The sequence below is a fragment of the Xyrauchen texanus genome, chromosome 11, assembly GCF_025860055.1.
Source record: "Xyrauchen texanus isolate HMW12.3.18 chromosome 11, RBS_HiC_50CHRs, whole genome shotgun sequence".
Taxonomy (NCBI): Eukaryota; Metazoa; Chordata; class Actinopteri; order Cypriniformes; family Catostomidae; genus Xyrauchen; species Xyrauchen texanus.
The window spans coordinates 3,905,424-3,977,512 of NC_068286.1; the positions used below are offsets into that span (position 1 = coordinate 3,905,424).

General features: G+C 42.7%; 1 protein-coding gene and 1 pseudogene across 1 annotated transcript; one reads left to right on the forward strand and one right to left on the reverse strand.

The window, feature by feature from the left end:
- Window positions 1–27,672: 27,672 nt before the first annotated feature.
- On the forward strand, window positions 27,673–40,423 carry LOC127652034 (GTPase IMAP family member 9-like). The gene is made up of 2 exons (XM_052138094.1): window positions 27,673–27,697; window positions 39,618–40,423. The coding sequence occupies exons 1-2, from the start codon at window positions 27,673–27,675 to the stop codon at window positions 40,421–40,423; spliced, it is 831 nt and encodes a 276-aa protein (XP_051994054.1).
- Window positions 40,424–67,998: 27,575 nt separating this feature from the next.
- LOC127652035 (GTPase IMAP family member 8-like) overlaps window positions 67,999–72,089 on the reverse strand; it is a 14,362-nt pseudogene continuing 10,271 nt past the window's right edge.

The following is a 72,089-nucleotide window of genomic DNA, read 5'->3' on the forward strand; positions in this document are numbered from 1 at the left end:
ATCCACACACAAATTACCACACGCCCCACCGAGAGCGAACCACATTATGGCGACCATGAGGAGGTTACCCCATGTGACCCTACCTTCCCTAGTAACTGGGCGAATTTGGTTACTTAGGAGACCTGACTGGAGTCACTCAGCACACCCTGATTCAAACTCGCAAACTCCAGTGGTGTTAGTCAGCGTTGTTACTCGCTCAGCTACCCAGGCCCCCAATTTTTGCATTTTTAAAGAAAAAGAGGGATGAACTCATGTCTTGAACTTGGAATATTCCTTTAAGTGTTTTAGATGATTTCCAAAGTAATCCTAAGTGGTTGAAGAAAAAGATAAAAGAGCCCATCCCGAAGTTTCTATGACACTGGTAGTTGCTAGAGATTTGTTATGTGGTTGAAGAAGAGGGAAGAAGAAGAATAGGACTAATAGTAATGATTGCCTTAACCCATAACTGCATAATGTCTTACAGACCCCAAACAGAACATGAGAGTGATCAAGGACAAATATTGCTCTGTTTTATTCAGTCTATTACGATGGACTTCAGAGGATGAACTGATGCAAACTCCAATCATAAGACATGCGATACTTCTATGCCATTGTCTGAACCTTGGACTTATGATAGACCTCCACAAAAGGACCGGCCATGTTGAACCACGATGCACCTGAATGCGGGCAACGTGGTTGGATATAAAAACGGAGGGGAGTGAATAAAGTGACACCCAGTACAGAGAGGTGAGGCTGTGGGTAGGCCCAACCCTGCCTATAATGTCAGCATCTCCCATGGCAACCGTAATCAAGACTTCATCCTCCATGGGCAGAGCATTGTTTCCATGCACCTGTACCAATGCAATGTTTGTAAAAGGCATGTTTACAATAATCTAGTTCTCATAAAGTTCCCCTGGCCTAACAATGGGGTGAAACAAAAAGTGATTTATTGCCATTATCATCCATGGAACCTCCCCATTGCACAAAAGCGTCTTTGTTTTGGAAAAAGGTTATTTAGACTATAAAAATGGTACTTTAAAGAACCAGTCACTGAAAGGTTCTTTGTGGAACCACAAAAGGTTCTTCTATAGCATTGGTGTGAATCTCCCTTATTGGTTTGTCTCGACACTTTATTTTTAAGACTGTAGGTTTTAAATTGAATATATGGAATATTTGTAATGATGCTTTTATGGATCAATGCTGAGTAACTTGACATTCATAAAGACCTACTTATTAAATTACAATATCTCACAAAAGTGTTTTATAAAGTGCTTTTATATTATATTATATATATTATAGGCAGGTACATCATGTGTAATGTTAATAAAAGTGTTCCTGTCATAAAGGGGATGTTTCCTACCGTCCTTTAGAGGGCGCTAGATTTTTAATTGTGCTATTTATTTTGAAGTCCTGCTCTTGTTTCCTGTTTCATTACTGATATTAATGTTCATTTTGAAGGAACTGAAGAAACAGATACAGATAGTTTGTATTTCACATATTCGATTCGACAACGGGAACTGTTTCTGCTTGGTCGCTCATCTGAGAAGCATGTGTTTGTACTCATGTTGTTTCTTTGCAGTTTCTACAAGTAAGCTAATAAAATGAATTCAACTCAAGTCAATATTTCATGTTCATGCATTTATGTATTTGTCATTTTATAATGTCAGTCGATCATTATCACAATATAAATACTGACAGGTTGATCTCAGTGTTTCGAGAGACTTTGCGGTCTCTTTCTTCTCTCATAATAATAGTTTTTGCTCAAATGATTAGTTTATATTCATTTATTTTCTTAAGAAGTCCTGGCTTTGCTCCATGTCTGGGTTCTGATCACACTGTCCCAATTTATTTGTCCATAACGACCGACTGACTGAACATATACAATGTATTTATTACTCATTTAATCTGAATAGGTTGTTTATAATGTGAAAAGAAGACATCCGTAACCATAGTTACAATATCATATTTAAACATTTCAAGCATGCGTATTTAATGTTTTATACAGTACAACATGCTAAGATGAAAATGTAAATGAATTTAATGAGAAATTTACACATCACAACAGATTATTGTGTAGGCCTGTAAATTATGTTCTGTATATTACAATCATTCAATCAATAAAAATGAGGTTATAATGAAGGTGTATGGAGTAAACTGTAAATCTTATGTCATCTTATTGTATCTTATATATATATATATATATATATATATATATATATATATATATCTCAATCTATATTCCTTTGGAAACGATATGCATGTATCTTAACTCTATATTGCCCATCTCTAGTTTGCATCCAAGCCAAATATAATGAATGTCAAAATTACTGTAATTATTTAAATTATGTCAACAATGCTTTTCTTGTGCAATTATCGCTTTCTCGTTTGGCAGATGCTGTGATGACCAACTTTCCAGCAACAACTGAATTTGAAATAAGAAATGCAATTTCTGGGCATTTTAAACAAGCACCAGGGGTGGTTATGGGAATAAAGTTAACAATTAATTGTTGTTATATAACCGGTTATTTTATTTTACTTTTAATTTGGTAATTCTTTATATTTTTATTATCTTAAGTTGTTTTCCATATTTTTGTATCATCTTTATATTATATTTTTAATATTTTATTTGCTAATTTTTATGTTTCGATCTTTTTGTAAATTGTTTAAGTTGTTAATGCTATTTTTATAAATAAAACATTTTATATTTAATTTGTTTGTATGGATTGTCATTTATGAGAATGTTATAATTGAGTGAAAAGAATCCTTTAGCCTCATTTTGTTGTCTATTACATTTGGTTCTTCAATAGCTGTGTAATTGGTGATTAGTCTATTCTTGGGCTCTGGTTAGACGTCTATTAGATTTTCACTGACAGCCCAGTTTCAGCCTTGTTTTAGCCTAGACCCATATTCACTGTCTATTAGACGTATATATGTAGTCGTTCAATAGCTGTCTAATTGATGACTATGGTTAGACGTCTATTCTTGGGCTATGGTTAGACGTCTATTAGATTTTCACTGACAGCCCAGTTTCAGCCTTGTTTTAGCCTAGACCCATATTCACTGTCTATTAGACGTATATATGTAGTCGTTCAATAGCTGTCTAATTGATGACTATGGTTAGACGTCTATTCTTGGGCTATGGTTAGACGTCTATTAGATTTTCACTGACAGCCCAAAATTAGCCTTGTTTTAGCCTAGACGTCTGGGCTGTGTTTTGACGGCTATTAGACGTCTATTAGACGCTTAATTGCTTGCTGGGCTGTATCATCTCCTTCCATGTTTCTGTGTAAGACCAAATTTTTCTCTCCCTCTCTCTGAATGAGTGAGACTGCGTTCTCAGAAATGCTGCGATCGTGTGACTCAATGTAAGAGATTGTATGACAACAATGCAGTCTGTAGTCATCTGACCAGCACAACATCTGTTTTAGGAGATCATTATTCTATGTTTTATGGGTATTTATTGTTTTATTATCCTTTTTTAATTAGTTGTGTTCTTTAGTCATGTAATAATCTGTCAGTCTACAGATAAGGCTGTGCATACAAGAACACCGATTCTTATTTTAATGCATTCAAATCCATTTTAAACAAATGTTGTCAAACTGGTTTTCGGTTATTGACTCAATCACAGTCACATCTGAGTCACATGATGGTACAGTGTGTGTTCAGGACAAATGACGGGAGATCTTCATCAGTTCAAATCTAAAAGCGAGTCCAGATAAAACGATTGTCAGGGTGGGTAAAATGAACTGAACTGCTGAACGCAGTACAGTAAAACATTTAATGAACTGGCGAAACTGAACAAAACAAAATCTATTTAGTATTGTGTTGTTTTATATTATTTTCCATCACTTACAGTTTTTATGCCTTTCCTGTGGTCACCCTTACATGAAAGACATGCTCAATGTGAGTTGTGGCTCAAGAAATGAGAAAAGCACATAAAAAATTATCATAAAATAATCCATGCTATTTGTGGCTTGTATCCAGACCTTCTGACACCATGTGATGACTTTTTGTGAGGAACCGATCCAAATTGAAGCCTATGCATCATTTAGTGTGCACAGATTTCCGAAACATGGGAGGTAGGGGAAAAATTATTTATATTCATGAATACAGCAATACCTGATTGGACGATTTAGCAATATTACTCAGGAAAATGCTACCTGATTAATCTGAGAAACTATAACCCAATCCAAACTCTTATTCTAAACAATCAGCGGGCTTTACATAAATGCCAATTACTGCCACCCTATGTTTCGTAATCTGTGACGCCCGCTCATGCCAACCCCACCCCCACGCACCCCAATCAAAATTGCTACATAAAGTGTAAGTTGTAAATGTGGCTGTGTCTACAATATGTATATTACTTTATAATGTAAATGTGCATTCATTTCCTCAAAACTATTAAAAAAGAACATGCAATAAAAATGTTGTCCTCTGTTGGTCTTCTCATGTAATGTCAAGATATTTCAGATTTTTGTTCTTCATGAAAAACATAACAAAACAAATATTACATTTCACATTGACTGTTCATACAGTACTGTATATGATCTCTCCAATCAACTCTAAAATGTGGCATTATCTCAAACAACACTAATCAGATATCCCCATCAAATCTGCATGGGTTTATCAGAAGTCAGGATTATCAGAAGTATTTTTTATTTTTTTTTGTCTGGCATTTGTTAAGATATGCACAAAGAACTGTGCCCTATAGAGTGAAAATTGTGTTTGAAAACATCCTCCTCTTATATATCGCTTTTACTGCTTCTGATGCTGTTATCACCCTTGCTTTCTCTATTGCTGCTGCTACTGTTCCTACTGCTGGTGCTGTTGTCCCTCCACCAGGGCTGGACTGGTAATCTGGCATACCAAGCATTTTCCCAGTGGGCCGACACACTTTGGGGCAGATCAAGTGTGGAATGACCATCTTGATAACAGAGCAGGCCGGTGGGTCGTCCTTGCTGTATGGGCCATGATAAGCTAAAAATGAGCCATCGTGTTATGAAGAAAATGGTCCACAAAACGCCACCGCGATAGCAGAAAAGGTCAGTGAACATCCGCACTCCACCACCCCGCTCAACAACTTTTGTCTCTGAGACAAGATCTGAGACTGATTCTGATTGTTTTTGTTCTCATTTCTAATTAAGTGATACCTACCACCACAGCTGTCAATTAGTACCTGAAGATCTGGATTGTCTTTGATACTGTGTATTCAGATTTACCCTTCAGCAGCATGAGTGACCAGAATGATGGTGTAGCGTAAAGCATCTTCTCCAAAGTTCTTCTGGATCCATTTCACATCATTCTTCTCTTCATCTGTGAATTTAGTATCCCGTCTGATCACCAGCATGTGAGGACCAGGTGAAGACATCTACAAACATTTTTCAATTTCAGTCTTCAGTTCTTCATTACAGATAGATGTATCAAACAGTCCAGGTCTGTCAATCACTGAGATGTGTCTACCCTCCACTGTTGTCTCTCGTCTTTCACAAGTTATTTGTGTTCAGGATGGTGTTTCCTGTTGGACTCTTTCCTGCTCCAGTTTTACCCAGCAGAACAATCCTCAGATCAACTAGTGAGAGGGAAATATGTTGTAGTTGTTGTTTATACTTTTAAAATGCAATAATTTTACATTATAGACTTTGTCATTCAATTATTTTATAATCATTAAGAATCAAGCCACAGATGGCTCAAAATGTACCTTCTGTTAGAAGACTTCCTTGTTCTACGTTTCTTTCACACTTTTTCTGACATTCCCAGGATCTTCCTGGACAGAGTCCTCATTCTCCATCAGATGTTTGTTGTTTTATGTATCCGGCTGGTTCAAGTCCTCCACTCTCCTGATCCCCATGATTACTGAGATGTTTCTGTCTTCTACTCGTCCTCTCTGTAGTTCACTCACTAGTGAGCTGCTCTCATCAAAGGCCTTTCTGCCCAGTATTGTATTTCCTGTTGCACTCTTGCCAACACCAGAGACTCCTAGCAGCACAATCCTCAACTCCTGTACACCAGGAGGTCCATCAGACTCTGTGGAATACAACACATTTCAGAACAATTTGACATTATTAATTTATTACTGATTCTACAGTACAATTTTAAGTAACCTTACTTTTTTACCCAAGTGTACGATTTGTATACAGTAAGTGTTATTTTAAAAATTATTCCTGGCTAACTTGATAGGTCCATTTGCCCACAGCTTGTGAGAAACATTTACCCTTACCTACTTTAATCTGACCACATAGACCACTGTCTGTACCACAAAGAACATGCTGTGATTTGTAAACTCTACCTACTGTATGCAATTAACTGGTCAGAATTCAGATTCAGTTCCAGACCTGGTTGATAATTGGTCAATACAGATTCAAAACACAAAAGATTAAAACAATAATTCAAAACACAATTTAAACATTGTGTTCCAAAAATGTGTTGGTTCTCGATTGATCACAAGATATGTGATCAACAAGGTCCAATGGTGTTTGAGGTCATTGCTTTATTAAGGCACCAGAATTGAATATTTGCGATTGAGATTTCAGAACTTTGATAAATCACGGCTAAATCTCACACAAAGCTTACACTTCAGAATACTCTGAATAAAATGTGACACCCATTACCTGTAACACAAACTAGGTCACAGCCCTGTTAGAGTGTTCAATTTAAAACACTTGAATTGAATAGTACCATTTATTATAATGTTTTTTTTATTATTACTTACAGTTATTAAAGCCAAAGTATGTGGTGGTGGTGTAGTGGGCTAAAGCACATAACTGGTTATCAGAAGGTTGCTGGTTCGATCCCCACAGCCACCACAATTGTGTCCTTTAGTAAGGCACTTAACTCCAGGTTGCTCCGGGGGGATTGTCCCTGTAATAAGTGCACTTTAAGTCACTTTGGATAAAAGTGTCTGCCAAATGCATAAATGTAAATGTAAATGTAATGTTTACACCATTAGCACCACCGAATGGAATTGCAGAAATAAACAACGTTTTCTAAACTGCTTGTAATGTGAGTAATGTTGTTGGGGCTGGTCTAAGCAGGTCGCACTAACAGGAATTTGCATAGTACCACAGAAACACAGTGTTTACAGCTTCACTATAACCTTCATTATAACCTCAAAATAACCTCTGAATAACTTACTTATAGTTGTCTCTGCATTTTGAGCTGGGATATATGAAAGTATTTTTAAAATTGGAAAAGTTACATACATCATCATTAGAGAGGTAAACAGCCAACTCGTTCATCCCTATAAACACCTCATTCATCAATATCAGTGCATAATTGATGAACTTTTGATAATAGTGAAGTAGACAGGATATTAAAATATTATTTAATTGGTGTCATGATCAGCGCAAGTGTCCCTTGCCTTTCACATTAGTTGACATAATAAAACATGAGGTGAGAATCGGAAACATTTTGAGAAGTGACAGCACTGAGAATCACATCACACACAGTTTCACCTTTGTATTAGGATGATTGTTCAAGCTGGACATGGATCACAGACCCTAATCATTAGATTTACATTGTCATAGTGTATATTCTGGATTTAGAACAGATTTAATCAGATCTAATCATCAGTATTGTAATAAACTCTGTTGTAGTTATGGTGTATTTTCTAAAAATAATTGATCAATATTGTGTGTAAACAAATGAATGTAACTAATATGATGTTATTATACTGTAAGAGAAGACATACAGTATATGTATCCGAGTCACCATTAACACTTTGTGAAGAAAGGGCACCATTAAGGCTACGTGTCCCTTGCATGAAGCAGCATCATCTATGGAAATTAGTCAACTGTATATGCAAAGAAGGAAAGACATCCTTTTGAAAGTAGTCAACTGTATATGCAAAGAAGGAAAGACATCCTTTTGAAAGTAGTCAACTGTATATGCAAAGAAGGAAAGACATCCTTTTGAAAGAAGTCAACGGTATATGCAAAGGAAGAAATATATCCTTTTTTTTTTTAATAGTCAGGCGAGGGACTTTCCACCAATAGTTAAAAAGTAGAAGGCCTGAAAGATAATGGTGGCAAGTAGAAGGACACTGACTGTTGGCCCATTGGTCAGAGATAGTGGACATGAGAGATTAATGGGTCCAAAAGTGATAACTAAAAGGTATATAATTAAGAAATTGGAATTGTGTATTCAGAACGGACAGCTGACCTTCTCAAGTTTGTTAGTGATTCAGTAAACTTCAACTTTGGCATCTGGAACCCTGGACTCCAGAGAGTGTGAATTGACTAATTGACTAATTGACTAAAAGCAGAATTGTGTTCCAGATTCCAAGAACAGGGGGATTGATTATTTAAAGGAAAGTGAAAATTCCTAGGTGGCTTATTGAAGCGGTGAGCGCGTGAAAATTCCTGTATAGGTGCGCTGAAAGGAGGAGGTTAAGTTTAAGAGAAAATTCCTACATAGGTGATAAAGGATGATAATGAATACATTCCTATACAGGGGACGAAATTCCTGTCTTAATGTGGCCGGAATGTGGCAAGAGAAAATTCCTTGAACAGGTGGCCCGCAGGGGGCGGAAAATCGAGCAAAATCCTACATAGCTGGTTGATGAGATATTTAAAAAGTTGAAGTATTTAAAAAGCCCGGGCGGAATAAGAAATGGGGAATTGTTAAAATGTGTGCATGCATATAACTAACTACGTAATTTGTGTATATGTGCTAATGGTACTAACCATGGTGTTTTGTGCTTGCTTGGTTGCAAGGGGCAAATCAGTGGTTGAGGCTCAGTGTTTCTGACCAGAAGGTTGGGGTTCAAGCCCCAGCACCACCAAGATGCCACTGTTGGGTCCTTAACTCTACCTGCTCCAGGGGCACCATATCATGGCTGACCCTGCACTCTGACCCCAGCTTAGTTGGGATATGTGAAAACTAATACATTTCACTGTATATATGCAAAAACCTGTGTGTATTCTCTATTCTCTACTTGGGTTGCATTGTGTGGCAAGTATAATGTAGATCAGAGAAGGAGGTGCAAAAGATAGAAAATTGACAAGTGAAAAAATAAATAAAAAGAAGGTGGTTTGTCCCAAAGGTAAAAGTGTACTAAGATATTGACAATTGACTGTTTGGGTATTTGCTAAATTACAATGTGATCTAGTCAGAAAAACACAAGCATTAGGCAAAAGATAAAGCACCTGTTTCTCTCTCTCTCTCTCTCTCACTGGCAGGCTGACTAGTGGGGGCGGGAAGGAGGGGGATTCAGAGATAGGAAAAAAGGCAACAGCCTGAGGGAACAAAATTATTTTTTTTGTTTTCCCTTACCCTTACAGTGATCAAGGCTAGAGAAAATGCAGAAGCAAACCAGTTTTGAAAAACAGGAAGTTCATCTCAGACCTGAAGAGTGGAAAGAAGAATTAGAAAGAGTGTTGATAGAAACAAAGGGAATCAGTGATAATTTTTTGAAAGAGTCAGAGTACATGGATTATACAGGGCAGATGAGAGAGCTAACTGTAAACAAGAAAAAAGAATTGCTTAGAAACTTGACTAGAATAGTCAACTTAAAGGAAATTGAATGTGATTGACCTTGGGTCAGCTGCACAAAAATTGTACCACATAATATTTGGCTTAGACCATTTGCAGAAAACATATATAAACTTTGCAAGACAATCTATGGAGACCAGTTAGACACGTTTAGGGGAAAATTGAGGGTGTCAACCAAACCAGTGCAGATCCCCCTTAGGGTTGAAATAGCACACTATAAGGAAACTCAAGAAGAACCAGCTGGGGAGGGAATAACAATTTTGAAGAATGTCTCCACTCTCTGGTCTCAATGATGGCACACCTCACCAATGAGTGCGCCCAGTCAGTGCTCAGGTGCCTCGCTCTCTTCGAGCCCGGCACAGCAGTTCCTCTCAAACAATTCCAGAGGCTCCTGGGTCATATGGCATCCTCAGCCACTCGGGTTGATGCATATGAAACCACTTCAGCACTGGCTACAGACTCGAGTCCCAAGATGGGCATGGCGCCACAGCATATACCATGTGTTACTCACCTCTCCTGCTGCCAGACTCTCAACCCTTGGACAAACCTCTGCTTTCTGTGGACTGGAGTCCCCCTGCAGCAGGTGTCCAGACATGTTGTGGTCACCACAGACGCCTCTCAACAGGGTTGGGGGCGCCATGTGCAATGGGCATGCTGCCGCTTGCTCCTGGACAGGACCCCGGCGGCATTGGCACATGTATTTCTCGCCCTGTGGTTCGCTTCCATTGAGAGGGTTGGGGACCTGCAAGTGTTCTCTGTCAGCGACACCTGCCTGAAGTTCGTGGCCATGCCCCCCCAAGTCCCATTCTTCCCATGCACAATGAGCAGACGCGATCGTGGAGGGCACCTTTTACTGCCCGGACATGGTCCTTCAGCTCGTACGCCCTCACTACCCTAGATGGGGGGACAGCCGAGGGTTATGCCACGATACCCCAGGTGGACAAAGCAATCGCCACACATCTGTGCCCGCTAAGCGCTACCACCTGGCAGAGTGAGTGACAGAAGGGGAATGTCTCAGTTACTGTTGTAACCTCCGTTCCCTGATGGAAGGAACGAGACGTTGTGTCCCTCTTGCCACAGGCTGAACTGCACCCTTGTAATGACCGGGACCTTGTCTCGGCTCCTCAGTGCAAAACCTGAATGAATCTGCATTGCGATCTCCCTTTTATACCCGTATGTCAGGGGAAGTGGCATGCAAATTCAACTTGCCAGTTTCTCATTGGCCTTTTCTCAAAGATCTAAAGGTGGATCGGCCTCCCAAGAGCGACCCCTAGTGTCACTACATCGACACAACGTAACCGAGACGTTATCTTTTTCAGAAGTGAGTTTAGTTTAAAATAAAAAAATATTCTGGAAAAAAAATACAATATAAGATTATTACTTTTCAAAGATGCAAAGCTAAATGTGTATGTTTTTTTTGTTTTATCAGTTGTCACTGTGCACTTAGTCACAGTAGTGTCCTGAGTAGATGGCCTTATGCTTTCATTATACAACTATAGTAAAATTAACTACAACCCTTCAATTCTATTTCATTTTTTTTTTCATCAATATGGGACTTTTGTCTTTTTTTTTTACAAATGGGACTAATTTAGCTAACTGAATATTTTTTAACTCCTAGTGTCCTGCAAAAAAAACTGTTCCAAGAAAAGTTATGGATTACTCCATGCAATCTAATACCAGTAAATTTGCATTTTCCAAAACTTCCCCTAGAAGCATTTGTTTAAATAGCAGTGCGTAAATTCCAGCTGCAGATGCACTCTACACTCCTGAGAGCACCTTTCACCTGTGAACAGGTAAGACTTTCATCATTACATCTTTTCTATGCAAAGACCAATTGATTCATTTATCAAGAAAAGGTTATATTTTGACTCAAAAAGGGTTCTATCACTTGCTTCATATCTGAAACTCTTAAAATGTCCTATATAGAAGCTGTTATGAGTTCCAAACATGGAATTTGTTTTTCATAGTTTTTGTTTTATTGACAGAATATGAAATAGATAGGTGAATTAAAAAGTTATATAAATACTATATCACTAGATGAAAGTGAAATAATCATTCAAAACACATCTAACTATAAATTAATAATGTACAAGCACAAACACAAGCAATAAACAGCAAAATATTTCTAAGAATTTATAAATCCCCTGGTTTGTAATAATAAGCTAAAAGCCTAATTAATTAGGCAATAGCCTATTCTGATTCTGATCTTCTTAGTGTAAGTGTTTGAGTATCTAACATAATTGTCCCTTTTCAGACTCTTGTATATCAAAAGTTTCTTTCTCAGTAGAGCTCAGTTATTACAACAGCGTTTTCTCAAAAAAAAAATATGTTAAAAAAATATATCAGATTTCATGTATCTGTGTTTGTTCGCCAAACGTCAAATAGTCTCATACCTCCCTCCTCCGGGGCTCACTTGCACAACGCAGAGAGGGAGGCGGAGCTTATTGAACCTTTTCAACCAATAAAAAAATGTCTATCTGCGATCACACTCTAGTTGCTGGGCAGATTTCCTGGTATCAGGTTTAACAGACTAAAGTGATTGGATAACCCAAATCAGAATCGGCTTGATTGCCAATTAACATACAAGAATTTGTCTTGGTGACAGAAGCTTCCAAAGCACAATGATACAAAAACAGCAACAAGACATAGATCATTATAATAATAAAAAAAATGTGAAAAAAATTTGAAAAAAAAAAAAAATTAAAATAATAATAATAATTAAAAAAATACAAATTGAATACAAAATAAATAGAAAATAAACTATATACACACACAAATACATACACATATACACACATACACATACACACACACACACACACACAAACACACACACACACACACACACACACACACATATCATCTAGGTTATGTATGTAACCTCTGTTCCCTGATGGAGGGAACGAGACGTTGTGTTGAAGAAGTGACACTAGGGGTCTCTCTTGAGCGCCGAATGTGCCTCTTATCTATGAAAAAAGGCCAATGAGAAGTTGCAGACAGTATTTTCATACCCTGCCCCCGGACATAGGGGTATAAAGGAGGGGAAATACGTTGTATTCATTCAGGATTTTTCTGAGGAGCCGGAAATGTTCCGGCCACAACAATGGCTCGGCTCAGCGAGGTGGCCTAGAGGACACAACGTCTCGTTCCCTCATTAGGGAATGGAGGTTACATAAATAACCTAGACGTTCCCCGTCTGTCGCTCACTTCGATGTTGTGTCGAAGAAGCGACACTAGGGTTCCTCTGACACATTAGCGGGCAGGTATTTAATGTTCACAGCCGACCAGCTGTGTCAGACTGCACGTACCCTTCCCCAAATCCCCAAAAAAGTCGTTGGAATCCTTCTTGTTACCCTAGATAGGGGAACAAGGTGACGCGTGCCAACCTGGGAACGGGCTGAGCCTGGCTGGGTCTCTTTTCTCTCTATGTTTCTCCGCATAGTGCAAGAAACGGCCGGGGCCCTTACACGCATCGAGGGAAGGGGGTCTTACCCAGTTTCCTATTCTTTCAGGGGGAAAAGACCCTGCGGAGACCACACCTGCCCGGAAGGGGGAGGTAAGAGTGGCAAATACATCACATGGGTTTTTAGGTGACATGTGTATGTGGCGCACTAGGTTGCTACAACATGGCGACCAGAGGGCAGCTGGGACTACCTAAGGGAGATGCAGGTCCACTTTTGTAAGGGGACCGTACCGCAGATAATACACACAGGGGGAGTCCGCGTAGGAGTCCTTGAGCTGTGGAGCACCTATTCCAGTGCAGGGTAGATTAAGTACCTGCAGGACTGGGTCAGTGAGTTCCTCCAGTGAACTGTGGAGCCAAAGGGCTAGGGAGGAATCATCCAGGGATTCGAATGTGTGGGATCTCCTGGGAGAGAAAGCACACAATTTTACCTCGGCTGAGGGAAAGGGCGCTAGGAGCAAGCGATCCACCTGGTCAGTCCGTCAGCGTGTCACCGAGTTCTACCGGCTCGGACCTGAGAAAACATGGAACGATACTGACTCAAACCGTGAGGTCTGAGAACCAGGCGCGGGTGGGCCAATAGGGAGCCACTAGGGTGACTTGTTCCTCGAAAAAAAATCCTGAGCCTGAACTTTCTGTGGCTCAAACAGGACTTTTACCAAGCCCGTTTTTCCTATTAACCAATTCTATGAGCAACAGCACAGTCATATTTTCAACGCATTAACAACTATTGTGCCAAAATAATTGAAACTTTTGCAGTACTAGGCTTACTGTGTCAAGAAAATAACATAACATGAATGTTTATTGAATTGCTAGCTTTGAAACATGTTAATGACATAAAGTGCATTCTCCATTCAAAATCTGACCAACACATTTAATATTCGGTCTACATTGTTGTTTGTCGACTCATCAATGTTCAGAGAAAACATAGTTTTTTTGAGTTTGTCCGAAAGATCTTTTTTGAAATGTAAAGCGAGGCCGTGTGTATTTAAATAGCTTACTTGCTGTTCGACAGTGACAGTTTAGACAAAGCAGTTTTGTCCTCGGCCAACTTTTTACATAGATCCACAAGCGGTTGTGAAATTGTGAACGATAAGTCGTGTTGAGATATAAATGCACACAGTCTTAACTTTTGCTGACAAACACGGTCAGTGAAAGAGGTCAGAGGAGTTGCCGTAGTTTCTGCTCCAGGTAACGTGGTCGTATGCTGTAGACGATAGCTCTGTGCGTCTTATCTCCATCATGACGGACAAGTGTTTTTTTACCGCTAGTGGCACAGTGAAGCTTTTTGTGGCAAACTATGCAAAAACAAGCTCCAGGCTCCGGAAGTTTACTGCACCAAGTGCCTAAAGCCTTCCCGTTTTGTCCTCTTTCTTCAAGCCATGCCCAGCACCACTTGTTTTTTTACTTTCTTCTCCAAAGCAGATGTATTTTCTCCTGGTTTGATAAACTCCATTCTCCATAGCGTGTGTACAAGCTAACTGCGAACTGGTTCACTTCCTGCACAAGACCCGCCCTCCTCTCTAGCAATTGGCTAAGAAAACCTAATATCATGCTCCCATTGGCTGTGACAGCTGTGCGCGCTGACTCTGGAATCAAGGTGGTAGGTTGAAGGGGACCGGTGTTTTATTCAATTCAGATTAGGGCCTGTTCACATATCGCGTCTTTTGCGCGCTCAAGTTCATTATTTCAAATGAAGCCGCGCGGTATGCGTGCTCATAATGGTTTTTTCCAAGCGCGTCCGTGCAGAAAGTGCCTCCGACTGTAATTTGCAGCCTGATAAATAAATTTTGCCTGTGCCGGAGGCCGGACCTGCCCTCAAGCCGGAAATCCGGCCCCCAGCCAGAATACTTTAAGCTCTGCGCCTTGGCGATTTATGTATGCTACCACGGTGGTGCTGTCTGACCTGACTAGGATTATGTTTGTCTCGAACTAACGGGAGAAACGTCCGCAGGGCAAAGAAAACAGTCAGCAACTCTAGGCAATTGATGTGTCCAACGGCTCGCGGCTATGTGCCCATTGCACACGGCACCCCAACCCAATCTGGAGGCGTCGGTCGTGACCAAGATGCGTCGGGACACCTGCTGCCCGCAGAAAGCAGAAGTCTGTCCAGGGTTTGAATGTTTGGCAGCAGGCGGGGGTGATCATCACACGATGCGTGCCGCGGCACCATGCTCGTCTCGGGACTTGAGTCTGAAGCCAGTGCTGAAGCGGTCTCATATGCATCAACCCCAGTGGCGAGACCGCTGCGGAGAATGCCATATGCCCCAGGAGCTTTTGTAAAAGTTTTAAGGGCACCGTTGTGCCTGGCCTGAAAGTGGTGAGGCATTTCAGCACTGACTGCGCATGCTCGTTGGTGAGACGTGCTGACATTGAGACAGTTTCCCAGTTGACCTGAAGCCCCAGATGGCTGATGTGCCTGAACACCTGGTCTCTGTGAGTGCATAGTAACTCTCGGGAGTGGGCCAATCATCGAGGTAATTGAGTACGCGAATGCTGGCTTCTCGGAGTGGGGCATGGGCTGCCTCTGCGACTTTCGTGAAGACGCGAGGGGACAGAGACATGCCAAAGGGAAGGACTTTGTACTGATATGCCTGGCCATCAAACGCGAACCGTAGAAAGGGTCAGTGTCAAGGCAGAATTGAGACGTGTAAATACGCGTCCTTCAGGTCTACCGCTGCACACCAATCTAGATGCCGGATGTAAGTCAAGATGTGTTTTTGGCATGAGCATTTTGAACAGGAGTTTGAAAAGAGCCCGGTTGAAAACTCGCAAGTCCAATATTGGTCATAAGCTGCAATGGGGGGGGGGCAGCAAATGAAATAAATTCAACAAAAGATTCTCCTCCCAGCGCTCCACTGTGCCTGGGAGCCTTCCAGATCCTCGAGGGGGTCAGTGAGACAGTTGGCGTCTGCTTCCTGCGGGGTGCTCGACGTGGGGGCTGAGAGCTGGGCCCGGGTTGAGGCGGAGCAGGGTGTATGTTGGCCTCGGCGAGCAGACGGGGCATGGCCCGTGGCGGCAGGCTTGGGGCATGGGCAAGATGTGTGAGATGGCCTCTGTCTGCTTCTTCACCTCGGAGAACTGCTGGGCTAAGTCCTCGATGGTGTCACCAAAGAGGCTGCACTGGGAGACAAGGCCGTTGAGAAAGTGAGCCTTGGTGGTTTCACACATCTCGACCAAGTTCAGCCACAGATGACGTTCCTGGACCAGGAGCATGGCCATCGCCTTCCCGAGTGACTGCGCTGTGACCTTCGTGGCTCTGAGGGCGAGGTCGGTCGCTGAGTGCAGTTCCTGCAGCATGTCGGGATCAGGGCTACCCACGTGCAGATCTTTAAGTGCCTTGGCCTGGTAGACTTGCAGGAGGACCATGGCGTGCAGGGCTCTAGCTGAATGGAGGCTTCCGGAACTCTGTCGCTGAGCCACGTCTCCAAACACGGCTAGGGTTTGTTTTTAGCCTAGCATGGACCCCCACCCTCTTGCCGCGCTTTTGCTTCCTCGCTCACTGCTTATGATGTCCCCTCCCCCGGGCACCGGCATCAGGTGACGCCAAGGACTGGAGGCCTGGTCTCCGCAGCAAGCCGAGTTCGTGAAGCAAGTTTGTGAAGCTTGGTTGTTGCAAGAATCTTATATTTTAACAGTGTCTGGCGATCTTAGACATGAACATCGGTTGGTCCAAAATTTGGGCTAAGTGTCAAAAATAGTACCAATTTGGATCCGGAGTGGATGCTGCATGCTACCGCGCCACCATCTTGGATCAATCCAGGCCACATTGGACATGTGGGAGGGCATCCAGGCCATCACCAACTACAGGACAACATCAGTTGCCTTTGTCAAAGATGCCTCCCTTCCAGATGTGCTGAACGTCCTCTACGCTAGGTTTGAAGCACAGAATGACATGGTGGTGAGGAAGACCACCCCTCCTCCCAACGACCAGGTGCTTTGTCTTACCACGGCTGATATGAGGAAAACTCTAAGTAGAGTCAACCCACGGAAGGCTGCTGGACCAGACAACATTCCTGGCAGAGTGCTCAGAGGATGTGCAGACCAGCTGGCAGATGTTCTTACCAACATCTTCAACATCTCTCAGAGCAGCGCTGTCGTTCCAACGTGCTTCAAGGCCACCACCATCGTCCCATGCCAAAGAAGTCTTTAGTGTCCTGCCTCAATGACTACCGTCCCATTGCACTCACACCCATCATCATGAAGTGCTTCTAGAGGCTCGTCATGAGGCACATTAAGACCCAGCTGCCTCCCTCACTAGACCCACTGCAGTTCACACAGTCCAAACCGTTCAAAAGACGTTGCCATCACCACAACCCTCCATCTGGCCCTCACCCACATAGATATAAAGGACTCATATGTTCGAATGCTTTTCATAGACTTCAGCTCAGCATTCAACACAATAATTCCTCAGCACATGATTGGAAAGCTGAACCTGCTGGGCCTGGACACCTCCGTCTGCAACTGGATCGTGGACTTCCTGACTGGGAGGCTTCAGTCAGTCCGGATAGGGAACAGCATCTCCACCACCACCACACTGAGCACTGGGGCCCCCCAGGGCTGTGTGCTCAGTCCACTGCTGTTCACTTGAACAACAGCAATGCACAGCTCGAACCACATCATCAAGTTTGACAATGACACGACCATGGTGGGTCTCATCAGCAAGAATGACGAGTCAGCATACAAAGAGGAGGTGCAGCGGCTAACGGACTGGTGTAGAGCCAACAACCTGTCTCTGAATGTGGAAAAACAAAAGAGATGGTTGTTGACTTTAGGAGAGCACAGAGTGACCGCTCTCTGCTGAATATTGACGGAGATCGTCGATCTGTGGAGATCGTCAAGAGCACCAAATTCCTTTTTTTCACCTGGTGGAGAACCTCACCTGGTCCCTCAACACAAGCTCTATTACCAAGAAAGCCCAGCAGCATCTCTACTTTCTTCAAAGGCTGAGGAAAGCACATCTCCCGCCCCCCATCCTCACTATATTCTACAGAGGGACTATTGAGAGCATCCTGAGCAGCTGTATCACTGCCTGGTTTAGGACTTGCACCGTTTCGGACCAGAAAGCCCTGCAGAGGATAGTGAGGACAGCTGAGAAGATCATCGGGGTCTCTCTTCCCTCCATCAAAAACATTTACAAAAAACACTGTGTCCGCAAAGCAACCAGCATTGTGGATGACCCCACACACCCCTCACACATACTCTTCACCCATCTGCCGTCTGGCAAGAGGTACTGAAGCATTCGGGACCTCGCGGCCAGACTGTGTAACAGCTTCTTCCCCCAAGGTATCAGATTCCTCAATACTCAGAGACTGAAGTTGCAATTTAATTATTGTCACTTTATACCTGGCTGCTACCTCAATAACTGCTATGTCCATAGAACACTATTTCATAGTATGTTATGTTTAAATTTGGCCTTTTAAGAAACTCATCTTTTCGAACTACTGTGTACTGGTCGGTGCTGCACTGTCTCTCACTCTGCCTATTGTCCTGTTAATTTTTTGTAATTTATTGTACTGTCCCGTACTTTTCGCACGTTTGCATGTGCACTTTATATTGGTATGTTATTTAGTCTGTGTAGTCTCATGTGATTCTGTGTTTTTCCTATGTTGTTTTATGTAGCACCATGGTCCTGGAGTAACGTTGTCTTGTTTCACTGTGTACTGTACTAACTGTATATGGTTGAACAACAATAAAAACCACTTGACTCGACACTTGACTTGAACTGTCCTTTGTAGTCTTCTGATGTCTGATTTCATAGCTGAACCAAACCAGATAGTTATTGAAGTGCAGAGGACAGATTCAATGACTGCTGATAGAACTGTTTCAGCAGCGCCTGTGGCAGGTTGAACTTCCTCAACTGGTGAAGGAAGTACAACCTCTGCTGGGCCTTTTAAACAATGGAGTCAATGTGCGTCTCCCACTTCAGGTCCTGTGAGATGGTAGTGCCCAGGAACCTGAATGACTCCACTGCTGCCACAGTGCTGTTTAGAATGGTGAGGGGGGGACAATGTTGGGGTGTTCCTCCTAAAGTCCACAATAATCTCCACCGTTTTGATCATGTTCAGCTCAAGGTTGTTTTGACTGCACAAGTGAGCCAGCTGTTTAAAAACTCTTCTGTATGCAGACTCATTGTCTGAAAGTGTCCAAATATTCAAAAAATGGGAAATGATTGTCTGGTATGTGCTGCTGAATGTTCAGCAGTTCGTCCCTGATAAAACTAATGAGGATACTAAATCAACACAATTGTACTACATGCATTATCCTCTTATGAAATTAACATAGGGGTTAGAGAGAGTTTACTAAAGACATAGAAGTGATGGGAAGACCAGATCATTTTACTGACTTTACTGATTTTACTGAATCTAGTAATTTCAAGTAATTTCGTTCATTTGTCACATGACTGCTAATAAGCTTTGCACAGAATGCAAAAGATGTACATTTTTCTCTTAACAGCTTACAGTTCGTTGTGTTGCAGTTGTTTGTATCATGAGAAACACATGTTGTGTGACAATAAAATACATTTTAAAATCATAAAAATGGTCATGATGAGGTATTTTAATGTATTTAATGCAGAAAGTGTTTAAAATATATGTTCTTCCAATTTTTAAATTAAAGTAAAATGGTCTTAGATGACTAGCAGTAAATTCAAAGGGAAATTCCTTAAAGTAGGCATATACTTGATTTGGGCCTACAGTTCACAATAACATATAAATACAACAATGAATCATGAGGGGAAAAAAAAGAACATTTATTCCAAATCAGTTCAATAGTCAAGTCAATAATACAGTGTGGCACACAGCAGTCTTCCCTTCTCGCACTGCAGATCCACGTAAAAAAGTTCAGCTAATTTTGGCGTTTTTGTAGGGGACCCCTAGTGTCACTACATTGAGTGAGTGACAGTGAACTCCTGCTCGTAGAAATACAAGGTCGTTCCAAGGGCTGAAAAGGTGGCAACAGATCGGCGTGATGGCCACGGGATGTATCCTGTGGTGCCATGCCCATCTAGGGACTCGAGTCCGGAGCCAGTGCTGAGGTGGTCTCATATGAATCAACCCGAGCGGTGTGGCCACCACCGAGGATGCCATATGCCCAAGGAGCCTCTGAATTAATTTCAGTGGGGCCGTAGTCTTCTGTCTGAATGCCATCAAACAGGTCAGTACCGACTGGATGTGCTCGTTCGTGAGGTGCGCCATCATCGAGTTCAACTCCAAACCGAGAAAAGAAATGCTCTGAACCGGGAGGAGCTTGCTCTTTTCCCAGTTGACCTGAAGCCGTAGCTGGCTGAGGTGAATGAGTACTAGGTCCCTGTGTGCACACAGCACATCTCAAGAGTGAGCTAAGATTAGTCAGTCGTAGTTGTGAATGCGAGTGATCCCTGAACGGGGTAGTAGGTACCTTGGCCACATAGCCCGGGGTCTCAGGATCATGTGAGAGTATCCCAGACCGGACTCTAGGCACATTTCGCTGACAGAGAATGCTTGCAGTTGTCCAACCCTCTTGATGGAAGTGAGCACAGTCACGGGGTCAGCCCACAAAGAGCATGACTTAGCTCGGCTGACTGCAAGGGCTCAGAGGGCTCCTTGTAGACACTGAAAAACTACAGAGAGGCCCTGTGAGGGGAAGAGATGCGGTCCGGAGGGATTCAACCTTCCTCTAACCCTCATTTGTGAGGTGCGTCATCATCGAGACCGAGTCCAACTCCAAACCGAGAAAAGAGATGCTCTGAACCGGGAGGAGCTTGCTCTTTTTCCAGTTGACCCAAAGCCCTAGCCGGCTGAGGTGTGTGAGCACCAGGTCCCTGTGTACACACAACACGTCTCGAGAGTGAGCTAAGATTAGCCAGTCATCGAGGTAGTTGAGAATGTGAGTGCCCGAGTGCCTCTGCAACCTTCGTGAAGACAAGAGGAGACAAGGACAGCCCGAAAGGGAGGACTTTGTACTGGTACGCCCAACCCTCAAATGCAAACCGCATGAAGGGTCTGTGTCGAGGTAGAATCGAGACGTGGGAGTACGCGTGCTTCAGGTCTACCGCCGCAAACCAATCTTGATGCCGGACGCTCACTAGAATGCGCCTTAGCATCAGCATCTTGGCTGCAACCCACCGCCTTTTTTTGATTCCCACACGCAAGGTGACGACGTCCTTGCCCTTCACCGTGGTGAAGTGGACGCCTGTAAACCTGGGCGGGTACCTGGTGAACTTAATCGCGTAGTCGAGTCGGATGGTCCGGGTCACCCATCATGACAGGTTGGAAAGCGTGAGCTACGCATCCAAGCTCAGGGAGAGGGGGACCAGGGGAAGAATGCCTCCTTGTGTGGAGAAGACTTACATTTGGTTACATACCTACATTCAGCCTTGATTAAGTTTCCTCACCAAAAATGTGACTAGAGGCCAGTGTCCTTTTAAGTTAATTTGTAAACATGTTACCGCTCACCAAATTCAAAATAATATTTTTATTCACTCCTTGTTGTCACGGTTTCGTGTCGTCCACACCATGTTTCGTGTCGTCCGCACCATGTTTCGTGTCACCTGCACAGTGTTTCGTGTCACCTGCACAGTGTTTCGTGTCACCTGCACAGTGTTTCGTGTCGCCCGCACCATGTTTCGTGTCGCCCGCACCATGTTTCGTGTCGCCTGCACAGTGTTTCGTGTCATCTGCACCATGTTTCGTGTTGTCCGCACCGTGTTTTCTGTTTTGCCGATCACGTTCCATGTCACGCTCCCTTTGTGTCCGCCCCATGTTTTCTGTTTTGCCGATCTCGCTCCCTGTCATGTCTTCCTTGTTGTCCGCCCGTGTTTCACTGTCTCTGTGAAAACTACACTTCCCTTCTTCCCGTCGTTTCCGGCCCTATCACTGTGTTATTGTCCGCACCTGTCTGTCATTTTGTCATTACCGTGTCTCTTTATTTAAACCCAGCTGTTTCCCCTTCCCTTTGTCATGCGTTGACGTTCCGTGTTCGTACTAAGCCTATGCTTGTTGCTCCTGTTCGTGTTCTCCGTTAGTGTTCTTCGTTAGTGTTCTTCCTGTCTGGTGATTCGTCTAGGATTCCTCTCTCTGTTCCGGTTCCCAGCTGCTTCTGTCTTCCCCCCGTTTATGTTCACTCCTGCAATCCCTCTGTCAGTTAGTTCATCTTAGTTTGCCTTTTTTCCATCGTGGACCTTTACTTTGTTCCTGAGTTTGTTTATTTTTTGTGCTTATTCAAATAAAACCGCACTTGGATCCTAACCACTCGTCTGCCTCCTCCTGTTCCACACAAGTCATTACAGAACGCACGACCACTATGGATCCAGCGGTTTTACGAGCCAGATACCACCTGCTCTGTTTGAAGCAAGAAGACCGTCCTATTGAGGCCCACATCTGCGACTTCCTTAGACTGGCAACTGTCGCGGACTTCCCAGACTCCTCCCTTGTGGTCTTCTTCTGGGACAACCTGAGTGGCTGGCTGAAGGAGCGGCTGCCACCGGCATCGCGCGGCTGGACTCTCCGCGACATCCTGGAGGTGACCTTACTGTTGTGCGGCTCATCGTTCACTGTGGGCCTTGCTGAGAAGGACCCTACCTCTCCACCCACTGTGGAGACTCTTCAGCCGTCCCGGGCTCTCCCTGTCACGCCTGCCCCGGTCAGCGAGCCAGAGCCCACGCCTGCCCCGGTCTGCGAGCCAGAGCCCTTGTTAGCCACGGCCAGCGAGCCTGAAGCCACGCCGACCAGGAACAGCACTCCAGCGTCGCCAGTCGCATCAGCCCGGAGGAAGAAGAGAAGGGGAAAGGCCTCTGCTCTCCAGCCTCCGCCTGCCATAGCCCCGTGCCCTAAACCCCCCGTGGCTCTGCCCTCAGCGCCCAGCGAACCCAAGCCAGCGCATACCACGGTCAACCAGCCAGAGCCTTTCGCCTCGGCCATCAGTGAGCCAGTGCCCGTCGCCTCGACCGTCAGTGAGCCAGTGCCTGTCGCCTCGGCCGTCAGTGAGCCAGTGCCCGTCACCTCGGCCGTCAGTGAGCCAGTGCCCGTCGCCTCGGCCATCCCCGAGCCAGCGCCTGTAGCCTCGACCGTCCCCGAGCCAGCGCCTGTAGCCTCGACCGACCCCGAGCCAGAGCCTGTAGCCTCGACCGTCCCTGAGCCAGCACCAGTGGTCTTGACCGTCCCGGTGCCAGAAGCCATGACCGTCCAAGGGCCAGCGCCAGTAGCCGTGCCCGTCCAAGAGTCAGCGCCTTCCAGGGCTCCACCTCTCAAGTCTCTCGAGCCTCCCAGGGCTCCTCCTCCCGAGCCTTCCAGGGCTCCGCATCTCAAGTCTCTCGAGCCTCCTAGGGCTCCTCCTCTTGAGCCTCATGAGCCTACCACAGCTCCGCCTCTCGGGCCTCCCACGGCTCCGCCTCCCTTGGCTCCCACGGCACCGCCTCCAGAGCCTCCTAGGGCCCCGCCTCTAGAGGCCCCTACGGCGCCACCTTCCTCGGCTCCGCCTTCGAAGCCTTCCAGCTCACCGCCTGAAGAGCCTCCTACGGCGCCACCTCCCTCGGCTCCGCCACTAGAGCCACCCTCGGCTCCGCCTCCGGAGCCTCCCTCAGCCCCGCCTCAGAAGCCTCCCTCAGCCTCGCCTCCGACAACCTCCAAGGTCCTTCCCGGCTCCGCCTCTCCCGGCTCCGCCTCCGAAGCCTCCCTCGGCCCCGGCGCCTTCCTCAGTGCCGCCTCCTGAGCCACCCTCGGCGTCGCCACCTGAGCAACCCTTGGCGCCACCTCACAAGTCTTCTACGGCTCAAGTCTCATTACACTTGTTCATTATTACACACAAGTCATACACTCATAACTTAAAAGTAATTATATTAATTGAAAGTCAATAACTGTAATCTGATTATAAGTATTTAAATTGTAATGCATTGCATTACTATTTTTTATTAAGATGTGATTAGATTAAAGTAACCAGTTTGTTTGTAATTGCATTACACCCAACACTGCTAAAGTTATCATTTAAACAGGGGTATCTATTTTTGGTAGTACTGGCACACTTGGTGCCCTCAGAAAGACAAGATATGACCAAAAAAAAAATAACTTTAATAACTCTGGTATGTCTGGTTATGAATTTCGAGCAATATGATCATTTGAAAATTATCTGAGGTAGGTGTCATTTTGTAAATGATGAGGTTGGCGCTACTCGTTAGGATGGTTTCAATTGAATGTACATTTCTCCCACAGCATTTTATAGAGACACTTTTTAGAAAAATAAAATGATCAATTAATTACATCTGTCATTTTTTTAGTTGCATTTTTTGTACCTACATATCATACATTGATGCTAATAAAGTCATGAATGAAAATCTAAACTGCATTTATAGGAACATTGCAACCTGCAGACATGAAATATATCTTTCTTCTCACTTAAAACTGAAACTGCTGTTTTTTTTCTTCACTTTTTCACTTTCTTTCAGAGAGAGAGAGCAAGAGCACTGCTGAAGACATATAGCCTCAAAGTCATAAAACAGCAAAAGGAAGTTTCAAAGTGAAATGGCATCAACACATGCAGGTCAGTTTATACCTCCCAACAAAAACTTGTATACTTATAAAACTAGAATTTTTATTTTGAAATCTAGAAGAGCACATTATAGATGGCCAGTTAGATGGCCAGTTAAGGAGCTGGTCAACTTCACTAAATAAAGTATTTCACAACCCTTTTCCATCAACTATTACTCTTGTGCCCTTGAGTAAATTGTTGTAGGCTACAGATATATTATTGCTGCTACTGGTTACACCAAATACTAAAATAATTGGTAAACAAGATTAATGAATCACAAGACCCTTGACTATCATGACGAATTGCATGATTGATTAAAGCAGTGGCCAATCGTGCATAGTGTTTAGAAAATCATGGGCTGCACACAACAATACCACAACAACAATAATGGCAACATCCATTTTTTCATCCATCCATTAATCCATCTTCAACCGCTTATCCGAAGTCGGGTCGCAGGGGCAGCAGCTCCAGCAGGGGGCCCCAAACTTCCCTATCCCGAGCCACATTAACCAGCTCTGACTGGGGCACACCGAGGCGTTCCCAGGCCAGTGTGGAGATGTAATCTCTCCACCTAGTCCTGGGTCTTCCCCGAGGCCTTCTCCCAGCTGGACGGGCCTGAAACACCTCCCTAGGGAGGTGCCAAGTGGGCATCCTTACCAGATGCCCAAACCACCTCAACTGGCTCCTTTCGACGCAAAGGAGCAGCGGCTATACTCCGAATTCCTCACGGATGACTGAGCTCCTCACCCTATCTCTAAGGGAGAAGCCTGCCACCCTTCTGAGGAAACCCATTTTGGCCGCTGGTACTCTTGATCTAGTTCTTTCGGTCATGACCCAGCCTTCATGACCATAGGTGAGGGTAGGAAAGAAAATTGACCGGTAGATTGAGAGCTTTGCCTTCCGGCTCAGCTCTCTTTTCGTGACAATGGTGTGATAGAGCGAGTGCAATACCACCCCCGCTGCACCTATTCTCCGGCCAACCTCTCACTCCATTGTCCCCTCACTCGTGAACAAGACCCCGAGGTGATTGAACTCCTTCATTTGGGGCAATACTCCATCAGTACGCACTCCATCAGTTTCCTGCTGAGAACCATGGCCTCAGATTTAGAGGTGCTAATCCTCATCCCAGCCGCTTCACACTCGACTGACAAGCGATTTAGTGAGAGCTGAAGGTCACGGACCGATGATGACATGAAGACTATATAATCTGCAAAAAGCAGCGACAAGATCCCCAGCCCACCGAAACGCACACCTTCCCCACCCCGACTACACCTCGATATCCTGCCATGAGCCCTGGCGGAGACCAACCCCCACATGGAATGAACGCGACTTTGTGCAGAGGACCCGGACACAGTTCTCGCTTTGGACATACAGGAATTGGATCGCCATAAGAAGGGACCCCCCCACCCCGATCTCCCGCAGCACCTCCCACAGTCTCTCCCGGGGGACCCGGTCATACGCCTTCTCCAGATCCACAAAATACATGTGGACCGGATGGGCATACTCCCAGGACCCCTCCAGGATCCTTGCGAGAGAAAGATCTGGTCCGTCGTTCCATGGCCAGGACAGAACATGCATTGTTCCTCTTCAATCCAAGGTTCAACAATCGGCCAAACCCTCCTCTCCAGCACCTTGGAGTAAACTTTACCAGGGAGGCTGAGAAGTGTGATACCCCTGTAGTTGGAACACACTCTCTGATCGCCCTTTTTGATGAAGGAAATCACCAACCCGTCCTGTCCCAGACTTCCACGCAATGTTGAAGAGGCGTGTCATCCATGACAATCTCATCAATCCCTGGGCTTTGTCACTGCAGAGTTATTTGACTACCTCAGTGACCTCCCCCAGGGAAATTGTCTGTCCAGATTCTTTCCCCACCCCCTGACCCAACAACCACCAGATGGTGATCGGTTGACAGCTGGCCTCAGATCCGACAACATGATTACAAAATCGATCATTGACCTTCGGCCTAGGGTGCTCTGATACCACGTACACTTATGAGCATCATTATGTTCGAACATGGTGTTTGTTATAGATAATCCATGCCTAGCACATAAGTCTAATAACAAACACCCACTCGGGTTCAGATCAGGGAGGCCGTTCCTCCCAATCACACCTTTCCAGGTGTCCCTGTCATTTCCCACATGTGCGTTGAAGTCACCCAGCATCACTATGGAGCCCTGTTCAGGACTCCAAGTTCTCCAAGAAGGCCGAATACTCTGAACTGTTTTTCGGTGCATATGCACAGACAACAGTCAGAGTTTTTCTCCCCACAACCCATAGGCGTAGGGAGGCGACCCTCTCATCCACCGGGGTACACTCAAATGTAGCAGCGCTCGGCCGGGGACTCATGAGTATCCCCACACCCGCCCGTCACCTCACACCCTGAGAAACTCCAGAGAAGAATAGAGTCCATCCCCAATCCAGGAGTACGGATCCAGAGCTAAGACTGTGCGTCGAAGTAAGCCCCACCAGATCCAAGTGGTAGCGCTCCACCTCCCTCACCAGTTCCGGCTCATTTCCCCCCAGCAAGGTGACCTTCCACATCCCTAGAGCTAGTCTTTGCCACCCGGGTCTGGTCCGTCGAGACCCACGGCCTTCACTGCCACCAATATGGCAGCGCACCTGACTCCTGCGGTTTCTCCAATGGCCTGGCTCCAGACAGAGGCCCCAGGCTTCCTCCGTGCAGGGTAACTCCTCTTCTTGCAAAGTTTTCTCTAGTGCAAAAAAAATCACACTTTACTCGCACCACATTTTCCGTAAGTCTCACTTCTTTTCTAGTGGAATTGCAAAATGCAAACAAATGTGTCCCCACTTATGATACACATCCACTCATGTAGAGATGCAATCTTTGTTCATTACAATAAAAAGTTATATGTATTTTATATCCTGGATTAACTGCAGAATCCATATAGATGCATATAGATGTCTTTTGTTAGTTGGCTGATTAAGGGTTTTGTTGGTAATTAATTGATAGTTGACGTAGTCCATCATTAGACCGAGGTGAAGCAGGCAGAGATCAGTGAGGTTCACAGATCAACCGGCTGGTAATTTCAGTGCGATCTATGCTAAGTTCAGAGTTCAGGCAGTGGTATATGATGTTTCCCATATCTTATGGTTGGAGTTGGCATCATCCTCTGAAGTCCATTGTAATATACTTAAGTGATGTCTGGCTGGCACCGGATGCATTAAGACTTCATCACTCAGCGACATATAGCAGTGGAGTCCGAAACCAAGCGGGAATGGAGCTGGATCTGGCTGACTCTGGTAACCTCGAGATATGAATCCAGAGGGGTATTCCAGAAAGCAGGTTAAGTAACTTAAGTTTACTCAGAATAAGCGGATTACCTCAACTTTCTGTTACAAAAACAGAGGTAACTTTCAAGGTATGTTAGTAGCTATAGCAACTTACTCTCTGAATATAACCTGCTCCAGAGTAGTTTATGTTCCAGAGTTACCCTTTTAATAGTGGCACAGTGGGCGAGAATGTTCAGATTACGCTCAATATTATACTTTTAAAGCAATATTATGGTAAATTGCAATCTTTACCTCCGGCATTTCCAGTCTCATACCGCAGATTTGCATTCAAAAGTGAACAAACTGTGTACATTGTGCTTTAACTTTTAATGGGAATGTTTTAAAACCGTAATATTGTTTTAATGCAGAACACATTGGAAAGGCCCCACACTCTTCACTGTGAAGACAGGGTTTTATGTATTTATATTTAGCCCTTCTAATAAATAATTTTTGTTCTATACATTTCACAGAATAACATTTTTATGGCACCCACATTCTATTTACAGTTCCTTCAGTCAATGATATTGATGTTATTTATAAAATGAAATTCCATTGTATCAATATGCAGGTAATGTCTGCTAATTAAAAGCTTAAGCAATTAATCACTCATTATTCTTCTTCACTAACTAGATAATAGGTGTTCTTTTCACAGACGACAGAAATAGAGGTAAGATATTTGATTTCTTATCACTCTAATTCATGTAGGCTACTGTACATATAAATGCACACATTTCCAGATTTGTACTTTATTATCTGAAAATATATATGAGACATGCTGTCATTTAGAGTCACCCACATGTAGCTGGTGGTCAGGTGATTCAATCAAAATATATATCTTTCTGATGCTCAGACCCCTCTACACCATTTTCTGCATTTCAATAGGGACCTATTATAGCTTCCCATTAACAAGGAAGTGATTAGTTACTAATGCTGAGATCATGAACATCTATAACGTATAGTCAGACACATGATCTTCAATTAAAACAACATAATTTCATTCCATACCAAGTTGCAGATGGACCCTACTGTACATGACAATACAACATAAAAGTTTGAATGGCACATCAAATGAGAAAAGAACAAAATGGACATGAAACTGCTATCACTGTCCACCTCTGATACAGCATATCTTCATCTTATGAATAATCATGTGTGGCCTACTAAAAAAACATTACATTAAATCAATGTAAAATGATGACAACTGTGGGAAATTAAAGATGATATGATTCTAAGTTTTTAGAAACCCCAACTGGGTACATCAAATTGTATTAAAAATAAAGGAGTGGTGGTGGCGTAGTGGGCTAAAGAACATAACTGTTAATAAGAATGTCGACCATTGTGTACTTGAGCAAGACACTTAACTCCAGGTTGGAGTTAAGTGTCTTATATTATATATATATATATATATATATATATATATATATATATATATATATATATATATATATAATCCTGAAATTATAATTTATATATATATATATATAAAAACTATTATCATAATATTAATATACTACTTATAATGAAGATCAGTCAAATAAATAACATAACAGTCGACCTATTAAACAATAATGTAGATGAGAGAGATCTATAAATAATGTTGAATTAAGCTTCTATATGTACATTAGAACTTTATAGTTTTATTAATTTAAAAATTCACCAATGATTCAGTATAATTTCTGTCACGCAAACTCTCAATCGTAAACCAATGTAATAATGCTTGTTTGCATTCATTAAAACTTCATGTTCTGCTTCACTTAAATATGCATATTGCATTCACTAGTTCTATGTATGTTTTTAATGGAAAGAAATGTGTGTTCCATGTGTTTCATTAAGTGGTTTGTATGTGGATGTACAGTATTGTCTGATAAGATGTATTTTTTATGACAGTGTCAAAGATGAATTTCTGTCTGAAGAGACAATAAAGTCAAAACACAGAAAAAGTCTAGGTTACATATGTATCATCCGTTCCCTGATGGAGGGAACGAGACGTTGTGTCGGAGAAGCGACACTAGGGGTCTCTCTTGAGCGCCGAATATGCCTCTGAACTATGAAAAAAGGCCAATGAGAAGTTGGCAGATAGTATTTTCATACCCCACCCCCGGACATACGGGTACATAAGCGGGCAAATACGCTGAGTTCATTCAGGATTTTTCTGAGGATCCAGAAATTGTCCGGCCACAACAGTGGCTCAGCTCAGCAAAGTAGCAGGGAGGACACAATGTCTCGTTCCCTCCATCAGGGAATGGAGGTTACATACGTAACCAAGACGTTCCCCGTCTGTCGCTCTCTCGATGTTGTGTCGGAGAAGTGACACTAAATCACGCCATGCTCTGAGCCGTGTACGTGTTCTGCTGACACAGGAGCGTGCAGGTATTTTACGTGCAATACGACCAGCTGTGTCAGACTGCACATACCTTTCCCCAATGCCCCATAAAAGTCGTCGGAATCCTTCTGGTTAACCTAGACAGGGGAAACCTCTTGCCAACCTGGGAACGGGCCAAGCTTGGCTGGGCCTCTTTTCTCTCTATGTTTCTCCGCATAGAGCAAGAATGGCCGGGGCCCTTACACGCATCGAAGGAAGGGGGTCTTACCCAATTTCCTATTTTTTACAAGGGGGAAAATACCCTGCGGAGACCACACCTACCCTGAAGGGGAGGTAAAGGTGGTGAATACATCACATGGGTTTTTAGGAGCTCTGGCTTGGTTGATTGTGTCTACGACGGCCGGTGGTAGACCAGCTAGATCTTCCGCGTCCCATCCAGGGGCCAGACGTGGAGGTTCCAAAGGTCTGGGTGCGGATGCCAGAAAGAAGGTCCTTCCTCAGGGGAATTCGCCAGGGAGGGGCTGTCGTGAGAAGCATGAGGTCCGTGAACCAGGTCCGAATGGGCCAGTAAGGAGCCACTAGGGTAACTTGCTCCTCGACCTCCCTGAAGGCTCACTGGGGGAAATGCGTTCTTGCGCAGCCCCGAGGGCCAGCTGTGTGCCAGTGCGTCTGCCCCGAGGGGAGCCTCTGTTCGGGCATACCAGAGTTGTCAATGGGAGGTCTCTCGGGAGGCAAACAGGCCTACCTGAGACTTGCCGAATCGTTCCCAAATCAGCTGGACCGACTGGGGGTGAAGCCTCCACTCTCCGCTGGGCAAGCGGTGTCGTGACAGTGCGTCCACTATCACATTGAGGTTGCCGGGGATGTGAGTGGCATGCAACGACGGGCGAGTCGTGACATGTGGCGGGAGCGTACGCCACCTTGGCGATTTATGTACGCTACCACAGTGGTGCTGTCTGACCTGACTAGGACATGTTTGCCCTGAACCAGTGGGAGGAATTTCCGCAGGGCAAAGAAAACAGTCAGCAACCCTAGGCGATTGATATGCAAGTGCAGCGGGGCCCCTCTACAGGAGCTTTTGGAAGAGTTTTAAAGGGACCATTGTGCCGGGCTTGAAAGAGGCGAGGCATTTCAGCACTGACTTCGCACGCTCGTTGGTGAGACGTGCTGTTATTGAGACTGAGTCTAACTCCATCCCGAGAAAAGAGATGCTCTGAACCGGGGTGAGCTTGCTATTTTCCCAGTTGACCTGAATCCCCAAGCGGCTGAGGTGCCTGAGCACCTGGTCTCTGTGCGCACATATTAATTCTCGCGAGCGGGCCAGGATGAGCCAATCGTCGAGGTAATTGAGTATGCGGATGCCGGCTTCTCGGAGCAGGGCATGAGCTGCCTCTGCGACTTACATGAAGATGCGAGGGGACAGAGACATGCCGAAGGGGAGGACCTTGTACTGGTACGCCTGGCTGTCGAAAAGTGTCGAGGCAGAATCAAGATGTGGAAGTACGCGTCCTTCAGGTCTACCACTGCGAACCAATCAAGATGGCGGACGCAAGTTAGGATGTGTTTTTGCGTGAGCATTTTGAACGGGAGTTTGAGCAGAGCTCGGTTGAAAACTAGGCCACCGCCTTTCTTGGGTACAATGAAGTAAGGGCTGTAGAGACCCTCCTTCATTTCGGTTGGAGGGACAGGCTCTATCGCATCTTTGAATAAAAGAGTAACGATTTCCGTGCACAGGGACTGCAGTAAAGCGGATGCCCACGAAGGGGGGCAGAATTGCGTAAAACTGAATTGCGTAACCGAGTCGGATGGTCCGGGCCAGCCAGCGTTATGGGTTGGGCAGTGAAAGCCACGCATCCAAACTCTGTGCTAGGGGCACCAAGGGTACGAGTATTTTTGATGTACCCAGCGGGGCATCGCAGCGGGGCGGAGCAGGTAGTGCAGCGTCGGGAGGCAAGGGTGCGGCCTGAGACTTTAGTGCTGAGAAAAAACTCAAAGCACTTACCTTGCTCCGCACACCTGGCAGGGTGCGGGTTCGTGACTGAGGAGGAGGTCCGATGTAGGCGTCCTCTGGACTCGTTTGGACCGCCCGGCCGGGGAACAGTCGTGGGGCTGAGGGCGAAGGAATTGCGTTCAGGAATGCCGGGACTGTTGAGATCTGGAAGCAAAGTGCCGTGAGAACGGCATTTGTGGGCCAGGTGACCCAGAGACAAAGGAAAAAGCTCTGTTATTGAGAATGTGGGTACCGCAGCCCCGGCTAGGGGGTGCAGCAAATGAAATAAATTCAACAAAAGATTCTCCTCCCGGATTGGTCTTACCACCTCCGGAGCTAACGCCTCGGACTCTGGGTCGAATGTCTCAGGAGCACCTGGGAGCCTTCCGGGTCCTCGAGGGGGTCCATGAGACAGGGGGCGTGCGCTTCCTATGGGGTGCTCGTCTGAGAGCTGGGCCCGGGTTGAGGCAGAGCAGGGTGTTTCTTATCAGCAGGAGGATGCCCTCGGCGAGCAGACAGGCATGGCACATGGTGGCAGGATGTGAGAGATCGACTCCGTCTGCTTCTTCACCGCGGAGAACTGCTGGGCGAATCCTCGACGGTGTCGCCGAAGAGGCCGAACTGGGAGACAGGGGCGTTGAGGAAGCGAGCTTTGTCGGTTTCACGCATCTCGACCAGGTTCAGCCACAAATGATGTTCCTGGACCACGAGCATGGCCATCGCCTGCCAGAGTGACTGCGCTGTGACCTTCGTGGCTCTATGGGCGAGGTCGGTCGATGAGCGCAATTCCTGCAGCACATCGGGATCAGGGCTACCCCCGTGCAGATTTCTGAGCGCCTTGGCCTGGTGGACTTACAGGAGGGCCATGGTGTGCAGGGCGGAAGCGGTATGTCCGGCGGCACTGTAGGCCTTCGCATTGAGCGAGGATGTTGTCCTACAGGCCTTGGAGGGGAGCACAGGACGACCCCGCCAGGTGGTAGCGTTTCCGGGGCATAAGTGGAGCGCAACAGCCCTATCCACCTGGGGAATCGCCGCGTACCCGTGGGCCACTCAGCCGTCGAGGGTAGCAAGAGCGGATGAGCTAGTGCGCTGTGACGAGTGGAGAGAGGTGCTCTCCATGATGAAGTCAGCTCATCATGCACCTCCGGGAAAATGGGACCGTGGGGGGCGAGGCTGTGAGCGGCGCCTGGACCCCAGGAACCAGTCATCCAACCGCGATGGCTATGGGGAGGATGGAGGGTTCCAATCCAACCCCACACCGGCGGCGGCCTGGAAAAGCATGTCGGTCATCTGCATGTCTTACTCCGCCTGGGGGTGCTGGCCCGAAGGCGGAAGCCCAGGGGAGTGTTCAGCGTCAGATGCCACGCTGTCAGATGCAGCGGCGAGCTCATCCACTTCGAGATCAAGAGGATAAGCAGACTGGCTGCGAGGCGAGCCGCTGTTACCTCGAGCACGGACGGGAATCAACGAGCGTGCTGGGGGGCGGGTGGTCCAAGGGGGCGTACCCACTGGAACTGCACCCGCTGCCATCCCCGAATCGCCTCCAGTGCCAGCCGCATCGTCCTCAATCCCGTGGGAAGAAGGAGCAATGTGGGGGGCGGATGGAGTGGCGTGCTTTCAGTTGAAAGCAAGCCGTGACCGCAACATTGTCATGGTCATGCCCTCGCAGTGAGAGCATGAGCCATCCACAAATGCAGCCTCGTGTGATCACTGCCCAGACACACGAGACAATGCCTGTGGCCGTCTGAAGCAGAGAGCAATCTACTGCATCCAGGAACAACACAGGGGCGGAAAGGCATCTTTAAAAAGACGTGTCCTGAAAAGGACGCTCAACGCCGCTGTGTTTTGCTCTTTTAGAGGAAATACTCTTTTACACAAAAGGGTAATCACTCTTTTAATAAACTCAATGAAGAGTTATTTTCTGCGCTGTCGAAGCGTCCAGGGACAAAGCTGCACTGCCGTGCAGAGAAGGAGAAAGCTGCTGTTATGCGTCAATCCAACAGCATGCAGAGCATCTGAGGAAAAGCAGGAACTGGTGTGTGACTCGCAGCAGACTGCATGCACTACCATCGGCTCCGAAGAAAATTTCTGAATGAACTCAGCGTATTTGCCCGCTTATGTACCCGTATGTCTGGGGGTGGGGTATGCAAATACTGTCTGCCAACTTCTCATTGGCCTTTTTTCATAGTTCAGACGCATATTTGGCGCTCAAGAGAGACCCCTAGTGTCGCTTCTCCGACACAACATTGAGAGAGCGACAGACGGGGAACAAACAATAACAATGATTTTTAACAAGGATCAATTGTATGGTGTGTGATTGTTATGCCAGTAAATCGGAACCTTAAAAAAACTTAGCATCAATTGAATAAAACATTTCACATTTAGGGGGCTTGTTTGCCCAGAGCCCCCGTTAATTTCAGTGTCAGGATGGAACACTAAAGAGGTGGAGATGATGAGAGATTTAACAGGTGTTTAAGTTTCTCTCTTTACCATGCCATTGGTACACAAAGCATTTGAGCTATTTCTGCCTTTCATGTCAAATGTGCTGCATTATGACTGATGGAGCATCAGTATTTGAAAGTCATCAGTACTAAAGATCACTCCAGCATCACTTGCTTGCAATATGTTGTCTGTCATGGAAGGAAGGATTCTTGTGGGTTTAGCCCCGGATGGCACTAAAGTCTAGCGATGGCCCTGACATCAACACATAAAAGCTGTGTTCTCCGACAGAAACAGTGTGTAATAAATCACTTTCTCTTTACAGTCTTTCTCAGCTTTCTCTTTTAATCCCTTAAATTGCTGCATTCAAATTTATGTGACATTTCAGAATGCCGCTTTCTTCAAAAGCTGATTACCTAGATCAACTATGACAATTAAAGAAAGCTCCTAATAGAGAAAATGTGGCCACTCTTGGAAACAGAGAAGAGACTCCACATATCATAATTTTGTCATAGTTGTTGCCGTTTAAAATATGTATGCAGATACATAGAAAGATGTGTGTTAGTTGGAAGACTGCATACACAGATGCTCTTGTGTTCACCATGGGGCTCACCCCAATTTAGGTCTATCCCACAAAGTCCAACATAAACTTGTGTACTAACTTATACAAGACAGGGAAATAGTAATATATCATGCAGTTTAGCTCATTCTAAAAGGTAAACTTTTTGTTCCCATAGAGAACAACCAATAAAAAAACAGAATGTCAAATGAATTCAATACAGGCTACATCCACATTAATCTGGATACATTTGAAAACAGCTTTTTTGTATTCAAAACGCTTGCCGTCCACAATGCCATTTAAAATTGTTTTCCTAAAGTTGCTCTTCCACATTGAAAATGTTTAAATAATCTTACTGCACATGACAAAAATTGCTCACTTGGTGCAATATACAGTAAGAACTACCTGATTAAGTCACGCTAACACATGGTATTAAAATGTGTCTTGTGTGATTCGATAACATGTGGTCAGACAAAACACAATGCTGTTTAAACCTGGTAAACGTAAACCACAAAAAAGTCATAACAGACTTTTACTGTATGAAACTGTATGAAAGGAGCTTCAGATGTCCGTGATTCTCATCTGTGTTGATCTGTGTCAAATACACTGAAGGAGATCTGTGAATTTCTCATGCTTGTTTTTTAATTTTCCAGTCTACTGTTTTTTATATATATATATATATATATATACGCTCGGAACAGCAAAGTTTAATCTCTTGTTTTAGTGCAGCTGTTGATTGACAGGTGAGGGGTGCAGATTTACTGGGAGGCATAAAGGACCTCAAATGCAATGCTGTCACATGAGTTTTTGATTCTTTGTATGTGTTTTTTGTGATCCAATCACAAAAAGTTTTAGACATGGTTAAGACTTGATTTCCTACATAAAACATAAAAAAAGGGGAAAACAGATGATCAATTAATAAGATGATCAATACATTTATTACAATAGGGGTGATTCATGCTTTGAGTTCTAGGGGCCGGGTTCAGGTTCAGGTTTAGGTGTAAATGGCATCTGCCACACAGTGCAGCTATTGTCACCCCAATAGTCTGGTGGAATCACTAAAATATACAACAAACTAGACAATAGGTGTCACTGCAGTGGTGTGGGATGTAAAGACGATGTGTGAATGTGTATTGTTGTCATCACAGTTCCAATTTGCGTTTTGTCCCACTCTTTTATTTCCATTTGATTTCCTGTTTCCACTCTTAATATTTCCTTTAATACTACTTAAAATAATATATAAAAAGTAATGTAAATGTTGATTACATTACAGTGATTTGGTCACGGTGAATGTCGGGCAGTGCAGAGAAATGTTTGATCTGAAGGCGGGGGCTGGCGATCACACGTATTCCGTATCTTTTATTCAAATAATGGTGTTACTCCAGTAATAAACACAATAAACATGCTGCAGTGATACCCATACTGTATGACAGCATTTAAATATGAGAGGAAATAATATCTGACACTATTAGCACCAGTGTGCAATTAGTATCTACCATTATTTGCACCAGGGTTGGGGTGCAAATAATATTTGCCATTATTTGCTCTGGGGTGTAAATAGCATACATTTGAAGTAATAAGTTTACATTCACTTTGGTTGAAGTCATTAAAACTCATTTTTTAACCGCTCCACAGATTTAATATTAGCAAACTATAGTTTTGGTGTTTAGGACATCTACTTTTTTTCCAATAGTTGTTTACAGACCGATTGTTTCACGTTTAATCGACTATATCACAATTCCAGTACGTCAGAAGTTTACATTAAGTTAACTGTGTCTTAAAGCAGCTTGGAAAATTACAGAAAATGATGTCAAGCCCTTAGAAAATTGCAAATTGATAAGATAATTGGAGTCAATTGGAGATATACCTTTGGACAGGTTTGGGAGGGTTACTTTTGAAATGTATTCCACTACAGATTACAGAATACATGCTGTAAAATGTCATTTGTAATGTATTCTGTTAGATTGCTCAAGGTCAGTAACATATTCTAAATACTTTGAATTACTTCTTCAGTACTGGTAGATTTTTTTCACTTTTTTTGACTACAAAATCTCTGCCAGTACAATGAGACAAAATACACATGTTAAAAATACATTCTCTGTTGTTTCTAAACAAGATAAATCTAATTTTTAGATATTTTTTAAGGAAAACAATACACAATTTATTATCAAGAATATGATGTTTGCCTTAATATCAAAGGTCTTACTTGAAAAAAGAAAAATTATGATCCAATGTGAATTTTCTTGATAAAAAAACATTATCATGTCTGGTAACGTGCATGTAAAATGGATAGAAATAGCATTTTAGCTTAGCATAATTGTTTTAGCTGACAATTTACACAAGGTTATTTATATTTCTTCTGCTCCAAACTTGCTTCAAACGTACTTCTCTGTCTGCTCGTGTGAATGTAACACATCATAAGAAAGTGTTTCACCGCTGTTCAAATGCACTTTGGATCATTTATATGTATAAATGTTTTCCATCTGAAAGAACTAAATATTAAATGAAACAAATGACAATAAAATGCAAAAGTAATCTCTTCAGTAAAATCTAAATATTTTTTTAATGTAACTGTATTCTAATTACCAAATATTTAAATTGTAACTTTAGTGGAATACAGTTACTTAAATTTTGTATTTTAAATACGTAATCCAGTTAAATGTATCCCGTTACTCCCCAACCCTGCCTGGATGTATTTTGAGGCCTTCCTTCAAACTCAGTGCCTCTTTGCTTGACATCATGGGAAAATCATAAGAAATTAGCCAAGACCTCAGAAAAACATTTGTGGACCTCCCCAAGCCTTGTTCATCCTTGGGAACAATTTCCAAATGCCTGAAGGTACCACGTTCATCGGTATAAACAATAGTACGCTTGCATAAACACCACGTGACCACGCAGCCATCATACCGCTCAGGAAGGAGATGCATTCTGTCTCCTAAAGATGAATGTAGTTTGGTGCAAAAAGTCCAAATCAATCCCAGAACAACTGCAAAGGACCTTGTGAAGATGCTGGAGGAAACGGGTAGACAAGTATCTATATCCACAGTAAAACGAGTCCTATTTGACCATCACCATTTTGGAGAAATGTCCTCTGGTCTGATGAAACAAATATTTAACTGTTTGGCCATAATGACCATCGTTATGTTTGTAGGAAAAAGGGTGAGGCTTGCAAGTAGAAGAACACCATCCCAACTGTGAAGCATGGGGGTGCACATCATGTTGTGGGGGTGCTTTGCTGCAGGAGGGACTGGTGCACTTCACAAAATAGATGGCATCACTAGGAAGGAAATTATGTGGATATAGATAATGGGTCTTTCAAATAGACAATGACCCCAAGCATACCTCCAAAGTTTGGAAAAATGGATTAAGGACAACAAAATCAAGGTATAGGAGTGGCCATCACAAAGCCCCGACCTCAATCTGATGGGTGAGCAAGGAGGCCTACAAACCGGACTCAGTTACACCAGTTCTGTCTGGAGGAATGGGACAAACTTCCAGCAACTTATTGTGAGAAGCTTGTGGAAGGATCCCCAAAACATTTGACCCAATTTAAACAATTTAAAGACAATTCTACCAAATACAAAGTGTATGTAAACTTCTGACCCACTGGGAATGTGATGAAAGAAATAAAAGATGAAATAAATAATTCTCTCTATTATTCTGATATTTCACATTCTTAAAATAAAGTCATGATCCGAACTGACCTACGACAGGAAATGTTTTCTACGATTACATATCATTTATTGTGAAAAACTGAGTTTAAATGTATGTGGCTATTGCTATGGTAAGTTTCTGACTACAACAGTGTACCATTATTTGCAAATATCATCTGCCTTTAATAAACCAAGCAAAATGCAACTGCATTTTGGCTGCATTTCATTTCATGAATTAATTGGAATAACGAGCAGGCAATAAGTGAAGAGCTCTGTGCGGTGTGGCACCCAGACTCTCATTGACAATGATATTGGGACTTGTAGTTCACGTTCTGTCCAAAATGGACCTCAACATAGGATGCTTGAATTTCCTCCCTGGCTGACGATTAGTGCAAAAGGTGTAACTAGTTAAGCTCAGTGTGAAAAGGCCCAAAGTCTAGCCTTGGGTAAACTAATCCTCTGAAACAAGTGGAATACAGCACCGAAGTGATGTTTCACATATGATTCAAGAGTGACATTTTGGTGGTGCAAGATAAAAGTCAATAGAGTGGCATTTCTTTGTGAGAGTGTTGAGGAATCACACAGACAAGCAGCTGTGAAATGCAGCGGTCACTTTAACAAACATGAAAATGCATACAGAATTTTGTTAAGGGTGATCATTATTGTTATCTGTAATTATCTTATGTTGTATTATTGTTTGAAAATAATAACTGCCAAGCCTTAAACTATTGTACATTTGTTACCAATAATTTTTTTTTTTTTACCAAGATTCTTCATTTCTTGAAGCTTCTACATGCAGCCTGATAAAGGGTCTTAAATGCAGTATGATCTTATTACAAAATTCATTCATGATTTATTTTGAGTCAAAGTTTTAAATGATTTACCCGAAAATGACACCTTGTGCACATATGAATGTCTTTATTCAGACTCTGATCTAAGGATTGTGCTGGTGGGTAAAACTGGATCAGGAAAAAGTGCAACAGGAAACACCATTCTGGGCAGAGATCAGTTTCAAGAAGATTTTGGCTCTGAGTCTGTTACAAGATGCTGTGAAAAACAGGAGAAAACATGGGTGGATAGAAACGTCTCAGTGATTGACACTCCAGGACTGTTTGATACATCAATCAATAATGATGAACTGAAGGAAGAAATAGAGAAGTGTGTGTACATGTGTGCTCCTGGACCTCATGCATTCCTGCTGGTCCACAGACTGGATCATAAATTCACAGAGGAGGACAAGAGCGCAGTGAAATGGATTCAAGAGAACTTTTCAGAAAAGGCTATGAAGTACATCATAGTTCTTTTCACAAGAGGAGATCTGTTAGACCAACCAATTGAGGAGTATATTGAGCAGAGCAAAGAGCTGAAACAGCTTGTTGAGAATTGCAAGGCTGGATATCATGTTTTTAATAATAAAACCAAAAACGAAGATCAAGTGACTGAACTGTTAGAGAAGATAGACAGAATGATAAAGGACAATGGAGGAGAACATTACACAAATGACATGTACGAGGAAGCCCAAAGAAAAATCTGTGAAGAAAAAGAAAACAAGAAGAAAGAAGAAGCAAGAGCAAAAAAGACAAAAAACTTTAACCAGTGTGTAGGAGCAGCAATAATATTATCAGCCATGGCATTTGCAGTTGCTTACAAAAATTCACTCATATTCAGACAGTTTGTAGATTTCAGTTGGAACATGTTTATCGATACTTTAATGGTTAAAAAACAGTATTAAAAAGTTCACCAAGTCTAATCTTTCTCATTTTTAACCTAACAAATTACGTTAAAATTATTTAGAAAAAAAGGATGTGTAAACCAAATCCAAAATGATATTTTATTTTGTGAAGGTGACCAGAGAGAGAGAGAGAGAGAGAGAGAGAGAGAGAGAGAGAGAGAGAGAGAGAGAGAGCGAGAGAGGAAATAAACAATTTTAACAAAAATTTTATAACACTCCTTTCCAGATGCAAAATCCATGCCTTTTACAATCAATTATTTGACTTCTAAAAGTGCCTTCACAATCACCTATAAAGGGAGTTAGATACAAATTTGGAAATGGATCACTATGATCCAGGTTAAAGAATTCACATCTTTAAAATTAGATCCTGCTAACCGTTGTACATGTCCAATAGTTGAAATTCCAGAGTTAAGAAGATTCTCTTCTATCACAGAGTAACCCAGTTCATTGGACAGATCCAAACGTGAGCTAAACATTAATGGCTCTTACAGCAACCAATACAAGGAATTTACACTCCTCTTTTATAATTTAAACAAAGCCCAGACTTTAAAAAGATTTCGATAAAAACAGGAAGCTTAGAGAGTTATAACTTTTAAGGATCCATACAAAATAAGGCTTTATCCAGTCATAATCCTTCAAACTCTCTCAATAAAGAGAAAGCTACAATTTTCAGTTTGCATCCTCTGAGCCTTTTAAAGTCTTTTTGAGTCTTTTTATGAATTGAATTCAGAAAGCTGCTTTTCAACTCTGCAAATGTACCAGTCAAACTCACAGGCCTCCAGTTCATAATCTCGTTTAAATCTCCCTTTTTCAGGAGTAAAGTAATAACTACTCTATGGCAGCTTTTTGGCAACAGTCCATGAATTAAACTCTGATTAAGAACTTCCAGTAGGTCTGGACCTACCCATGCCCAATTTTCTTTTTATAAAATCAATTGAAATACCATCAGTTCTGGGTGTTTTTCCATACTCTAAAGATATCTCTCTAGTTCCTCCTTCGACAATGCTTTACTAATTCCATTATTAACCTCTTCAGATACCTATGGCAAATTTCAAGAAAAACCTTATTCAGACCTTGTGTATCCAACATTTTACTCTTATATAAATCCTCATAAAACTTAACCGCTCTCTTCCGAATCTCTATAGAATTGAGCAAAAGGACTCCAGTTTATTAGCGCAGCACATGAATAAATCTTTTTTCCATATTAAATGTTTTTTTGAAAGTGCATCCACAGATTCAATACTCCGAAAAAGTTATATAATTATAGCACTGAAGAGGCTTTCTCTCATTACAAAAGAAAGCCACGAACGCAATGCTGTCATGGCTATGTTCTCGCACTGAGAACATAATCAATCATAAAATGCTGCCTGCGTGTGATCGCAGCCCAGGTACGCGTGGCAGCTTTTATGACCGTCAGAGGTGGGGAGAAATCAACCGCATCCATGGCGGAAAAACGTCTTTAAAAAGACGCGTCCTGAAAAGGACGTTCAACGCCGCTGTGTTTTGCTCTTTTAGAGGAAATTACTCTTTTAAATAAGATCACTCTTTTAAAATAACTCTTTCGAGTTGTCTGCGCTGTCGAATGCCCAGGCGCAAAAATGCACAGCCGTGCAAGAAGGAGAAAGCCGCTGTTATGCGCCGTCAATCCAACAGCATGCAGAGCGTCAGAGGAAAAGGCAGGAACTGGTGTGTGTGACTCGCAGCTGACTGCATGCACTACCATCGGCTCCAAAGACATTTTCTGAACGAACTCACCTTTTTGCTCGCTTAAATACCCGTATGTCCGGGGGCGGGGTATGCAAATACTGTCTGCCAACTTCTCATTGGCCTTTTTTCATAAGTCAGAGGCATATTTTGGCGCTCAAGAGAGACCCCTGTGTCGCTTCTCCGACACAACGTCGAGAGAGCGACCGAAGAGGAACTGGTTTTCATATGCATGTACCCAAGTATATTGTCTTTGTGGATAATGAAAATTTCTCCAGATATCATTAATATCATGTGATTTCATTATCTGAACTAACCTTTTACTTGATTGCATATGTGGCTCAATATGATTTCTATCGAAAGCATTTTCGGCACAATTAAAATCTCCCCCAAAAATAAAAAATAAACTCTCTGGATCACAGTCACTTAAAACTTTGCACAGAGTGTTTAAAAAAGCATTCTATCAATTGCAATGTTTAGAACATGAACACAAATTAATATAAAAAAAAAATGTTTTCATAAGAAGCTTTAACTTTTAAAAGTCTACAATTTCCTTGACTTTTTATGATGCCGGTATAAAACTTTTTGAAAACAAAATAGCAACCCCACCACTCACCGAGGTAGAATTACTACATTAATATCCCATTAAACTCCATCGCCCAATCTAAAGTGTTTGATAAATCACTATGGGCTTCTTGCATGAATAGAACATCATTCTTTTTCTGTGTCATTATCTCAAACAGCTGTGCCCTTTTCCTACTTTTTGTTGCTCCATTAATAGGAAAAGAGACACCTCCGAACATAACAAAGAAAATAAACATGAAGAAGAATAATAACCTTTAACCATTCTGAATATTTTCACTGATTTCTGATTGAGCATGTAGTCTGCGTCTTTTTAACCAATAAACTTCTTGATCAGAGAAACGGTTCTCACTTTTTGAAGTTTTTGCCTTCTTAATAAATTACAGTTCGTATGGGAAAAACTTTAATTTTAGCTCTAATTTTTTGTCACTTTATAAAAACTGTTTGATGTCGTCTACGCTGTATACTCTAAGACTAGAAAAAACACTCTGAGGTAAGCTACCTGTAACACTAACTTCAGATTCCTCACCTTCACTTTCTGACTCTGTATGGCTCACCTTCCGAACATCAAGTCTTTTTATCTGTTTACTAGTATTTCTTTTAATTGATTTTCTTTTTTTAGGTGCTTTAGAAGAATAGTCTTCCAATTCAAACACAGAACCCTCAACATTCACATTTATCGCGTTTTGTTCGCCAAATTCAAACACACGGTCATCTTCTGATTCATTCGTTCGAGCTGTAGTCTGATCACTCTCTACGAGACTTTTACTCTCTTTTTCTTCAACAAACTGGTTTGACTGTTGTTGTCTTATTTGTATTTCTCTCCGCATATATAAAATCTGTGGTCGCACGAGCTACACTTCTGCATTTCTGCATCTACAGCGGAAATTACATTCTGCAATCATCCACCAATTGCACTGTCCACTATCCACTTTCCTAGGGAAATCGTTTTCAAGATGTCCATTTTCCCCACAACCAAAACGTCTCGGGTTACTTGAGTGTAACCCTTGTTCCCTGATAAAAGCGGAACGAGATGCTGCACTGGAAAAGTGATTTGGGAACAACTTTAGGTGTGACCAGCTGTGAATATGTGTGCAACACGTCAATGAACATTGACCGGAATTTATAGCCTCTGCCAGTGTAATCATTGGATGCACCTGGGGCAGGGCTATATATAGATACGTCACAGGAGCATTGTCAGGTATTTTGTCTGAAGAGCAGTCCTAGGGCATCCCAGTGCGGCAATGAAGTGCAGCATCTTATTCCGCTTTTATCAGGGAACAAGGGTTACACTCAAGTAACCCGAGACGTTCCCTTTCAAAAAGCTACACTTATGATGCTGTGCTGGAAAAGTGTTTTGGGAACGAGAATACCCACGTCGCTGCATTGTGGCTGTCTGGACCCCCTAAGGTTGTGTAGTGTGCTCACAAGAGCATGAGAGGTCTCAGACATGAGCTTGAGATGTCGACTCAAGGACATAAGAGCCCGGAGTGGCATGAACATCCAAACTTTAGAATCTAATGAATGTGTGCGGAGAGGACCAGCCTGCCGCATCACAAACATGCTGCAGAGGGACACCTCTAGCCAGGGCTTCAGACGAGGTGAGCCCTCTGGTAGAGTGAGCCTGATACCTACTGGCGAAGCTTGACCGCGTGCTTCATAGGCCAGGGCAATAGCGTCCCTCACCCAATGAGACATAGTCTGCTTGGTGGCGGCCGCCCCCCTGATGCGGCCCCCATAGCAAACAAATTGTTGCCCTGACTTACGCCACTGGCTAGTGCAGTGGACATAATTCTGAAGGGCAATGTGTTTTTCGTTTTCGTTAAAGTTTGTGAAGTCTTTCGTGCTCCTGCGTTCTTAATGGCAGGGAGCAGAAGGCTTTGAGAGTGACCAGGTGTAAGGTCGAGAAAGCCACCTTAGGCAGGTAGTCAGGATGAGGGTGCAAAATTGCTTTGGTCATTCCTGGGGCAAACTCTAAACAGGCTGGCAAGACAGACAGAGCCTGTAGGTCCCCAATTCTCTTTAGAGAGGTAATCGCCATAAGAAAAACCATCTGGAGAGTCAGAAGTCTGTCCAGTGCTGACTCTAGAGGTTCAAAAGGGGGAGTCTCAACCAGACCCTCAAGTACCCCCATGAAGGGGTCCTGGTCCTAGCAGAAGGCGTAAGTCACCTAGCTCCACGAATGAAGCGAGCGAGTAGAGGATGTCTCCCCAATGGCACCCCGTCCATCAAGGCGTGCCAAGCCGAAATATAGACCCTGAGAGTGGCGGGGCATATGCCTGCTGACAGTATTTCCTGCAGAAAGTCCAGAACTGAAGCAATCTGGCAGTTTAACTGGATCTGCATTATGTGTACTGCACCATTTTTCAAAGACACCCCATTTATTGGTGTAGATTCTTCTGGTAGAGGGAGCCCTAGCACTTAAAATGGTCTCGATAACCTCAGGAGAAAACCCTGTGTCCCTCAGTTTGTACCCTTCAGGGGCCAAACATGAAAGGTTCCACATTTCGGACCGGGGACGAAATATTGAGAGATATTAACCATATCCTGTTCAGCCAGCGCGGCGCTATCAGTAAGAGGCAGGACCCTTGCTGGCGAACTCTGGCCAAGACCCCCGGGAGCAGAGAAACCAGGGGGAACGCATACAGACACATTCAGGGCCATGTATGCGCCATCGCGTCCAGACCCAGGGGGGGCTGGGTGACTCAGAGAGAAGTAGAGTGGACATTGCACTGTCTGAGAAGAGGTGAAAAGGTCCACTTCTGCCCTGTAAAATCTCACCCAGATTTGTTCCACTACTTCGGGGTGGAGTTTCCACTCCCCCGTCTGTATTTTCTGTCTGACAGTAAATTTGCTCCCACATTAAGGCATCCAGGGATATAAACTGCCCAGAGTGACTGGAGCTTGCCCTGGGCCCCAAGGAGAATCCGACGTGCCAGAAAATCCAGCTGACATGAACGTCGACCTCCTTGATGGTTTATGTAAGAGACTGCTGTATTGTCCACCCGCACCTAGACATGGCAGCCTCTGGAGGATGTATTTCAGGACCAGAAATACAGCCATCAACTCGAGACAGTTAATGTGACAATCGAGCTGAGGACACTCCCATTCCCCTTGAGCTGGATGACCACTTAAGACAACTGCCCAGCCCATCAGGGAGGCGTCTGTCTTTAGCAAACTGAGATGGCAAGACGCACCTAGAGTGGGACCCAAAGTGAGGAACCGGGGTCTGAACCACATAGAAAGGGTATGTAGCATGTGGTGCGTAACCCTTATCAGCCTAGGGGATTGGCCCTTGGATGAAATCCCCTGGCTTTGAGCCACAACTGAAATGGACTCATGTGCAAAAAGGTCCAAAGGGATCACCGAGGACGCAGTTGCCATGAGACCTATTAGTCATTGATACTGACGAACAGTGCAACCTTGGCCTAGCCTGACTTTGCTCAGGGTGTTCTGAATGGACTCGATTCGAGCGGGAGACTATTGTGCCCACATTGTGATCGAAATTCCATACGATCCCCAGATAGGTAGTTTTCTAAGTGGGAGAGAGGACACTTTTCTTGGCGTTGACCCTCAACCCCAGAGAAACCAGATGAGCTAAGATGATATCACTGTGCTGTAATGCTGTAATCTTGTGACTGTGCTAATATCAACCAGTCGTCAATGTAATTCAGAATGCGGATTCCCCCCAGTCGCAAAGGAGCTAGTGTTCCATCCATGCATTCTGTGAATGTGCGGGGTGATAAGGCTAGACCGAACGGAAGAACACAATATTGGAAAGCTTCGCCCCCAAAGCGAACCTCAGGAACTTTCTGTGTTGTAGCAGACTTTCTACATGAAAGTACGCGTCCGTGAGATCGATCGTGACCAACCAATCGTGATGTTGGATTTGAGATAGGACCGTCCTGACGGTTAGCATCTTGAACTTGAACACCCTCAGAGCGATTCAAGTCTTGAATGTCTAAAATCAACACAACACCCATCCTTCTTGGGAATCAGGAAGTATCTGTTGTAGTAACCTGACTCTCTCTCTCTGGAAGGAGAACATGTTCTATGGCCCCTTTGACCATGAGATTTGCAGTTCTTTCCACAGTAAATATGCTTGCTCCAGTTTCACGGTAGTGGGAACCACACCATTGAAACACGGAGGATGGCGAATGAATTAAATTCTGTAGCCTTTTCTACTGTTCTTAGGACCCACATAGAAACACCTGGCAGTAGTTTCCCGCTGCAGGTTCTATGAGATGGGTATCGATTCAGACACTTCCTGTTGAGGGGATGTCGAGTGTCCCGTGTCCTGGACTATGGCAGGAAGCAATGGAACACCCAACATTTAGCTGTAAACCGCTAACTCCCGAAACACCAGAGGTGGCGGGAATGGAGCGGTTTTGTTGGGGTATCAAGAGGGTACAGGTGGATGTTTCACGTGACCCGTCCCAAGGGGGGGCTACCCCCACAAGGCCGTCAGGGTTTTTTCCTTTTTTAGAAATAACTACCCTGAGGTCTTGCTTTGGGGGCTGTTGAGGGTGACGAACCGGCCTCCAGTCTTTCGAGGGGGAGCACGATTCGCCATGCTTTGTTTTTGAGCCTCCCGTCTAGAAGGACCGGGGTGGGGCTGGGTGGCTGACGGCGCCTCCCCCTGAGTGTGGCGAGGAAGGAATTTTTGCCTCCTGGAACCTGGTGATAACTACATTCATAGCATCACCAAATAAGCCAGAGGGCGAAACTGGGGCATCGAGAAGGAAAATTTTGTCCTTATCTCTGATGCCCGAAAGGTTGAGCCATAAGTGTCTCTCCATGCTGAGCAAAGCAGACATAGTATGGCCAATGGCGCGAGCAGTCTGCTTGGTTGCGCGGACAGTGTGTTGCCCGCACTCAGGTCCTTCAACAGATCAGCCTGGTACACCTGTAACACTGCCATAGTGTGCATGGCAGCACCAGCCTGACCTGCTGCCGAATAAGCCTTCCACACAAGCGTGGAGGTGGTCCTGCACGGCTTCGTTGCTAGAGTGGGTATCTTTAATGATGATGTCGAGCCAGGCAAGAGATAACCCGCAAGTATCTCTTCTACCAGCGGCATCAATGAATAGCCCTGTGTCTCAGCACCTACGATAGTTGAATATGTCGATGTCAAGGGCACGAAGACACAGGAAGTAAAAAGATTCCTCCATGAACGAGAAAACTTGTCATGGAGGTCATCAAAGAAAGGAAGGGACTAATATAGCGTTCCCTTCCTCTTTTTTTTTTTAGCCACCAGACAGAAATCTGTCTTCTAGTTTGGAGCATTTGGGGAAGGGGTCTCTTGTTCGCGTGGCCAGTCTAGCTGTAGTCTGGCCACAGCCCGTGTAACCACCTCAGCCGCTTTATTATTGTGTGTGGAATGTACAGAGGTTCTGCGCCCCCCTCGTGAAACGAAGAGGCGCCGAGGCGCGCTTCAGGCTTACGAGAAGGATCAGATGGATCTGGGGAGAGAGCAAGCGATAGAGACGGACCCGTCTCTCGCTTCTCAACCAGATATATGCGAGAGCCCCACGATGAAAGAGTGCTGGCTCTTGGAAGTAAGCGAGATGTGTGTGAAGCATTTTGACTGTAAACAGATCGCAATGCCTGCACCCACCCTGCCGCAACGAAAGAGCAGCATGCTCTTCCCCCAAACATACAAAACAAAAACCGGTGTGTGTCTGTTCAAACTGTTTGCTTTGTTTATCAATCATTATTTTTCTTTTTTTTTTTAAGAAAAGAGAAAGGGAAAGGTTTCTGAGCACTGCCTAACAAATTCTAACTCCTAAGAGAGGAGAGAAAGTTCTGACAGGCTCGTGAAGCAAACACACACACAGAGTGATCTGAAGACAAAAGATCTGACGATGCTCCTGTGACGCATCTATTTATAGCCCTGCCCAGGTGCATTCAATGATTACACTGGCAGAGGCTATAAATTCCGGTCAATGTTCATTGACGTGTTGCACACATATTCACAGCTGGTCATACCTAAAGTTGTTCCCAAAGCGCTTTTCCAGTGCAGCATCATAAGTGTAGCTTTTTGAAAGGTAACATTGTGTTCATTGTGGCAAAAATCATATAATTGAAATCCGCTTTGTGCGGAAAATTTTGAGTTAAATCCAACGCTTTGACATTATCTTTTCGAATCATATAGACATAACCTCTAAAAGACACCACGTGTTTTAGTATAGAAGATTTACTCCCATTGGGATCATCTTTATCGTTGAAACCAATTTACCATATCTGGAAAGCATCTCTACTTAAACCTCATTCTTAATAAAGGGTGGCACGTTGGATAACATTACCCTTTTCAAAGGTGTAGAAAGACAAAAAACCTCTGTAAAATGACACAAATTTCAACACCATTCTCCACCAGTTGATTTGCCATTTCAATTATCTTGACGAAAACAACAACAGCACAATTCATCCGCGATGCTGACAAGATACCCTCATGGCCAATTAACATGCCAATAGCTAAACTACATTCCTCAACAATTTTGTCAATTTTCAATTTCGACTGCATGCCGTCTCGTTAAGAACCCGAGATTCTGCACACCTGGAGTCGCCATGCTCCCAGTACAAACACTGGGAGCAGAGAACCCTGAGAATTAACAACTTTGTTAATAAAAAAACAATAAACCACCCATAAAGAAAAAAGTCCTAGCTGACAGACGAGAAAAGAATGAATTAAATACTGTAAGATGAAACATGACATTTCCACCAGATGTTTCCTCTGCATAAAGACTTTCACTAGTTAAAGACATGTCTGTTTTTGGATTGATCAATAATGTGTATGCTTTATGGTGTAATCTCAGTCTTATGGACTGTTTGAATAATCCTTTAAAATGTAGGTAATGAGGATAAAAGTAATTAGTGTCCAAGTATTTTTTTTTTCAGGATTTTGGAAATAATTTCACAGTTAATGTACAGGTTTGCCTTCAAGATGTTAAATAATATGTCTTTATGAACTTCTGAGCTGGAAAAATAAAATAAAGAACTTAATATTATACTTAAACTGGAATTACCCTTCTGTCACTCACTCAACGTTGTGTCGATTGTAATGACACTAGGGGTCTCTCTTGAGAGCCTCGGTTGCCTCTGACGTTGAGAAAAGGCCAATGAAAAATTGATGAACAGTATTTTCATGCCCCTCCCCCGGACATACGGGTATAAAGGAGGGTGCGATACAGCTGTTCAGTCAGATTTATTCTTCAATGCCGAGCGGTTGCAGTGCAGTCTTCGCACCTGGGCACTTCGACAATGCGTCTAAAAGAGTATTTTCTTTAAAAGAGCAATATACATTGCCGTTGAACATCTTTTTAAAGATGTGTCTTTTTAAAGATGCCTTTTCACCTTTGTATAGTTCCTGGATGCGGTAGATATCTCTCTGCTTCTGACAGTTATAGACGCTGCCCCGTGTGTCTGGGCTGTGATCACACCGAGGCAGCATTTGTGGATGGCTCTTGTTCTCACTGCGAGAACTTGACCATGGCAACATTGTGGTCATCGCTTTCCTTTCTTTAAGGAAACACCACTCCAGCCGTCCCCTGCATCACGCCTTCTTCCCACGGGATTGAGGCTGATGCGGCTGGCGACAGAGGTGATTTGGGGAATTCAGCGGCACGGCACGTTCGTTTGCTTCCGTCCGGGCCTGATATGAGACCGGCTCGCCTCACAGCCAGTCTGATGTCTCCTTCAGACCCCTCGAGCTGGATGATGACATCGCCGCTGCATCGGAGCGCATCGTGGCATCTGACGCAGAGGTCTCGACTGGGCTGCCAACTTCGGGTCTGCCCGCCCAATCTGAGGCTGACGCACAGATGTCCGATATGCTTGCCTGGGCCGCCATGAGCATGGGGCTGGACTGGAACCCTCCATCCTCCCCTCAGCCCTCATGACTAGACAAAGCCACACCACCCCACCGGTCCGTTTCTTCCTGGAAGTGCATGACGAGCTGACAAAATCATGGAAGGGCACCTTTTACTGCCCGAAACCAAGCACCTCGCTCGTCCGCTCTCACTACCCTCAACGGTAGGGCGGTCCACAGGTACACATAAGCCACAAAACGCAGCCACCTGGTGTGATTGCCCAGCACTCCCCTCCAAGGCCTGTAAGACGACGTCGTCTCTGACGGCAAAAGCCTACAGAGCCACCAGACAGGCCGCTTCTGCCCTGCATGCCATGGCCCTCCTGCAAGTCCACCAGGCCAAGGCACTAAAATATCTTGGGTAGTCCTGATCCTGATGTGCTGCAGGAACTGCACTAGGCAACTGACCTCACCCTCCAGGCCACGAAGGTCACATAGCGGGCACTCGTACAGGCGAGCAGACGGGGCTCGGCTTGAGTTGGAGTGGTGCCGAGGCATGATGTGCTGAATCGCCTCCGTCTGCTTCTTCACCACCAAAAACTGCTGGGCAAAGTCCTCGACGGTGTCGCCCGCTGATTTGAGGCAAGCACATCTTGATACGTTCAGACAGCACTGCGACGGTAGCGTACATTAATTGCCATGGAATAGGATTGGAAAAGAACACCTTCCCCGATGTGTGTTATAGTGTTAGATGGCCCCATCCGCATCTAAGACTCTATGGAGAGAATACCTAGAGAAAGAAAAGGCCATGGCTGGCACTTCCTGCTCCCCCCCCCCAGGGATGCCGGGAACCTAAGATGGGGAAGGTTACGTGCAGCCTGATGTGGTCTGCTGCTTTGCTTGCTTGCACCTGGATCAGCAGTTCACGTAACACGTTTCAGTGTCGTGCCGTTATTGGATAGGGACCCCCTAGTGTCAGTACATTCGACACAACGTCGAGTGAGTGACAGAAGGGGAATGTCTAGGTTACTGTTGTAACCCCCGTTCCCTGACGGAGGGAACGAGACGTTGTGTCCCTCTTGCCACAACACTGCACCAACCACTGTAACGGCCAAACCTTATTCTCGACACCTCAGTGCAAAACCTGATTGAACAGCCATATTGTGCCCTCCTTTATACTCGTATGTCAGGGGGGAGGAGCATGAAAATTCTGTTAGCCAATTTTTCATTGGTCTTTTCTCAAGTTCAGTAGACCCCTAGTGTCACTACAATTAAATTAATGTATGACAGCTTTCACAAACCACTTCATTGACTGAAAGTTTGTCATCAATCATTTGGCTAAAGAAATAAGCTTGCTTTCTATTGTTATTTAATCAATTTTATAGCATATTTTCAAATTAGGCAAGGCAAGGCAGGCAAGGCAAGTTTATTTATATAGCACAGTTCATACACAATGGTAATTCAAAGTGCTTTACATAGAAGAGATTAAAATAAGAATAAAAAAATAAGAATAATTGAAACAGTTTAAAATAAAATAAAATACAGTACAAACAGTCGGACACACAGTGGCACAGTGCTCATTCAGTAAATGCACAGCTAAACAGATGTGTTTTGAGTCTGGATTTGAATGTGACTACTGTAGGAGCACATCTGATCTCTTCTGGAAGCTGGTTCCAGCTGCGGCTGGCATAATAGCTAAAAGCAGACTCTCCTTGCTTAGAGTGAACCCTTGGTATTTCTAGCTGATGTGATCCTAATGATCTGAGTGATCTGTTGGGTTTATATTCAGTGAGCATATCTGCAATATATTGAGGTCCTATCCCATTGAGTGATTTATATACCAGTAATAATACTTTAAAATCAATCCTAAATGTAACTGGGAGCCAGTGTAAAGACCTGAGGACTGGTGTGATATGTTCATATTTTCTGGTAAATTATAGTAAGCATATTCTCTCTCTGATTTTACAGCTACATCTTGAGAGCATTGTATTCAGCAACATCTCACACTGTGAGCAAATATTGAGAACTGAAAAACATCAAAACGAATGGTAAAATTGGTAAGTTTTTCTTTAATTGGAAGCTGATCAATGTTTCACTTATACTTTAATGAGTTATACTTTTATCCGGCACCTGCTGAAGAAGTGCTGGATGTGCATGTATTTTCCTCTCTTTAGCTGAATACTAATTATATACTGATTATATTATGGATAACGTCTCTAAATAATGAAAACATAAAAATCACCTCACGATGACTTGATTGGTACAATTTCTAGACTGTGCAGTCACGTTTCCTAATTAATATTCATGAACCAAGAATATTCCAGTGCTCGAATTGAATCAAGTCTTATGGGGTTACCCACCATAAGGTTTTTTTTTTTTTTTTTATGGTGTGTGGGTGGGCTGGGGGTTGGGGGGTAGTCTCACAATATACAATTTGTACAAAATATACAGTATACTTATTTGATCATAATATGCATAACTATATACTCTTTATTAAAAACAGGCTTACATAAAAGTACATACTTTTTTGTTGATAACCTATTAAAAATATATATATTAATACATTGGCTTACCAAGTAATACTGGATTTAGAGGATGACAAAGAAGCAGACCCAAAAGAGCAACTATGGAAAATATACCAGAGGACTACATAAGGCACTTGAAGACCCGTAAAAGCTTGTGACTTCTGAATACATTGCAATGTCTCAAAACCTGTAGAAAATAATCAGATGGCTACCAGACTCACTAAGATTTCACAATATTACTGTTTTTACAGTATTTTTGGATCAAATCAGTACAGGCTCGGTGAGCAGAAGAGACTTTTGGACTTTTTGAACAGTAGTGTACATCCAACAGAATAATTCTAACATTATTTACCAATGTAGTATTTACTACCCTAAAACAACTGGATGATTGATGTGACATTTTGTGAGAATACTGTTTGTTCAAAAAGATGCATGAAACTAGTTTATTATATAGTAAAAATATAAATTGTGACAAGACAGGCTGTCAGTCTGTGTGTTAGTGTTGGTGGGGATTTTTCAACGATTTCAGTTCAGTTACATTGTGACGTCAGTAGGTGGTGGCAAAGGACTGTTATGAGTGCGTTAGTCAGCAGATTATTCAACCATTTCAGTCAAAATGGCAGCTTTAGTCAGGAGCAAACAATGGTTATCAATATGTCAATCATTGCTATTTCAAGAGTGAATCCCGCATTTAAATGCAGATGTAATTCCCGAAAAGTTGCAGCGTGTACATAGCCGTTGGTCCTCCTCTTAACAAGTTTTATACAAATTCTTAATGGATTATATATAGCATAGTTAGTGCACAATGAGCGCTCCCTTTATAATCACTAAAAAGCTGTCACTCATCTTCATCGTGATTTCTAGCACCCCTCTAGAAACAGGCCTATTAATATTGAAAAATGAGTAAGCCTAAATGTTTCCAATTTATGCAAGGACTGCAAAAGCCCTGACCTGGAGTTGATAGATATAGTCAAGTCAAGTGATTTTTATTCTCATTCAAACTTATACAGTTAGTACAGTACACAGTGAAACGAGGCAACGTTCCTCCAGGACCATGGTGCTACATAAAACAACATAGGACAAACACAGAACCACATGAGACTACACAGACTAAATAACATACCTATATAAAGTGCACATGCAAACGTGTGCAAAAAGTATGGGACAGTACAATAAATTACAAAAAATTAACAGGACAATAGACACAGTGAGAGACAGTGCAGCACCGACCAGTACACAGTGGCGCAAAAAGATGAAAATGCCAAATGTTAACATAACATACTATGAGATAGTGTTCTATGCACATAGCAGTTATTGAGGTAGCAGCCAGTTCTAAAGTGACAATAATTAAAGTGCAACTAAGGACACTTGTGTGTGTGTGTGTGTGTGTGTGTGTGTCAGTCCAGTCTTGAGTATTGAGGAGTCTGATGGCTTGGGGGAAGAAGCTGTTACGCAGTCTGGCCGCGAGGGCCCGGCTGCTTCAGTACCTCTTGCCAGATGTCAGGAGGGTGAAGAGTTTGTGTGAGGGGTGTGTGGAGTCATCCACAATGCTGGTTGCTTTGCGGATGCAGTGTTTTTTGTAAATGTCTTTGAATGAGGGAAGAGAGACCCCGATGATCTTCTCAGCTGTCCTCACTATCCTCTGCAGGGCTTTGTGGTCCGAATCGGTGCAAATCCCAAACCAGACACTGATGCAGCTGCTCAGGATGCTCTCAATAGTCCCTCTATAGAATGTAGTGAGGATGGGGGGTGGGAGATGTGCTTTTCTCAGCCTTCGAAGAAAGTAGAGATGCTGCTGGGATTCTTAATAATAGAGCTGGTGTTGAGGGACCAGGTGAGGTTCTCTGCCAGGTGAACACCAAGGAATTTGTTGCTCTTGACGATCTCCACAGAGGAGCTGTCGATGTTCTGTGGTCACTCTGTGCTCTCCTAAAGTCAACAACCATCTCTTTTGTTTTGTCCACATTCAGAGACAGGTTGTTGGCTCTACCCCAGTCCGTTAGCCGCTGCACCTCCTCTCTGTGTGCAGACTCGTCGTTCTTGCTGATGAGACCCACCACGGTCGTTTCATCTGTGAACTTAATGATGTGATTCGAGCTGTGCATTGCTGCACAGTCGTGAGTCAGCAGAGTGAACAGCAGTGGACTGAGCACACAGCCCTGGGGACCCCAGTGCTCAGTGTGCTGGTGGTGGAGATGCTGTTCCCAATTCGGACTTACTGAGGTCTAGGTGGGTGAGGACCAGATGGAGGGTGGTGGCGATGGTGTCGTCTGTTGAACGGTTTGGACGATACGCGAACTGCAGTGGGTCTAGTGAGGGGGGCAGCTGGGTCTTAACCCTGTGGGGTCGACGGATGCACCGACGCGTCCTGATGGATATTTTCGTCATTAGAGCAGGATCAACTTAAAATACTCCGTCATTTTTGGGTATACAGATAAGTGTAAGACATCATTAGAGACTATAAAGGGTCTACTTTTATTTGTGTACACTCACAATAACAACAAAATCTTAAAACTTGTAAAATAAAGGAAATAAAAGGGTGAGCTGTCAGCAGTCTACATGTTCACGAGCATTTTTCAGAAACACGTCACAAAAATGAACTGAAACTCCGCGAATACTTATCACACAAACATGAAACATATGTCTAAAGAAAGCTTAAAATGTCTACTTTTAAATAATTTTTTTATTTCAAATTTAAAACAAATATTCTCCTGGAATGCAATCTGTTTGAAATAAAGCGATGTACAGTTTTTACTGGTCCATCTAATTATCTGTAATGTGATCCCACCCACGAGCAGAGCGCGCCATTCATACGCTAATGTGCTGAGACGATGAACGCAAATGTACACGCCCCCGACTGTGAGGTTGTAAACACATTTCATTCAATGCAAAATTTTCATTGCACTGCAATAGTGAGATTCCCATCATATATCATACTTTGGGGTTTCCCCCATGCACTTAAGCACTGCACACTCTTTAAAAACCTATAAGAACACCACTTGTGCATTTCCACGAATATAAGCAGTGTTCTCCGACAGAAACCGGGTGTGTTAAATTGCTTCCTCTTAAAAACTTTCATGGCATAAAGAAGACTTTAGCATTCAGTCATTATTAATATTAATATTACTAAGTTATTAATGAGAGAGTGCAACAAAAATCCATGTTCCAAACCATGTCTTTACCCAAAAATACTTATTGTGAGAAATATAGATTTGGTCTTAGTTTCAGGACTACTTTTTCATTTTGGGCCTCCATTGTCACTAGTCTTTACTGACACATAGCACTTGTTTTTCTGTTCCTTCTGCTCTCCTTATCTGAAGCTCAAGGATTTCTCAAACTCATAATTTAATTTAAACTCGTCCCTCCTTTTCTTTAAAAAAAAGCAAAAAAGATTACAGTGAGACACTTACAATTGAAGTGACATGTGTCTGCTTACCATTTCATGTTTTAATGGATTCTCAAAGACATGGGATTCTTCATGAGCTACTGTATGAAGCATGGGTTTAGGATGTATTTAGCTGCCATAAGCCTCCAGCTGGATTGCAACGCTCCTCACTGAATGATACTGTGGAGCGAGATGTGGTCATGTGTCTGTCGCTGGGGAGAGAGGAAGTGGTAAGGGTCATCACCTGGTGATTTAGTAATATATAACACACTTACATTTACATTTATGCATTTGGCAGACGATTTTATCCAAAGTGACTTACAGTGCAATTATTACAGGGACAATCCCCCCGGAGCAACCTGGAGTTACGTGCCTTGCTCAAGGACACAATGGTGGTGGCCATGGGGTTAGAACCTGTGACTTCTGATTAACAGCCCTGTGCTTTAGCCACTACGCCACCACTCCACTACACCTATGTCTCGTTACAGTGACTGCAAAGACGGGCTTGTAAAGCGTGAGAGAACGACACAGGAAAGCAGCGATTGCCGTCCTAGTGAACCTCTTACCCAGTTGAAAAGCCTGAGTTTGATTAATATGGCTGGAAAACCCGAATTTTGTTTGTGAAGCAGAACTGTCATTAAAAGAAACTATCGTACCTGAACTGCTCCCCGCTCCTTTTTCCCATTGAACTGTTACACTGATGCCGAAACCCGGGAATTAGATGGTTGTCTGGTCGCCATGGACACCTCACCACTGGGCAAGGTCATCCGCGCCCTGGCGAGCATCCAGGAAACCCATCATTAAGCCCTGCTCGCTCAGGAATGACATTTCCAGGAGCTCTTCCAGGTCCAAGCCGAGGATCAACAGGCTCCACAGGGCACAACTCGCAGCACAACAACTGCCAGCGGAGGACCACCTGGACTACAGTAAACTGAAGACCACAGTCCTGCAACGGGTTGGCCGCACCCCCAAACAACATCGTCAGTGATTCCGCTCCCTCAGCTGACTGTGTGGCTGCCCAGGAAAACTGCAGAATGGGTCCAGTGCCATCGCCCCACGTCAGTGGATGATGCCGTCCAGCTGGCCGAAGACCACATGACAGCCTACCCTGCAGCCAGCGAGCAGTCCAAGTTTCTTTCTCTCTCTATTTCTCTCTCTCTCTTCCTTCCCCTCCTACTCCTCCCTCTCCTCCCACCCGTCCTGTTCCCGCCCCTGGAAACGGGGGGCGTATTTCCCCAAACCGGCTCCCCGCTTCCGCAGGCTGCATCACGCGCCGACATCTACCCCTCTCTGTCGTCCTTCCCAGGGTGATGTCTCCGCCGCCACGGGTGCAGCCGGGGAGCCTGGGCCGGTCTGTTGGAGTTGCGGGGAACCAGGACACGCCGACATTACTGTATGTCCGGTAATGGAAGTCGGGACATGGACCCGGGTTCCCGAGACACAACAGGCCACCCCCAACCGAGCTGGGACGTATCACATACCGGTAAGTGTTAGGGGGAGTACATAACAAGCCCTGGTGGATTCGGGTTGCAACCAAACCTCAATCCACCACGGCTTGGTTCAGGACGGGGCTTTGGGTTTACAGATCACCGTTATTAAATTTCGGTGACTAAAGCATAGAGTAGAGGCCGCGGTTAATTCCTGCCTCACCTATCCACTAATTCTGGGAACCAATAGGCCGGGGTTTAAAACATTGTTAAAAGCATTGTGTGTGGATGGGTCCTGCGAACCTAAAACTCGTGTGTAATGTGTGACGTGATGGCTGCGGAGGCAGGGCCGTCCACGTCTGCTCCGCGTCAGAGGGATGCAAGGGGGGAATCCTCCGACATTCCCACCCTTAGGGAAATCCCGGAGGGGGACTTCCCTCTAGAGCAGTCGCATGACGAAACCCCTAGGCATGCCTTTGACCAAATGAGAGTAATTGATGGTCTGCAGCTCCAGCCTGACGCCGCCCTCACATTTCCATATTTCTCAATTATTAGGGACCGGTTGTATCGAGTGACGCAGGACACTCAAACCCATGAGAATACAACCCAGTTATTAGTCCCGAGGAGCCATCGGGATACACTCTTCCAGGCGGCTCATCACAATCCTATGGCTGGTCACCTAGGGCAAGAAAGAACACTCCACCGTTTAATGACCCGTTTTTATTGGCCGGGCATTCGCGGCGATGTGGTGTGCGTCATGCCGCGAATGTCAGTTGGTGAATCCACCAGCCACCCCAAGAGCGCCATTGCACCCATTACCGAGATCCCCTTTGAAAGAATTGGCATGGACCTCGTGGGGCCATTAGAATGGTCAGCACATGGATATTGCTTTGTGTTAATCCTGGTGGACTATGCAACGCGCTATCAGGAGCAGTGCCTCTGAGCACCATCTCAGCATGCAGTGTTTCGTGAACTGTTACAGATACCTATATCATCTTGGTCAAAGGAGGGACAACACTTAAAAAAAACACATAAAAAAATGAATGAACCACTAACAAAAGCCTTCATCAAAATCAAAGGACAATGCATCTATGTGTATTTCCTCATTTAATTCTGAATGTCTTCAAGGACTTTTACTTTATTTACTTTTTAACCATTGACCCACAACACTTACTTAGTTAACTAATGTTAACCATTAATAGTTCTAAACATAACTAATGTTGGCATTATATTCATTCATTATCTCTTATAGCATAATTTCATGTACAGCTAAGAGCTATACAAATAAATCGGACTTGACTTGATTAAACATTTCTCAGGGGATATTGCATTTACCAATACTCATGAACTCAGAGTATGTGTGTGCAGCCATTTCACACACCTATTATAGGCAATTTAGATCTCCAGTTCACTTAACCTGCATGTTTGGGAATATGGGGAAAATCAGAGTGATTCATTATATTAAAATATATTAATAAAATATATAAATAAAAGTGTTGATGATGATAAACAAAGCAGTTAATTGTTTTAGAGACTAATCAAATAGCAAAATATGAATGTGAAAATCTTGAGACAACGGGCCTGGTGATACTGCTAATCAGCCTACAGCCACAGCACTCTTCTTTTGGCTTCTATTTTGTCATTTGGCAGGTTATAAAATTCAGTGTCAGGAGGAGGTCCCCCCTTGATCATTTCACAGATCGGCCCACTACTCAACCAGCCAACTCACAACTCGTGCTCTTGTTGGCCAGTCAATACCTGACTTGCAAATGTATACAGTTTGCGAGAAGTTTATGTTTACTGTTAAAATAGGGTAATAGAGGTAAGATGGCCAAAAGAGGAGACCAAGACAAATTGTTCTTCAACTGAGTTTTAATGGCCACAGCAGTGCTCACAACTTTTGTAATTTTAACAGTAAACATAAACTTCTTTAAACTCTGCCGCTTTCTCATGTCACGCCAACACTGGACTTGCGCGTGTTTCTCTCCCTGGCTGGAGGTTCTTTGGCCATTTTTATCCGCTCTCCCTGAGCTCACTGGAATTAGAGAGGTGTTAGACATAATGCCACACAGTTATATAGGAAAATTGCTATTGATGCAAAAAGAATGAAACAAAAACTAGCCAACAACCAATAATATGTCCTTAAGAGTTTATTTCTCATGTATTGATGGACAGACTGTTAGCACCTGACCTGAAATCTGTGAAAATACAAATACAAATGGACCTTCAAACTGGAACAAACAACCTAAAGATCAACAATTAATTTACAGTTCAGTGTAATACAAGTTCAACTTGCCATTATTTGGTGGTATGATAATACCTGTATCTGGATTAGCTTTAGTTAAATTGCCAATTTAATATGTGCCAATTAAGACATTAAAACACCTTCATCCATTTGACTATAAGCACCACTGTCTTGTCCTGTTGTCCAATGCAATTTGATTCAAATGTTTGTTTTTTTTTTTGTTTTTTTTTTGTCAACACATTTGTTTTCATTTTCATTTTTTTCTCCAAATTAAAATCTGTTCTTCTGCCTAATTTGTATAATATTTCCCATTTACCTTCATATAAATATACTAATGCAGAGTATTGGATTATTATTTTATTTTCTCAACAGATCCTGGCCTGAAACATTTACTGCCAAGAAAGACTGGAACAGGACTGAAATATATTTGCCATTCTGGACAATGGAACAATAAAGATTAAGAAGTAAGCTTATCTTTTTACTTCATTTATATTGAAATCTGCTGTACTAAAAAAGTACAAAATTAAACTATTTTATTTTGCATTATCAAGTCAAAAATTCAAAACAATGAAAGAGTAAATCACATAAGTCAAAACCAACTAGGAGCAAATAAACAAGGATCAGTCTTGCAGAGAGCATGATGTCGGTCTGTAAGTGTCACAAGCACAAAAAAGAATCCACAAGCAGAGGTAAAGAACAGTTTATTAACACACAGTGAGAATTAATTATACTAGCTGAATTTGGAGAGTGGAGTGGGACCAGACACAGACTGCAGCAGTTGAAGGAGAGAGGAATGAATTGGAGACTGGGGAACCCCAGTAGAGAGCACAGATGGCTTGCTGAGTATCAGGGCTGGACTGGGAAGAGAAATCAGCCCTGGATTTTTCATGGCAAGTGGCCTAAAAGTTCAATGGGGAGGTGTGCATATCGTGGCGCTGTTTTATGTACACCAAATGTCAATTTTGAGTCCATCCACATACCTAAAAATCTTATTACTGCTACTTGTTCCAGATCTTGTCCATTTATTTTAATACTCAGTCTAGGGTTTTTCCTCTTTTTGTGAAATAAATTACCTGCGTTTTCACTACTGAGAACCGAAAACCCCATGTATTTGCCCAACTCTCAACCTTGTTTACTGCCCCCTGCAGGCTCTTCACTACATTTGTCTCATTTCTTCCCCTCTTCCATCTGCATACAAGGATCTACCTACTCCCATGTCTATTCGTGATTAAATATCATTAATCATTATATTAAATAATATTGGACTGCATGCGCTACCTTGGTTAGTTCCAGTTGAATATGAAGTCCCAACTCTTACTTGTATGATCCAATAAAACAAAACATCTTTGATCCAATCATACATCTTTCCTGAAATTCCCATTTTATCAAGTTTCGTTAACAAACCTTCCTTCCACAACATATCTTATGCCTTTTCTATATCGAAGAAAAAACACTTTATTCACTTGTGCCTTTCTTATTGCCATCTCCAAACTAATTACAGAATCCATTGTAATTCTCCCCTTCCTGAAACCACTCTGGTATTGGGAAAATAACCCTTTTTCCTCAATAAAATACATCAATCTTGACACTACCATTCATTCCATAAGTTTGCACAAGTTTGAGGTCAGAGCTATAGGCCTATAACTGCTTGATTGAGACTGATCTTTCCCTGGCTTAACAATCAGCACTATAATTCCATGCTTCCACACAGATGGTAATTTCCCTGTTTACCATATTTTATTAAACAAACCCAGAATTGTTTTTAATGATGTTTCCGATACATTTTTAATCATCTCAACACAACTTTCATCTGACTTTTCCTGGAGAAGACTGACTAACTCCCACGACCGCTCTCATCATTTCATATAATATAAACTCTGCCTCTATTATACTACCTTCATACCCTCTTTTTTGCTAAATTTTAGGATTTTCTCTTACACATTGTTTGCTATATTTTATAATTTTTTCAGAAATATTATCATTACTATGCACCTTCATAAATGTTTCTGCTAATACTTCTGCTTTTTCACTATATGTAACTGCTAATTTATCCGCATTTATTAATACTGGTATACTGCTATATCCCTGAATCCCACTCATCTTCCTAATCATCCTCCATATATCATTCATTGCAGTGTCTTCTCCCATCTTTCACAAAATTCCCTATATATAGCACAAGCTATAAGAGGGCCTACTGCTTGTGCCCTCTTATAGCTTATTAAGTCAATATAGTTAAAACTTATTCTTACTTTCCTAAGAGCTTAATTTCTTTTTGACCCTACCTCACTACATTCTTTATTCCACCAAGGAACCACTTTTTTTTCTTTTTGCCAATTATTTCTGCTGCTGCTCTCCATATCACTTCACTTACTTTTGTATTAAATTCATCTACATCCTCCATTTTATCCAAAAACCCTTCCATGTTATTTTTACAAATCTCCTTATATTTATCCCAATTAGCCTTTTTAAACTTCCATCTCTTCATTCTTTTTACCTTCCCTTTTTGAATATCAATCCCTATTTCACAGAAAATTGGAAAATAATCAATTCCTATATTGCTTTGAGTCAATACATTCCATGTAGTCTTCCTTGCTAAATTATCTGATACCAAACGTTAAATCTATCACAGATATCTTTCCATGACCTGTATCTATACTTGCGCCCGACCCATTTATAGACAATAACCCTCTCAAATCTAGCAGTTCCTCCTCTACCAACCCATTTTGATCTGTGTTTCCACTCCCCACAATGTACTGTGTGCATTAAAATCTCCACACCACACCATCTTGTGATTACCTTCCCCACCTATCTTTTCTAGATTTCATTCTTAATTTATCATCTGCACATTAATTCCCTCTACATCCTAATACTATCCCGCTGCTTTCATTATGATAATTCCGTTTATGAGAATATTTTGCCAAAAACCGCGTCATTCAAGACAATCACCCATTTATGCCAATGGAGAGTTCTGCAGAGCTTGTCAGAGTGAGCAACAGTAACCAAGCGGGGCAAAGCTTTGTAAGGGTCAGTTGTTTAGATAAAACTTAAAGTTCTAAATACCATCAGCTTTAATTGGGATTTGAGATATGTGGACTGCACTCATTAATTTAGTTCTTCTCTTCTTTTCTATAGTGGATAATCTGAACATTCTGCTACTCGGAAAGACTGGAGTGGGAAAGAGTGCTACAGGAAATACCCTCCTTGGTGAAAACAGATTCCGAGCACGTTTATCCCCTGAAACTACAACAAGATTCTCTGAGTCACATACACAAGATCGGTTTGGTAGAGAAATCACTGTCATTGACACACCTGGTATTTATAGCACATCAATGACCGAGGATCAGTGGAAAAGAGAAATAGAGAGGTGTTTCACACTTTGTCGTGGTGGTCTCGATGCAATCCTTCTGGTGATAAAGTTGGGTGACAGATTCACAGAAGAGAATAAAAGAGCCATACAGTGGATTGAGGAAAATTTTGGAGAACAGGTCTTAAGAAACACCATTGTTCTCTTTACTTGCGGGGATCAATTAGATCAACCAATAGAGCAATATGTGCAAGGACAATCTGTAAGAAGGATAATTGATCAATGTTTTAGTACATGTGTGTTTAATAATCAATCTAATAATGAGGAGCAGGTCACTGGTCTTTTGGCATGCATAGACATGATGAAGATATATAATAGAGGCAGGATATATAGTGAAGATGAGTTCAGGAAAGCTCAGAGAATCCTCAGACGAAACAGATTAGCTGCTTATGCAGGAGTCGGTGGGGCCGTTGCTGGAGGTGTTGGGGGGGCAGGGGTCGCAGGTGCTGCAGTAGTAGCATCTGCATCTATGTTAGCAAAAGTAGGAATGGTGGCAGCAGGGGCAGTAGGAGGTGCAGCAGCTGGAGGAGTAGCATTAGTGGTAGCAGTGATAGCTGCGTTTTCTGCTGGTTCGCCACGACAGTGACGTGAATAGTTAATAAAAACATATGTATAAAATCATGACCACTCATGTGAGATGTAGTGCAATCATATCAGTAACCTTATAAATGCTGTTTTATTCTACATGGGGCATGTGTTCAGAATCACATGACCAGCTTAATATTACTCGTTTAATCTCAGAGACCGGCTTTTTATTGGACACTTTCACTGTTGGATTTAATTATTCATGGTTGACTGTGAACAGTGAATTTCTACAATGACATCTGCAACTGAAACTATTGATTTTAAATGATGCTGCATCCACACCACTAGATGTCACTGTAAGTCCAAGATGACACAAAAACTATTTACTGAGTGCACCTTTAAGAATGGAAAATTACTTTATCTGCATTTTATGTTGTGAAATACACATATCATTTTTCTTTGATTTTATTACAATTTTATTTTATTGCATTTTATTAAGTACTTATAGAACACCCATTTTTTGTGATGTAAGTGTGAATTACATATTTATAACATGTAAGCATAAAGCCAGTACAGTAACCAATATTCATACATTGAGGATACATTTATATTTTCCCATGTGTGTTTGCACAGATTGTTATAACCCCAGTTGGTACTGTAGGGGTATATGGCTGTAACATGAACAACATTTAAAGAGATAGTTCACCTAAAAATGATCATTTAATCCCCCTCATGCCATCCCAAATATGTATGACTTTCTTTCTTCTGCTGAACACAATTTATAATTTTTTTGAAGAATATTTCAGATCTGTAGGTCCATACGATAAAGGGAGCATAAAAGTATTAAATATGACTCCAGACATGATTTGATTAGTGTGTGTGAGAAACAGATCAATATAATTAATTTAATAAAGCCAATCAAAATATATATGTAAAATAAACAGTTCTAACTGTTTACTACTGGAAGAGTACATAAATTCATGTTTTATGACTCAGTTCATATTTTTTCTTTGGTGATTGTAATTATTTCTGCATTACAGATGCACTGTTTAAAAAAGGACTCATTGTTGAGGTTTGAAATAAAATATATGATATAGACAAAAAGTGTTTGTATATTTGGGATATGTGACTCCTTAGAGTCATTAAAACACACACACACACACACACACACACACACACACACACACACACACACACACACACACACACACATATAGACACATACACACACACTCTCACACACACACACTACACACACACTCACTCAAACACACACACACACAAACTACACACACACTCACAAACACACACTGACACATGCACATATACACATACACAAACACACATACACACAGACATACACACACACACACTACACACTCACACACACAAACTACACACACACACAAACTACACACTCACACACACACACATTTTGAAAGGCTGTGGTCACTAGAAATATTACAGAACTGTGATTTAATTGTTTAATTCCTGAACAAATTGAACAACTTTAGCCCTTTTTAGATTATTGTGAAAGAAAATAATTCTAATAGCTGAAAATCTGTATAACTTGAATTTACTTGTTTAAAGTTGTCTGCTTGATGTCATGTGTCAGTCTTTAATTGACATAACATTTCACAAGAGCAACTAATAACCTGTTTATTAAATCCATCCTACCCCTCATTGCACAGAAAATGAGCCATCCATTCCAAAAGCACCGATATATAATTTAATATAGTATAAATATGATCACTATTTTATATCAGCAAAAAATATTTTCACTACCTTGAAAGAGAGCGCATGTCTGAATCATTTAAAATATGGAGACAATAATAATAATAAAAGTATGCATAGACATTAGAGAAATTAGAAAGTTCAAATGGAAATACACATCAAGTATTCATTAGGTAAGCATAAAGTAAAATTCAGATTTCACAAACTGAGTAAAGTCAACAGGAGGTAATATCTACTTAAAATCAGGTAAGAATAACAATTCATAAAACAGATATAGTGAATCATTTGAAACAATCGGGTGGTATTTGTCTCGGGCAATGCCCGCGGGCGATCTCCAGACATTGTAGCAGTATCAGGGGTGTTAATCTATCTCTCTTGGGCCCCCCCTCAGTGGCTGGGCCCCTAATATCTGAGCGGCCCTGTATATCATCCTGTAATTTACAAAAACCATTCAACTGCATCATCCTGAATGTTCCTGGTCGCTCCGCTTTCAATGAAGCCATGACTGAAAACAATTGCTGAAAATCCTGAAATTGGAAAACAATCCTGTAACCAGGAGTTAAATTGCGATTTTGGAGGTGGGGTAACACTAACAGCCCCATCCATCATGACTAGATGGAAGCATAATGCTTATATAATTCGTTTTAAAGAACTATAAAGGAGTTTTTAGCGAGTATGGTGACGCTCAAAAAGTTTGGTGTCAGCCGAGTTGCCATGACCCACTTTTATAAGGCAACTACTGAAAGCATCCTCACTTTCTCCATGCTTGTCTGGTTCGGTCATACAACAGCTTAGGACAAAACTAGGATGGAAAGAGTAGTACGAAGGGCTTCAAAAATTATAGGCTGTAGCCTCCCTTCACTATCTTCACTCTTCTCCACTAGAATAATCAGAAAGGCTAAAAGCATCATAGTGGACCAATTTCACCCTGCTCACCATCTCTTTAATCTCCTCCCATCAAGGTCAAGGTAACTTTATCAAGGTCAAGGTAACTTTATTTATCCCCGAGGGGCAATTTAGATTACAGCCAGCAGTAACAAATATATTAATCAAACAACAACAATAAACACAACCACAGAAGAACATAATTTATATTTGAATTTACCGGGTATTGTTAACAATGGTGATAACAGTCGGAATAAATGACCTTTTTAATCTGTTTGTTCTGCATCGCGGAAGACTATATCTGGGGGATCCGGGGATGGCAGCAGCATAAATTCATCCCACAAGGGATGACTGGGGTCAGCCAGGATGGCTCTCGCCTTCTTCAAACATCAGGAAGAAGATATAGGAGCATTAAGACTTCCACATCACACTTCAGAGACAGCACCTTCCCTCTGGCTATTAGACATCTGAATTTGCACTGACTGCTAGCAGCACCTTACTAACTGCAGGTACTGTGAACTTTCTGGGCCGTGGGGTTTTTATCTTTTGAACGACTGCAGGGTTCTGGTCTAATGTCTTATTGTTGTTGGGGACTGTTGGTGTACATTGTTGGCGTACTTCTGATGTCTGTCTTTAGGTCATTTATGTCTGAGAGTTGTACCAAGACAAATTCCTATCAACTTGTTGACATGGCAATAAATTATTATTATTATTATTATTATTATTATTATTATTATTAAATGGAGACAGAATGCATGAAACACACTGAACTGGAGATGTGACCGAGTCATCTTCTGGGCAGGGGTACATGGGCTCACCATTCCACTTGGCCCCCCTACCAGTTGTACAATGGGATGGGGGGGGGGGTTATCTGTTATTCTATGACCATGCACTACAAAGAAGACATTGACTGATACGCGCAGTTTCTCACTGAACTTCTTTAGATGTGCTTCTCCTGACAACATCAACGGGGGAGAATGGGGTGGCGGAATGGGTCCCTTTGGAGTTGTGGTCCCCAAGGCTTCAGCCCGTGTATGCCCATGCATTAATGTACCCCTGCTTCAGATTTATACGGTGGATGCTCAAACATCATGATTTGCAGATGTTTATCCCTTGCAGAGAATATTATGCATAATGAACACATTAAAGTTAATCACGATTGTCACAAGGGGCAAAAATCGACAGTCCTATTTGGACGTTGGACAAAAAAAATTATATCTGGACGTTAGAGATTGCCTGTGAGTCATTGAGGCAATTTGGCGATACCAATATGTCCGCAGGCCGCTTTACTAATTCCGGTGGCTTCACATGCTGACACTTTACTGTTGCGTCAGCAATTAGGTTATATATTATATATCAGTGTTCCCATATATTATGTTGTTAATGTCAAATCTAGTCCATATCGTCAAGCAGTTTTTGTTTTTCTGGACAAGTTTTTTTGTATTTATCTATAATAAGTTTCCCACCAGAACCCCCTGCGAGAACAGCACCCGCTCCAACTATAACTGCAGGTATTACCACTGCACCTGTAGCTACCAGAGCTACACCTCCAGCAACTGCCCCTACAGTTCCTACCCCTGTTGCCACTCCTAAAGCCACCTTCTTCACCAACTCCACCTTGATTTTTCTCTGAGCTTCCTGGTACATCTCATTTGTGTAATGTTCTCCTCCATTCTCCTTCACCATTCTGTTGATCTTCTCTATCAGTTCAGTCACCTGTGCTGGATTTTCTTCTGTGTTATTAAAAACATGATATCCGCCTTTACACTGATGCACAAGCTCTTTCAGCTGATCGTTTTTATTCAAATGCTCCTCAATTGATATTTTTAACTGATCACCTCGGGTGAACAGAACTATAGTGTAATTCATCGCCTCTTGTGAAAAGTTCTCTTGAATCCATTTCACTGTGTTCTTCTCTTCTTCTGTGAATCTCACATCTAGTCTGGTCACCAGCAGGAACGCATGAGGACCAGGAACAGACATTTCTACACACTTCTGTATTTCATCCTTCAGTTCTTCATTACTGATCGATGTATCAAACAGTCCTGGAGTGTCTGTTATTGAGATGGTTCTGCCCTCTACTGTCTGTTGATGTTTTTGGCATTCTTTAGTCACAGATTCACAACTTAATACTTCTTTAAACTGTTTTTGTCCCAGGATGGTGTTTCCTGTGGCACTCTTTCCAGCTCCAGTCTTCCCCAACATCACAATTCTGAGATCTAACATGAGGGAGAAGATAAAAGGACACTTTAAAACTCATGTATGCAAAGCATTTGTGCTAAATAACTGTATGGACCTTATTCACAATTGTGTGTGGCATGTGTCCTCATTGGATAACGTGATGTTTAAATGTTTTATTTAAATTTGTAAACATTTTCATTAAACATGCATGTGGCTCCATAGTGCTGAAAATTAGAGACTTATGAAGATTTATTTACAGTACCTCACTCATCAAAATTAAAGTAGTGGGTAAATGACATGAAACTATGTTCCAAGTGTAGTTACGCTAATTAAAAAAACATGATTCTATTTAATTATAAATAAAATCATCATGGCACTGCCCAGAAAACTTTTATACAGAACAACACTTTGAAGAGATTGTCAGTCTATCGGCCTATATTCCTTTTAGCATCAGACAGAAACAAATTTGAAAACTCTGAATACTTCAAGAATGGAAATGCTGGCAACACTGCAAGTGTAATACTGATGACTCAAAAATGACTCAAGTTCAAAATGTCCAGCGGTTGTTCGAAAAAGACATATTTCTTGCATTTACAATTGAATGGCCTTATACTGTATAAATCTCTCACTGTGTATAAAAATAAGTATTTGGTTTATTTGATCATTTGTTTCCATCTGATAGTAGACTTCATTAGATTGAAGATATCATTTAATTGGCTAGAATGATTTTGATTGTGGTTTAGAGAAATTTGGAAGTTTTGACAATTAAGGAAAGTGTAATGCATTAGAAAACAAGGTAACACTCTACAATACGGGTGCATTAATAAGCATTAATTCATGCTTAACTAATGCACAGATAATATTAATGTATGACTCATGATTAACTAACCCATTCATTAATGATTGCACATCAGCAACTAATAAAGTGTCTGTCTGATTAATACATGAAGTCATATATGAATTGCTATTGAATAACCATTATTAACAAATTAATCAACACTATTTGTTCATATAATAAGTTGTTAGGGAATTAATCCACAGTGACACATTTAATTAATAGCAATTCATATATGACTTCATGTATTAATCAGACAGACACTTTATTAGTTGCTGATGTGCAATCATTAATGAATGGGTTAGTTAATCATGAGTCATACATTAATATTATCTGTGCATTAGTTAAGCATGAATTAATGCTTATTAATGCACCCATATTGTAAAGTATTACCGGAAAAAAAAAAACAGTTCTCACCTGTTTCAGTCACCTGTACTGTTGCTATCGGTCTCTGCTCCTGTCCTACGCTTGCTCCTCTATTCCAGATTTTCTTCCGTTTCTGGACATCTGTATGGACTCTCTCATTGGTTTCATGCATTCTTTCAAACTTGTTTTTCAGTGATTCTACATGCGATTTTTTAACAACCTTCTCTTTAACATTCTTGCTTTCTTGTTGAATGTTTCCTGCATTCACTTGAGTTCTCTCTTGAGAAATCTGATCCTTTTCCTCGTCAGGCACAATATTTGTTGTGCTCTTTTCCATTACACAGTGACCTCCATTTGGGTCGAATTGACCTCTCGCCCATATGACTTTTACACATTCTTTTCTTTCCTCTTCCTTTGCTTTCTCTTGTTCCTTTGTTTTTCTTGTTTCATAACCTTTTGTAATGACTGCAGGAAAACTCATAATACTGGTCTTCATTGTCTTTGATGATTTCATCAATCTTCATCAGAAGCTTTGTGATGTGAGACAAATTAATTTCACTTTTACTGTTTATTGCATGAAATTTACCTTTACAGTGGTTGATGATTTCTTGAAATTGTTTACTAGCCTTGAAGACCACCCATTCTCTATTTGTCATTTGTTCTCTTCCAGTAAACAGCACTATGGTGAACTTGAAAGCTTGTGGTCCAAAGTTCTCCTGAATATTTTGTACAATCTTCCTGACATCCTCAGTGAATCTGTCCAGTCTGACGATGAGCAGGAAGACATGAGGACCAGGATAAGAGAGAGAAAGACTCTTCATCATTTCATTCTGCAGCTCTTCATCAGTCAGTTTAGTGTTGTTGAATCCTGGAGTGTCGATCACTGAGATGTTTCTGTCTTCTACTCGTCCTCTCTGTAGTTCACTCACTAGTGTGCCAGCTCTCTTTAAACACCTCTCTGCCCAGTATTGCATTTCCTGTTGCACTCTTTCCAACACCAGAGACTCCCAGCAGCACAATCCTCAAATCAGATGAACGATTTGACTTCTTATATCCTGCTGAAAGATGTAGAGTGTAGAATTAGTCAGTCAAATGAGATAAACAAATTTATTTTAGTTTATATACATCTGTAAGATCTCCTTCCTCTGTAAGCCACATAAACACTAAATAGATTTTTAGGCAAACCCTGGAAGCCAAATTCACCATGTGTTCTTTCAAAAGATACTTATGGATTTGTGTAAAGGCAGTTTTGGATTCATTATTAAAATAAGTTCTGTGGTAAACATTACTTTGAAACACAAGGACGTTTTGTTCTACAAAAGAGTGTCTTTAATATTCATGTTCGAGGAATGGCTGTGTGTAATTTATGTTGTAGAACCAAAATTCCAAGTATCTTCAAGTAATATTTACCACAGACCTTATTTTACTAATAAATCCAAAACTGCCATGTGGCAGGGCGGATGGCGGGGCCGAGTCGTGATTCTACACACCTGGTCCCTTATCAGGCTAATCAAGCCTCTGAGAGGGATAAAGGCTGACTGCGGAGGATGGTGCGGGAGAGAGAGATTGTTTACGGACATGTCATGTGTGTGTTTGTCTTTTGTTTAAGTTCAGCATTAAAATATTATTTACATTGCCAAGCCGGTTCTCGCCTTCTCCTTTCCATTGAACTGCCTTAAATGCCATTATAAAACCCATAACATCCATTGCTTGAAAATGATAATTGTTTTCTTGGACTAGAATCTGAACAGATCTACTGGCTTTAAAACATTTCCTACACATTTATATAAATACACTTACTGTAGATGTCATCAAGGTTACATCTCGTTTGCAAATATGCAGAGTACAATTCTCAATTAATCAGCTATTTTATTGATTCTAATTCTATTCATAATGAATTTACCATGTTTTATCTTTGAGGAAGTCAGAATGACATGATATTTGTCAACTACAGTGGTGGCCAAAAGTTTGGAATAATGTACAGATTTTGCTCTTATGGAAAGAAATTATACTATAATTACTATAATTCACCAAAGTGGTATTCAACTGATCACTATGTATAGTCAGGACATTAATAATGTGAAACATTACTATTACAAAT

Bases quoted from the DNA above. Each gene is read 5' to 3' on its own strand.
- LOC127652034 (XM_052138094.1), top strand. From the start codon at position 27,673: ATGGAGCTGGATCTGGCTGACTCTG. The intron at 27,698-39,617 runs GTAACCTCGAGA...GTCTTTATTCAG, and splicing joins GCTGGATCTGGCTGACTCTG to ACTCTGATCTAAGGATTGTG.